This window comes from Clytia hemisphaerica, unplaced genomic scaffold, assembly GCF_902728285.1.
Source record: "Clytia hemisphaerica strain Z4C2 unplaced genomic scaffold, Clytia hemisphaerica genome assembly, whole genome shotgun sequence".
In the NCBI taxonomy this organism is placed as follows: domain Eukaryota; kingdom Metazoa; phylum Cnidaria; class Hydrozoa; order Leptothecata; family Clytiidae; genus Clytia; species Clytia hemisphaerica.
The window spans coordinates 379573-450315 of NW_027104189.1; the positions used below are offsets into that span (position 1 = coordinate 379573).

The 70743-nt window shown below is 35.2% G+C and overlaps 6 protein-coding genes and 1 long non-coding RNA gene across 10 annotated transcripts; 4 read left to right on the forward strand and 3 right to left on the reverse strand.

Annotated features, from left to right (window-relative positions):
* The first annotated feature begins 1127 nt into the window (after positions 1–1127).
* LOC136814985 (uncharacterized) lies at positions 1128–7938 on the forward strand. Of its 2 annotated transcripts, XM_067071418.1 has the most exons (10): positions 1128–1205; positions 1423–1501; positions 1972–2003; positions 2369–2403; positions 2743–2878; positions 4093–4179; positions 4323–4404; positions 5730–5761; positions 6589–6623; positions 7182–7938. In XM_067071418.1, the coding sequence occupies exons 1-10, from the start codon at positions 1150–1152 to the stop codon at positions 7394–7396; spliced, it is 789 nt and encodes a 262-aa protein (XP_066927519.1). In that variant the 5' UTR covers positions 1128–1149; the 3' UTR covers positions 7397–7938. The 2 variants fall into 2 exon arrangements, with proteins under 2 accessions (XP_066927519.1, XP_066927520.1); XM_067071419.1 differs by lacking the exon at positions 4093–4179.
* Positions 7939–8374: 436 nt separating this feature from the next.
* Positions 8375–11476, forward strand: LOC136814982 (probable replication factor C subunit 1). Of its 3 annotated transcripts, XM_067071415.1 has the most exons (3): positions 8375–8488; positions 9333–10415; positions 10971–11476. In XM_067071415.1, exons 1-3 carry the CDS (start codon positions 8425–8427, stop codon positions 11018–11020), a joined length of 1197 nt encoding a protein of 398 aa, XP_066927516.1. In that variant the 5' UTR covers positions 8375–8424; the 3' UTR covers positions 11021–11476. The 3 variants fall into 3 exon arrangements, with proteins under 3 accessions (XP_066927516.1, XP_066927514.1, XP_066927515.1); XM_067071413.1 differs by having other exon boundaries at positions 9333–11011; XM_067071414.1 differs by having other exon boundaries at positions 9348–11011.
* Positions 11477–23497: 12021 nt separating this feature from the next.
* LOC136814964 (uncharacterized) lies at positions 23498–24582 on the forward strand. Its single transcript, XR_010847663.1, has 2 exons — positions 23498–23685; positions 23899–24582. It is a non-coding gene; the product is annotated as an uncharacterized lncRNA (long non-coding RNA).
* A 1154-nt stretch (positions 24583–25736) lies between these two features.
* On the forward strand, positions 25737–33250 carry LOC136814966 (malectin-A-like). The gene is made up of 4 exons (XM_067071389.1): positions 25737–26147; positions 29384–29566; positions 30029–30086; positions 32921–33250. The coding sequence occupies exons 1-4, from the start codon at positions 25755–25757 to the stop codon at positions 33151–33153; spliced, it is 867 nt and encodes a 288-aa protein (XP_066927490.1). The 5' UTR covers positions 25737–25754; the 3' UTR covers positions 33154–33250.
* Positions 33251–36287: 3037 nt separating this feature from the next.
* On the reverse strand, positions 36288–50817 carry LOC136814967 (F-box/WD repeat-containing protein 8-like). Its single transcript, XM_067071390.1, has 12 exons — positions 50065–50817; positions 49468–49671; positions 48830–49074; positions 48033–48230; positions 47452–47673; positions 46747–46966; positions 45939–46116; positions 39608–39758; positions 39022–39120; positions 38077–38172; positions 37526–37627; positions 36288–37065 (listed from the first exon to the last, which is right to left on the reverse strand). Exons 1-7 carry the CDS (start codon positions 50762–50764, stop codon positions 45956–45958), a joined length of 1950 nt encoding a protein of 649 aa, XP_066927491.1. The 5' UTR covers positions 50765–50817; the 3' UTR covers positions 36288–37065; positions 37526–37627; positions 38077–38172; positions 39022–39120; positions 39608–39758; positions 45939–45955.
* Positions 36938–39719, reverse strand: LOC136815015 (uncharacterized). Its single transcript, XM_067071450.1, has 5 exons — positions 39608–39719; positions 39022–39120; positions 38077–38172; positions 37526–37627; positions 36938–37065 (listed from the first exon to the last, which is right to left on the reverse strand). Exons 1-5 carry the CDS (start codon positions 39717–39719, stop codon positions 36938–36940), a joined length of 537 nt encoding a protein of 178 aa, XP_066927551.1.
* A 711-nt stretch (positions 50818–51528) lies between the features above and the next one.
* Positions 51529–56183, reverse strand: LOC136814968 (ubiquitin carboxyl-terminal hydrolase 30-like). The gene is made up of 9 exons (XM_067071391.1): positions 55655–56183; positions 55257–55315; positions 54871–54976; positions 54542–54728; positions 53808–53958; positions 53497–53559; positions 53058–53198; positions 52516–52733; positions 51529–51777 (listed from the first exon to the last, which is right to left on the reverse strand). Exons 1-9 carry the CDS (start codon positions 55902–55904, stop codon positions 51579–51581), a joined length of 1374 nt encoding a protein of 457 aa, XP_066927492.1. The 5' UTR covers positions 55905–56183; the 3' UTR covers positions 51529–51578.
* Between the last annotated feature and the right edge of the window lie 14560 nt (positions 56184–70743).

Below are 70743 nucleotides of genomic sequence, written 5' to 3' on the forward strand. Positions count from 1 at the left end.
ATGAGCCAACCCTAAAAATGCCAACTAATACTTATATGTAACAGCTCAGAAGGTTTTATGTACAAAAAATGGTATTTGCAGCCACAAAATGTACACTTTTTCTTAAAATAACACTGTATTGTGTCAGATTGTGTTTGTTTTGCATCAGGCTTTGCAAATATTCATATTTCGAAAACAAAACCCAACCTGGAATTTGTAAATTGATAAATTAGTGATTGAAGCCACATTTTAAGCTGTTTTAAGCCCATCGAAAACCCTGCAGCCACAAATTAAACCCATAAGTATCTTTATCGGACCTCAAACTACCAATTCCAAGAAAAACGGTTAAAAAATATTGAAGTCTTAAAGCAGGACAGCACATATAAGCCAACCCGTTGAGTGAGCCACATGACATACAGCCACAAAACCTGCTCTCACTTTGCCATCTTATATTTCAAGACTGAATCACTCAACTTCAAAGGGAGCCACATTTTTGGAAAGCTCATCAATTTCCTTATTTTATAGAATTTTGTACTACACAGCTAGCCTGGTGAACCAAGCAACTTATTCTCAGTGTAATAAAAATGAAACCGCATGCGTACAAAATCCGTAAATCATATAGCGCATCGTAGCTTTAAAATCATTGTTGATGTTTGAATTTTAATGTTTGCTTCGAATAAGTTATTCAGTCACAACTTTAACCATCATATTTTTACAAAGTGAAAGTTTCTAGGCTACTACACAGCAGCCACAAGAATATCAACGCTGTGGGCTAAAAAGTGGCTGTGATTGAAAACCTCACTTTTTGGAGTTCTATTTTTGAATGCAATCAGAGTCATGTGAATATTCGATCACCAATAAGATCGATAGGTGGTCACTGACCACCTTTATTATCGATCATTATTGATTCGTTCGATCACTATCGAACGTTCGATTAGTACCCTCTGGCTTAAGTGGATTAAATTTTGCTTGGATTAAGATTTGCAAATTTAGCGAACTTTGGCTGTTTTTGTGAAAATTAGTCCTCGTGAAAAGTTTTAAAATCACAGTATTGGCCAAAGGCCTAGGAAAATAAAACAAATCAGGCAAAAAAGAGGTAAATCGTTCATTATTGTTTAGTTTTTTTAATTACAATCATTTAATAAAGGTTATAATATATCGACAAATAGAATGATGGACGCAGATGAAAGTTGCACCCAATTTTCCAACGACACGATTGAACAGATGTGAGATCCCTTTTCTTTCATCAGTATGATAAGAACCATGACATAAACATTTTCAAATTACAATCTTCCAAGTAAGTTTGATTACAATGGCTAGAACATCCTCAAATGACATCCAAATAAAACAGTAACACAAATTTTTAAAACTCCATCATCTGTAAGAATACTCTTGACTTTTAAAGGAATTAATTCATGATTCACTTCTTTCTAAATATTGTAGAAGACAACTTCAAAGCAAGTTTGCCACAGATCGTGACTGGGACCAATTTCATACTCCAAGAAATCTTCTACTTGCAATGGTACATTCTTATTTTCCCTAGGGGAACTTCATTAAATTTTTATATTGATGTGTTTAAAGTTTTTCCATCTCTGATGAATTTCCATCGCAAATAAGTGTAGTGTCTTTCTATTTCAAAACCTAGTAAAAGTCAGCTAAATATAAAGAATCTGACCCAATTTATGTTCGATATAGAATGCTTTCCTTTAACCGCAATATTTAAAAATAACTTATATCAGAAATTTTTATACTGGAATCAATCAATAGATTCAATTAGATTGGTAGTATGAAGGTTTCGTTCGATCACAGACTTGCACCGCAATGGATTGTGTTCGAATCCCAAGTTCTTCCAGTCAGGGTGTTAGGGAAATATGGTGATAGAGCCTCTCCCTTCACTCGTAGATTTTGTTTATTTGATTGTTGAAATTATACTTCTTTGAAGATAAATAACAATCAGAGTTTGAGAGCTATCATAATCTTCTATGAATTTAGGTTGGGGAAGTTGGCGAGCTCAGTGAAATCTTGTGAGTCTTTTTGTGTTATCTTCAGGACTGCAGATCTTACAGATCCCTGAACATTACTATTGATTTTTACTCTAAAAGCGAACCCTGAAATTGCGATCTCTTTCTGCTTTTAAAGGTCGTAAGGGCTCTGAAGAATTCTCCATTTTTTGGTAAGGATGACAATGCAATCGGATGAACTGTTCACACAAAAAAAAAGCAGATTTCATGGACAAGCAGGGACAAGACTTTTGTGAAAAAAAATTCCAAGGAATAGTTTTTCCTCAATCTTTAAGGGCCTCTGGGTTACAATGCCCTAAAATTATGTACACTTGTTACTAGCAGGTTACTGAAAGCCAACTAAATGATCTTTTGTCCTCTTTTTCTAGCTTGTGGAAGGAGGACTTACAGCATGGCTTAAAAGGTATTATATACATCAGGAATAATGATGCCATATGTTTATTTGAGATTTTTCATTTGCTAAAGTTTTTTGAATTTAAAACTTATCGTCCTTTGGCTCAATTGAAGTCAATTGAAAAATCTTCGTATTACGTAATAAAGTTTTCTCCTGTGCTTTGAAGTAGAAAATTTACTTTAACCTTTAATTTGTGATATTCATGACGTAATGTTTTAAAAATACAGGGGCACGCAAGACTGGGTGTTTACAACTAATTTTGAATTGAAAACAAAACGCCTACACTAGTTTGGACGCTTCTGTATAAAACATTACGTCATGAATAAGAAGAATTGGTTTTATTCATAGGTTGGTGTGAGAGTGAGGTACAACATTTGGGTGAAGAATTGAGTGATGTTTTGTTGTATCTGATCAGGTTATCGGAAAAATGTCATTGTGATCTATCAAATGCTGTCAAACAACTCCTTAACAACAAATACCAAATGTGTGTAAGCAAGCATTGATTCAAGATGAAAGTACAAGTTCGTTTGGTTTTCTATTTCTTGGTAAAGAGCAATACACGCTTTTTTTATAAGAATGGTGTAAATCCATTTCATCACGCATTATATTCTTAACTTTTTTGGGGAAATCATCCTAAAATATTCTTACAGCATTCTTAGGTTAGGATCCTAATTCTGACTAGATTTCACATTTAGTACATACGTCTCAAGCATAAAATGGCATTTTTGTAAAAGGAGTGCCTCACTTGGGGGTAATTAACAATTCATAATTAAAAATGGCTTTCTAAGCTTGAGTAGCAAAATTCCATGATGGTGATATTCTTGACATATTCTTAATTTGTTGGCCATTTTCATCATGGACATTCTTATAAAGTATATTCTTACAAAAAAAGCGTGTGTTCGGATTCATTATCAAGAAACTTTACTTTACTGGCTTTCTGCTGAGTTGCTTCTAAAAGAAAATATTGAAATGGTTTTATTTTTACATAAGTGTTTCTGTTTCATATCAGGCACATATTTCATATCAGGACAGTGTCTGCCTATTGTTCTATCTGCTGAATAAACAAAAAAATGTTTTTCTCTTTCTCTTTCTGACCAATCTTGCTCCACATCTGTGTCAATCCAATTTGAAATGCTTGTAAATTAAAATAGATGAGTAAGCAACCGGTATGACTGTTAATTAAAAACAAAACCTTTAATAGTCATGAGGCTAACAGTCAATTCTCAAACGACATGTTGATGTAGGGACAAACCGAAACTTTTTTAGCCCGTTATCCTCTGTAATTCATTGTGTGTTATTACATAATCAAGAAAGCGAAAGGATTTTGAAAGTATGCTTGGTTTGTAACAGGGTCTTTAAAAACCCCCTTTTCCCTGACCCGATGGGAGCCCTCACACTAAAAAAATTGATCAAAATATCGTCCCCATTGGAAAATCATACTCTGATTTTTTTCCCGCTGCAAAAAAGATGAAATAAACAAATTCTCACTGCTAAATATTATGCTCTTTTTTCCATCCCTGCTGAGGAGCTATCTGACTTGAAACAATGGAATTCAATCCCTGGGAATAAAAAACACCGGAATATTAATCCCCGTTGAGTTTCAGTCAGTTCTTTTTTACCTCGACTGGCCGAGAAGGGTCTGTGAAAAGGGGGTGTCCTTAACAACACAATGTAATTCATAGCCAGTTCTTTCTTTAGAGCCGTAGAAACTGTTGAGGTTGTTGCAGCTGATGAGAAACCAGCCCAAAACAAATTTGCTTTCAGTCATTTATCATTTGAAAATATGTAAGTATCTTTCAGAAAAATTTCGGCTTTTCTTATTCCTAGAAGAAATATCTAGCATCTGTACCAACAAACTCTACATCGCTATAAAGACTACGCTGGTTAAATCTAAGAAGAATAACTTTGTTATGTTTCTTACATTTTAGTCGTCACCATTTATCAGTACTAGACCGAGATATCGAGAAGGAATTTCAAAAACATTCACAAAAATCCATTACACTCGCCTTGGTAATTTGACATTTTTCTTGATGCTACAAAGATTATAAACTTCTTCCTCATGAAATTAAATTCTGTAGTCAACTAGAGACAAAACTTGCACAACCTTTTGAATGCAGCAACACCCAAAAAATGATTTTTTTCTCGCTAATTCAATTTGTTTAAATTTCTCATTAGTGAAAAAAAGTTTTCGGGTGTTTCTGTATACAAACGATTATTCCGATTAAGCTAGGACATTGCTACAACCATAATATTTGCCACAAAAGGGGGAAAATTCCCTCAAAATTTAAAACCCCAAGTGATTTTCGAGTGCTTTAAAGTCGTGGGCCCCGTCAACGGAGGGGGGCATATGGCCCCTCACTTTTCTCAACTTCAGAATCTGAGAATGTCTGTGTGTGTGTCTGTCTGTGTGTCTGTCACAAAAACTTTGGGGCAGGCTGGAGACTTCAAAAATGGTCCGATATGGCTGAAATTTTGCACACTTCATCCTTGGGCAAATCCCTGGGGGTGTTTTTTTCATTTTTTCAAAATTTTAATTTTTGGGGCCTGGGGACGAGTTTTTCGCCAAAACCAGGCTAAAACTTTGGGGCAGGCTGGAGACTTCAAAAATGGTCTGATCGGGCTGAAATTTTGCACACTTGATCCTTGGGCAAATCCCTGGGGGTATTTTTATCATTTTTTCAAAATTTTAATTTTTGGGGCCTGGGGACGAGTTTTTCGCCAAAACGAGGCTAAAACTTTGGGGCAGGCTGGAGACTTCAAAAATGGTCCGATATGGCTGAAATTTTGCACACTTGATCCTTGGGCAAATCCCTGGGGGTTTTTTTTCATTTTTTCAAAATTTTAATTTTTGGGGCCTGGGGACGAGTTTTTCGCCAAAACGAGGCTAAAACTTTGGGGCAGGCTGGAGACTTCAAAAATTGTCAGATTTGGCTTAAATTTGGCACACTTAATCCTTTGATGAATATCTTGGGGTCTACAATTGGGCCTATAAATAACTTGAAGCTACTGAAGTTGAGCCCAGTGCGTTGCGCACGTTCGACTATTTTGCAGACCATGTCATAATGAAACTTATGTACATTAGAACAACTTTTAACAGACCAAATCAAACTATTATTCTCCCCATTAGATAACGTTTTGTTGTGTTTTGAGGGTGGTGGTGGTGGGCGACATTTTTTTCCAAAATATTGGCTCCTCCACTCAAAATCGCTCGCCCATGAAAGTTCGGTTGGAAAGAAGAGTTTCAACATGAGAATTAAGACTTGTGATTATTGCTTCTTTTAAGAAATATTATTTACATTGTTTATTAATGATTAATAAAATTATTTGATTATCAGGTACGTGATGTTGGGAAAGTAGCAGAATCTTTGTAAGTATTTATTTCCCAGTGAACTTGTCTTGAGTACAGCGATAAGGATTTCTCTTTCTTAGTGTTTAATGGTTTAAAACATAAGCTAAATTAACACGAAGTATGAAAATTCAAATTCTCGGGTTTGCTCGCTCGGGTACCTGAAAATGGAAAGGGCAAAATTATTCTGAATGAATTTTAAAAAGAGAGGGCTCCTTCATAAGTGTCTTGAGGGTACACTATACTTTAACCGGATAAATTTTCGCGGGGATTAAATTTCGCGGATGACTCTATTGTGAGGTAATATTTTCACGATTTTGTTCTATTTTTGCTATTTTACCACTGACCTTTATATATCCCTGGACCAAGTTTCTCAATCCCAGCAAAGCAAAATCTTTGATCGAAGTTTTTTGAAAAGTGGTACCCAATCCTAATGTCCTACTGGCGGCACTACTCAATAGCGGTGTATATGCATCGAGAGCGCTAGGTCTACTGTCCTTCAAATATTTTTGTTGATGCTCGGGTGCCAATTCCAAAAAAACTCCAATCAAAGATGGCGGATATAGCTTGGTCCAGGGATATAAAGGTCAGTGTATTTTACTGCCAAACTATGCATGTTGCTTGTGAAATACCCATTATTAGCGTTTTTTGATGGCGGTAAACATGTTAAAAGTGGCCTTTTGACATTTTTTGAAATTTAATTCAAAAAAAATTCTTAGACGCGGATAAGACTTTTTCAAATTTTGATTGGGACTTATTTTCGCGGATGACAAGCCGAACAGGGAGTTTAAGAGGCACCTAAAATGTGGGTGTAAAAATCGAAATTTTATATTTAACTTTTTTTTCAGCCAGTGGAAAGGAGAAGTTGAAGTTAACCTTCCAGGTATTTGTTTTGTTTGTACATTCTTAAGTGTTTTGAAGAAGGGTTATTGAGTCATGAGTACGGTGGCATCTTTTCCAGACACATTGGAAATGTAGTTTGGACATCGACCGAAATGTAGGTGAGTTTGTATCTTATACCGTATTACTTTAAATAAACGCCCCTCGAATAAACGCCCCTCTTTATAGGAAAAATTAAACGCCACCTTCAAATAAAACCCCCTTCGAATAAACACCACCCCTCTAGGAGGGGCGTTTATTTGAATCAAATAGCAGTAAGGGAGAATCTTATTGAGGAAAACTTAAAAACGTGTTTATGATTTTATTCTTTCAGTATTTAAACTGATTTTGACCCATTTTTACATCTCAAAAATGACATATTTGGGCTGATGAAAACGAAACGGCAGTCAAGGTTCCCATTCACTTTATATAAATGACCTTGGTTAAAGATCATTTTATAAACGCCTCCTTCTTTTAAACGCCCCTCCCAGAATCCAAAAGTAATACGGTATACGAATGGTGCCAAAAAAACACGCTTTCACGCTTTTCTTTTAATTTCTAGGATGGTCAACCAACGAGTTATCAAAACTAACCAACCGTCTAGCTGTAGTTTTGGTTGACCTAGTATTTCTATCTCTAAGATGTGAAATCGACCTTCCGAACGTTGTTAAGAAGAAGATTATCAAAAATGGCTTGAAATATCCGGTGGGGCTTTCGAACGGATCCTCAAAGAAATATACGGAACTGAATGGAAAACTGGTTGCAAATGGAGTTTGAAGAAATGGAAATTTGTTGAAGAAAGTGCAGACCGTCACATTAACTTGTGCGCTGCACAAGGTTCATTTGGCCCTGTTTAGAAGGCTTCGACACAAACCATTGATTTCTTAATTTCATGAAATTTAACGTTGCAGTACATTGGAGATTTCTATTCAAAACTCAGGCTTGTTTCTTGACACAACAGTTAGTGGACTGACCTATATCGACGTACTAACGTTACTCCATGTTGTATTAGAGCCGGCAATACATTTTGTTAATAGATTTGTAAATAAACTGTTCATATGGTGGTATGTTGATGTGACAATATTATTATTGTTGTAGAATCGTTAACTATCAGCATTTTATTAGCCTTGTCATTGTAGGCATGGACGTCTGTATCTTTAGAAGTTTGACGTTCTAGTGGATTTCACTGTTGTTGCTGGAAAGATAATAGTTTTCTTTGGGCACCTCTCCAACATTAATGTAAAATGTTAAACGTCAGGAAATGAGGGGGTTGATATTTTACATTAGCATATTCTTAAAAAAAGATACATGTAATCTTAGCTGATTGTTAGACTATCATTTCTATGATCCATGAAATTTATACGGTAAAACAATAGCTCACTTTCAATTGGAGAAGCCTTTGAATTATCTTATTGGCGTTTTTTCCACGTTGAGGTGACATGTTATACTGTATATTCATAATTGAATTCGGACAGACTTTAAAGACCCCACAAACAAACAAACATTTTCGAACCCACTTTATCAAAAGATCATTCGACCGTGATCACCTAAACATTTCCAACAAATTGTTTTGTGTAAACAAATAATGAAAAAGAAAATTCACTTTAAAAACTCTATTTGCGTGTTTGCAGTATAGATTTTCACATGTCTAAAAAAGTTCAAGCCTAGAAAAATTATTTGTATGTTTGGTGTGATTTCCTGTTCCTGACTCGCTAAAACTTTTACACCGTTCTCAGTCTTTTAGCATTTTTTTAGTGAAATCGGTGAATGTGAAAAAATGGTATGTAGCAAGAAATTGGAGAAAAATGGCTAACCAAATGAAGAAAAGTTCCATTGTTTTATGGGTTTTAGTGATATCCCTCGATTTCGGTAAGACTATGTTATCGTTCGCACTTTCAATGTTATCAATCTGAAGCGTCAGACATTTAGGAATACTAAAAGGGCTGGTTTTCGAGAATTTTAGCACACCATCGAATTTTTGAAACTTTCTTAAAACTTTTTGGAAAATTGATCTTCTCGGGAAAAAATTAGTTATCACGGGACATTTATTTCTCAAAAAACATGCAACATGTTTTTTTGTAAAATTACGAAAATCTTTGAAAGAAGATTCAGAAAATTACAAATATCACTAATTACTTAATAAACATTTCTAAAACATTTCTCAAATATTTCTCAATTTTCTTCTACATACATATCACGTTTTTGGAGATTCTTTGGCATACAACCACGTGATGTCCTAAGATTTTAGCACTCGCCCCCTCCCCTGATATGCAATACACGCATTTTTATGAGAATAGTGTACTTTGGATGAGGGTCAAGTATTCTTAAGAAAGTGCTACGATTGAGGGTGAAATATTCTTAACGTATTCTTACTTTTTTAGACTTGACTTTTTTACAAACATGAGAAATAATCAATTTGAGAGTTTTGGACTTTTGAGTGAACATTTGGGTTAAAATTAGATATTTTCCTCAAAGCTTCAATTCATCTCTAACAAAAACAAAGGAAACAGTTTTTTCTGTTAACCAAATACAAAATGACTGTAGTCTTATCAAATTCTGTGAAATTCACCCTAGGGGGGTATTCTTACGGTATTCTTATGATTTGGGGCCAATTTTCACCCTGTTATTCTTATAGAAGATATTCTTTAAAAAAAAGCGTGTAAATGTATGGATTTTGTTGCTTTATATTTGTTTTTGCTAACTTCTTTCATAGTGCACATTTGCACAGCATCAAACCTTGAAGTAACTGGTTTAAATTTGGTCAACAAAACGTTGATAGGAAACGTCACGCTGCAACAATCAAATTTCCAAAATGGTCAACTTAACATTTCTTCAACAAATTCAACACGTGTTGCCAGACCTTTGATTACAAACCAATCAAAAACGTCCGTCAAGGAAAACAGCCAATCAAAAGCGAGCGTCGTTGATAAGAAGCAATCAAAAGTGACCATCAAGGAAGACAAAAAAGACATTGGCCAAAACATACAAAAAGACTTATCAACAAAATCAGAGATTTATAAAATGCATTCAAATGGATTAATGCTTCTACACCCTCAACGTTCATCGATAGCAAAAAGTTCCAAAAAATCAAAACTTGCTTCAAGTTCGTCAGATGATAGTGCTGTTAATTATCATATATGGAAGAAACCGGATCACGACAAAACGACAAATCAGTCGTCGGCTATCGTTGAAAACGAGAAATTTTTAGAGACTAAATTAGGAAATCTTCCACAAATACAAGAAGGGAAACGAGAAACGACGACTTTTAGCGAAAATTGTCTTGATACGGATCCAATCGGAGGCAAACCTTGTAATGTAGACGAGGAAAGTAACGAAAAACAGGATTATTTACGCCGAAAACGAGAATCGATTTTACAACGAAGAACGAGTACCGAGGATCGAGAATCGACTTTAAACCGAGAAACGAGAAACGAAGATGATCCTTTATTCGACGATGATCAACCTGAAGAAATTCTTCGCCGAGAAAAAGAAAAACGAAGACTAATAAAATTAAAATCAAGATACGGGACCGCTCTATCTAGAGGTATTCCCGATATCCCAGCAATAAAACCTATTCCCGATATACAATCCCGATTCGAGAAAATCGAGCCTTTAGAAACGATTCCACGGTTCGGACTTTTTGGGCCAGAGGCGTACGACAACTGGCCAAGATTTGGTGTACCGGATTTAAGTTTGATGCATTATCCACGTTTTCCAGCACCTAAAATGGACGAATTTGAACAAATACCAGGGATCCCACATATCCGGCCTTTAAGTCGCGGAGATGAAGTGACCGGTGACCGGAGAGGTTACCCCGCGAAAAACGATGATTTTTATGACCAAGAACTCGATGAGGACATTGAGCATAATTCACCAATAACTTCACCAACAGCTATTCCCTCACTAACGAATATACCAGACATACCTGATATTCAAGATATACCGACCATTAGTCCAGCCCGCGCGGCCGCTCGCAAATCGTCAAACGGACAACCAGCGGTTGATACAATTCATACAAAAGATGGGGATGAGACGAGGGTGTCTACTTAAGAATGAGTGAGAAAGGAAAGTAGTTTCCTTTGGCTGAGAGCGTTTCTGAGCTTTTGTTTACGGTATCTCAGCTTACTTTATCGAACGTGTTATAGATGTTTGATGGACAGATGTTTTGACGTATTGTGTAATAAAAATTACAACTTACTATATTCCTTGATTCTCATTCAGGTCAAGAGTCGTTACAGTGAGTCTGGAAGAATGCTTTCGTATAAATCAAGTGTATCATCTTTCTGGAGTGTAGAATACATAAAATGTGACGAAATTTCTTCATTTTTCAAGAGGTATTTGCTCTCCAAAGGTAGTAAAGTATGTGTTTTTGAAGAGGCTGTCTTTCACCATTTATTATGATAACTGGCAATTATCGTGAAATACACGATGACACATTTTCTGTCCTAAATGTCAAGTTATTTGCCCGAAACGCTCAAGCCTAACTGGGTGATTTTCGTAAACGTTTTCCAGCACCTAAAATGGACGAATTTGAACAAATACCAGGGATCCCACATATCCGGCCTTTAAGTCGCGGAGATGAAGTGACCGGTAGTAAAGTATGTGTTTTTGAAGAGGCTGTCTTTCACCATAAAAACCCATGTAAAATCTAAGGATTTTGAGTGTGAAATATGTATAAGACTCCTAGGAAGTTGTTTAATCTGCTTTTTTCTCATTGGTTAATTTTAGCTCTAAACAGTTTCGTAATTTTATTGTGTATTCAGTAATCCTGCTTTACCACACTGCTTTTTTATACATATGCTTATTTTTAGAATTGCATTTTTTTGTCATACAATAAAATACACACAGAAATCAAATACGAAAATAATCTCTTTCGATATTGCTATGTACAGTCGGTTTGCATCAGATTCAACTGCCACTTTCTTTCGACTCCGGCTAGTAGTTTTAAAAACTGCTACTGTAGGATGGCAAAATCAAACTTTCTTTCCCGGGAAATCTATCATTTTGCAACTTTATAGCTAGACGATAATATCGTCTGTTTAGACTTAGAGGGTCGGTGTAAACGCGGGAGAATATATATGCGCCAGGGTAGTTTACGGGGAAAAAATGGGGCGGTCTACAATACTGTTAACACCTCCGCCATCACTGCTTACTCCATCCCGGGGCTAACCGTCGTTTTCAACTTTATCCGACCTCCTAAACTATATTCCCTTTTTTAGTGATCTTGTGTCTAGACGATATAGGATCGTCTAAAATATAGCGAAAAATAATTAAAACTCTGGGTACAGAAAGTTCAAAACTTGTTTGGCGGTCTCTCCTAAAGTTTTGTGTACTGTCAACGTATTTTCGCTCATCTTACACTAATACTCAATTGGGATTAAGAAAACTGGTCTTTATTTAGGCATCCACCACCTGGTGGTGCATTCTGCTATCATATTTCTTTCCTGAATTTCATCTCTATGTAAACATGGCTCTTAGCAGGACGAGACTCCGGCTAGTAGTTTAAAAACTGCTACTGTAGGATGGCAAAATCAAACTTCTTTCCCGGGAAATCTATCATTTTGAAACTTTATAGCTAGACGATAATATCGTCTGTTTAGACTTGAGGGTCGGTGTAAACGCGGGAGAATATAGAGGCGCCAGGGTAGTTTACGGGGAAAAATGGGGCGGTCTACAATACTGTTAACACCTCCGCCATCACTGCTTACTCCATCCCGGGGCTAACCGTCGTTTTCAACTTTATCCGACCTCCTAAACTATATTCCCTTTTTTAGTGATCTTGTGTCTAGACGATATAGGATCGTCTAAAATATAGCGAAAAATAATTAAAACTCTGGGTACAGAAAGTTCAAAACTTGTTTGGCGGTCTCTCCTAAAGTTTTGTGTACTGTCAACGTATTTTCGCTCATCTTACACTAATACTCAATTGGGATTAAGAAAACTGGTCTTTATTTAGGCATCCACCACCTGGTGGTGCATTCTGCTATCATATTTCTTTCCTGAATTTCATCTCTATGTAAACATGGCTCTTAGCAGGACGGGGCATAAATCCACTTGCTTAACATTATTAGTCCTCACCGATGCGATGCTTTACAATCTGACATCGCGATCGATTGGGTCCGAATAAGAGGTGATTCCGAAACGTGTGTTTGCAGACATAGCACCCAATTTTGCAAAAGAAAGGGAGTTTAGTGCTTCATAATATTTAAATTAAATCGAATTGAATCAAATTCTTCACGTTTTTTGCGAATTAAAAATCTCGCCTCCGGCGTCTCTTTTTGGACCTACCCCGGTGGGGTGGAGGTCCTATAAATTAACCTGTGTTCGTTTGTCCGTTCGTCCGTTCGTCTGTTACCAACTTTTCTTAGGATTGAATCATAGGAATCTTTTGATTTTTGGTACAAAGGTGCAAAATGGTAGTGGCCAAAATGTGACGGAGCCCGAAGTTTCGAAAAAAAATTTTTTTGGGTAAATTTGGGCTAAAAAACGGGTTTTTTGGACTTTGTGAAAAATTGGATAATTAATTTTTTCTGATTTTTTGCATGAAAGTAGGGTACCATCATAGGTAAAAGATGGTTCAAGCAGATTTTTGCAAAAAAATTTTGTTTGCTCAAAAAACGCATGTTTATCTATAAGAATCACTATTAATAAGCATACATCAATGTTCTTAGTCAAATTACTGAATTTTTTTATGAGATAGATGTTTTGTTCTTGCTCATGAGGGCTTACTTTTAAAGAATATGTGTCTTTAGACATGAAATTTTGGTTGCTTGGCGTGTTTTTATAGAAAAACTGGCCAAATTCGATATCTTTTTATAAGCACATTATCAATTACTTAGGTATTAGCTTTTCTCAAGATTGACTCTTTCATTCTTTATGATTTTTTGCACAAAAATGCATAACTATAAACCCTCGAATGTGACGGAGCCCGATTTTCGAAAAAGAATGTTTTTGGGCCAAAAAACGGCTAAAAAACGGGTTTTTTGGACTTTGTGAAATATTGGATCATTGTTTTTTTCAGATTTTTTTGCATGAAAGTAGGTAAAAGATGGCTCAAGCAGATTTTCGTAAAAAAAGAATTTTTCAGCTTAAAAAACGCATCTTTATCTATAAGAATCACTATGCTTATTAAAAGCATACATCAATGTTCTTAGCCAAATTACTAAATTTTTTGATGAGATAGATGTTTTTTTTTGCTCACGAAGTCTTGAATATGAAAGAATATTTCAAGAGTATGAAATTTTGGTTTCTAAACGTTTTTTATAAGAAACAAACAACTAATTGCCCCCGCAGGAGCGCAGCGACGAGGAGGCACTCATAGTTTCACGCATAGATATTGGACTGGAATCTCGAAATTTTGTTGTTTGTGTTTTGTCGCGCAAGCATCCCCGTAGTTAGTCTCTTCCGTAAATGTTCGGTTTTTTTCCGGGACGGCAGTTGCTAACCTAAAAACTTTTTCTTTCTTATAGCAGGCGCCGCGGGTATTTTACTCAGCTTTCGACAGTAGATTCTATTCCGCTTGTAAAATTTTGCCCGATTGGTCAACATGCAGGAAATGGAATGGAGAAGTTTCTGGAAGTTTCTTTTAATTCAAGCTCTCTCCTCCTGCAGTCAAAACGCATTTTAGTGGGGTCGTTTAGCATAATTTACGGGAAAACAATAAGATCTAGCTGAAACTTTCTCCAGACCTTCTCTATAGGATGGTTATGCCTCAGGAAAAATTCCCCTAAAATCCCACTGGTGGAACATCCCTTTTTTGGGACATTTCTATTTTCCCCCGGCAAAATCCTAAGGGCGAAATTTTTTGAAAATTTCAAACTTATTTCCAGACAATATCATGTATACCATTCGAAAGCTCTCGAAAAACTATATAGAAGACTTTTAAACGGGTATAGCCGATTTCATTACCTAACTCAAGATAATTCACGCAGAAGATGCTATTTATTGTCAATTTTGACCTAAGTGTGGCGAAAAGTGGAACTTGCGCATGAAATATCTCGAGTTAGGTAAGGAAATCAGCTATAACCGTTTAAAAGTCTTCTATATAGTTTTTCGAGAGCTTTCGAATGGTATACATGATATTGTCTGGAAATAAGTTTGAAATTTTCAAAAAATTTCGCCCTTAGGATTTTGCCGGGGGAAAATAGAAATGTCCCAAAAAAGGGATGTTCCACCAGTGGGATTTTAGGGGAATTTTTCCTGAGGTATAAGCATCCTATAGAGAAGGTCTGGAGAAAGTTTCAGCTAGATCTTATTTTTTTCCTACAAAGAGCCTGTATTTTTGTAACACGACCACACTATTTACTTTTGACTTTGGGATTAAACAAGATATATACATATACCAATCAGTGAATTTGCTGACAGTCAAATTACAATCTGTCTCCTGTCTTAGACATTCAGATTGATTCATTTTTCGACCCAAACAGTTTGTCCCGGACGTTCAAACTGCCACAGTTCTGAGAGGAAACTCAGGACTGGGATAAACACTGTCAAACCCAGTTTGAGTAGCACCCTCAAGCTGATTGAAAGTAAATCAAAGAGTAAAGGAATTACAGTAACTTAATTCATAATTTGTTTGAAACAAGGTCACTACTGATTGCAATAAAAAGGGAAAAAGACTTGGTATTAATAGGCTGAAAGGGGCTTAAATTGTGTTCCATGAAAATTTGTAGTAGCACTTGAAAATCTATTCGAATTGAAAACTTTTTACGGTCATGGAACAGGAGGATTTATTAATTGATTTAGATACAGCATTGAGTGTTGCGCATTTTCAAAATTCATGTAGAACAACTAGGGGTCGTACATATTCTTGCGCTGTTGATTGTTTTCTTGAAATAAGTTATCGCCTGCTTCTTCCTGAAATTAAAGCAAAATTCTCATTTGACGAATTAAGTGAATTCTTTTATTTGCTTATTATAAGTGGTTCGATGGAGATTCCAATTGAAAATGATATCACCAACGTCAAAAGTAATGCGTTTAGACTGCTGGATGAAATTCGAGAACCAATATGGTCAAAAATTATTGAAAATTGTGGTACGTATGCTAGAAGAAATAGTGATGCACAGTTTACAGAGCTTTTTTCAGATAACCTTTTCATGACATTATCAGAGGAGAGAAAAGATTTTTTGGAAACAAGATTTGACGTTCGAGGAATTTGCCCTGTTTGTGATAACGAGAGACATAGTAAGACAGGAATAATTGTTGCACTTCTTACAGACTTGTTATATCCAGAGATTACTATTGACCCAAACAACTGGCCAGATTGTGTGAATAGAGCTCTCGATCCAAGTACAGAAGTTTATTGTAACTTGTTCTGTAAATATTCCTGCCCAGCATCAATCTGTTGACCTTCCATGTTATTTGTTGATAGAATTTAGTTCTACAATTCACAACAGTTGTACATTTTTTGATCAAATTACCGTGAAAGGAGATACTTATAGATTACAAGCCGTTGTTAGAAATCTAGGTTTTCACTTTGCATGCGGTGTATTTATCGAGAACAAATGGATTTACATTGATGATTTGAACCCTGAAAAATTAATTTTTGAAAATCTTAATGCAATGTTTTCAGAAATGGATAAAGGATGGTTTTTTGCTTTTTATAAAAAAACTGACGAGGAAACAGACTTTGTGGTACATATGATGCAACTGCTAATGTCACAGCGCATTTTAATCCAGAAGAAATCATCTTTAAGAAAAATATTCAGACTGATGAAATCAAGAAAGAATATCCAAATCGAAAGAGAAAATTTGTCAACTATGAAGGACTTTGTAATAGTAATAGTAATAATAAAAAAGTAAAGCTTGATGATTTATTCAAAAAAATTGACAAAAGGATACACATTGATCCTTCAAAACAAAACCAGAAGCCAAAAATTGGACATGAAAATAGAAAGGCAAAGTATGACCCTTTGAAACGTAAAGAGCGACATCAAAATTCTTATGACCCTGACAAACAAAAAGCAGAGTACAATCTCATAAAACGTAAAGCAAAATACGATCCCATAAAACGTAAAGCAGAATACGACCCCGCAAAATATAAAGCAGAATACGACCCCACAAAACGTAAAGAACAGCATCAAAAATCATACAACCCTGAAAAACGAAAGGCAAAATATGACTCTCAGAAGCTGAAAGAAAAACATTGTTCTAAAAAACAAGATAAAGGATTAAATTCCCAAGAAACCGAAATTGATCACAACATGAGTAAAAGCATGAAAGATTTTCAGAAATCTATAAAGTTTTCAATTGTTCAATGTCAAACATGTTTTGAATCCTGGCCAATAAAAATTACATCAAAAGTAAACTCAGTCAATGATTACATTTGTACACGTTGCAAAAGAGACAAAGATACTCCCAAAAAATTCAGTTCTGAGAATAATATGAAACCAAGTCCAGTACCAGAAGCACTGAAAGGTCTCACGCAAATCGAAGAAATGCTTATTGCTAGAGCTTTTCCTGTAATGCAAGTGTATACCCGACCAAGAGGAGGTCAGAGAGCTTATAAAGGTCACGTTTTAAATTTGCCTCATAATGTTCAAAAAATTGCAGATGTCCTACCACGAGAGCCCAGCGACATTCCTATAATGATTTTTAAAATAAATGGGAAAAATAATACCTCAAAAGAACTTGTCGTTAGACGCGAAAAGATTTTACAGGCGTTATTATGGCTGACAGGAAAAAATGAACAAGGTGAACCTAATAATTTTCTATATAGTGAAATCAATATAGATATGGAAAGGCTACAAAAGCTGCCTGAAAATGGATTTGTTGACTTACCAGACTTGCACGTACAAATGAATGAGAAAAATGATATTGAGAGCGGTGAAGAAAATGAAAGTGACAACGAAAATGAAGATGTCAGTGAAAATGAAGAATTACCAGATTTAGGTCCAGTTAATGATGATAACGATGAACGTGTTTTTGATGAAAACACTGAAATGAAAAGTTTCTTACCATCTAAACTAAAGAAAGCAAAGGAAGCTGACTTAACAAAAAGTGAAATTTTGAATACAAAAACTGAAGTTGATATAGGAAGTACTCCACTTAGTGAATTCAATACACCCTACTTAGCAAGTCTTGCATTTCCAACATTGTTTCCAGACACAAAAGGTGACCCAACTAATCCTGCAATCATAAGGGAAATAGCAAAAAGTGAAACAGAGAGTTTTGCTGAAAAATTGAAACATTTAATCAAATTTGCCGAAATTGATGACAAAGGAAAATGGTTCGGTTAGTGTAAAACGCAGGTCACAGGTCGCAGGTCACAGGTCACAGGTCGCAGGTCACAGGTCGCAGGTCACAGGTCAACAAAGTGCAGACCGGAAAAAAAAAGTAAGATCATAACAGATACATAACATAACATCAATACATAGCGCATTAAATTACAAAAAAGTAATACATGCTATTTAGATATTATAAAATGACAATTGAATAGAATAACAACCTATTTTGACATAGTGACACTTACTTAGTACTAGTAATCGTATGGTTTGGAGTGCAATTAACGATTAATCACGAGTAACAAAGGAGAAAATAGTAATTTGCACGAGTCCGAAGGACGAGTGCAAATTACGGTATTTTCTCCTTTGTTACGAGTGATTAATCGTTAATTGCATGACAAAACATACGATTCCGAGGTAATCGTCAGTAAACATTCGAAAACCTCCTTTTTTTCTTTTGTTTAAAAAGAAAACATTGCAGTGTAATTTTTCTTTGTTTTTAATTAAACGAAGCTATTGTAACGTAAAATTTCTTTGTTCTTTTTTATATTGAAGAAAAAAATGTCTTTGTTTTTTATTATATAGTAAAACAAAGTCTCTGACACAGGACTTGGGAGAGAAAAGAATAAGGGGACAAAAGTGTCCCCCCGCCGAAGAGTGCAAAAAGTGGTAATAGTGCAATTAACGATTAATTGCACTCCTCTAAACCAATCAGATTCGAGTAATTTTGCACGGCTGACGATTACAAAAATAATGACAAAATCATAAAATATGATGCCTAGCAAGACAAAAGCACGAAAAATATTTATTATGCAAAATGTGATATGGATGGTGTGACTGGATATAACATGAAACCAAACAGAAGCTTGCAAGGACCCTAAGAGAGTGGTTTTAGAAGGATGGAACTAATTAATTATTCAGTTATTATTTTAATGTCTTAATGACAATTTTTGACAAAAATATTAACAGAATCATAAAATATGATGCAAGAACAGACAAAAAAACGAAAAATATTTATAATACAGAACGTGATGTAGATAGTGTGAATGGATATAAAACGGCACCAATCAGAAGCTTGTGAGGTCCATAAGAGAGTGGTTTTAGAAGGATGAAACTAATTAATTATTCAATTGTCATTTTAATGACTTAATGACAATTTTTGACAAAAATATTGACAGAATTACAAAATATCATGTCTTACAAGAGAAAAACACCAAAAATATTCAGCATGCCGAATGTGATGATAACAATATGGCTGGATATAAAATTACACCAATCAGAAGCTCGTGAGTTCTCTGAGAAGGTAGTTTTAGAGCGATTTGTTTTATTATATGTAACCATCATATAACATTACAAACATTACAATATGTAATATACCTGTTATACGTATAATATGGTTTCAAATATTTTCTGGTCTGCGTAAACACTGCGCAAACCACGAAAGATCGATAAAAGCACATGGTTAAATTTTGATGTTTGAAATGGTTTTATATGGATGAAATTGCTTGAGAATTATGTTTTTGATAATTCTTTGTGTTTTCCAAACATTTTCCTCTGCAATGACATTGATTAGAGTTAACCTGTCATCACTGACCTGTGACCTGTGACCTGCGACCTGTGACCTGTGACCTGCGTTTTACACTAACCGAAAATGGTTTTATAGATTTGCATCTCATCCAAGATTTTCCTTTTGGGGCTTCAATATGCTGTATAGAAAAAGATTGATTAGTCAAGGAAATTTTTTTATCAAGCAAAACCCAGGTGAAGCTAATTTGAGCATTGAAGATTTACAAGATCTTGTTAGGGATAATGATCACTACGTAGTAATGAAAAAACTACAAAGATACTCAAAGAATGTAACAGTACGAATGCCTATTGGTGCGATGTCAAGGAAAAATTAAAAGCCACGATAACACAAATGGGCACGCCAACTATATTTTGGACATTGAGTATGGCTGATTTTCACTGGCCAGACATTCATGATTTATTTTCTTCAAATGACGAATCTGAATCTGCTGATTTTAGACAAAACATTGTTGATAATCCTCATATAGTAGATTGGCTCTTCACTGAACGAGTAAAAAGTTTTGTAAAACATTGGTTATATGAATCTTTAAATGCAGAATGGCATTGGTATAGGTTTGAATTTGCTGTTATGCGTGGTTCTATACATTGTCACGGTTTAGCAAAATTGAAAGATGATCCGGGAATATGTGAGTTGACTGAGAAGGCTCTGCAAGGTTTTTTGGCTCAACAAACTTTATCAAATCAAACAGAGGTTGACCTTGAAAATAATACTCTTTTAAATCTTGCTGTAATCGAGGGAGACAATGCTGAAAGGCAAATCTGTGATTATGTAGATTCTTTAATGACAGCTATGAATCCAATTGAAGGACCTGTTGATGAATGGGAAAAGCCAAATGTTCATCCATGCAAAAAAAGACTTGAGGATATACCTGAAGAGGATTTAGAAACAAGATTACATAGATCTAGCAAATAGCGTGCAACGGCATACAAAATGTAGTTCAGCCTATTGTCTAAGAACTAAGAATGACAAACAGGAATGTCGTTTTAAATTTCCTTTTGAATGCTGCGAGAAAACACATTTAACCTTTGAAAAAGTAAAATTGAAGAGAGGCGGCGAAAAGTATGTTCCAAACATTGTTCTGAAAAGAAATGATCCTAGAATGAATAGACATCAACAGCTTCAATTACAATCATGGAGGGCTAATTGCGATATACAAATTATCCTTGACCACAATGCTTGCTTGAATTATATGCCAAGTATGCATCAAAAGCAAAAGATATCTGATGTCGCAAAAGAAGCATTTACATCTGTCATTGGTAATCTTTCAGGAAAGGAAACTTCTGGTAATATTTATCGAAAACTGATAATCAAATCTGTCGGTGAAAGAGACTTTAGTGCTCAAGAAGTAATGCATCAAATTATGTCTTTGAAACTACATGCTCGTCATTTGATGTTGTAAGTTGCTCTCTTGAGGGATCAAGACAAATGAAAATTGACAATGATGGCGTTGAAACCAAAACCTCTTTCTTAGATGATTATGCTTCCAGATATGTTTATGAAGACAATGAGATTAGGCAAAGTAACCTCATAGATTTTGTTTCAAACTGGAAAATAGGTGCTAAAGACAAAAAGATTCAAAAGAGGAAAAAGGCAGTTGTTGTTCGTACTTTTCCAAATTATAGTCCAAACCCAAAGAGTGACAGTTATCCTTTATTTTGTAAATTCCAATTGATCAAGTACAAACCATGGAATGATTCTGTAGACAGTCTCTGGGAAGGTCTACAAGCAACAAATGAGACATATTGCCAGAAATGGAAAGAATTCATTAACAGCTCTTTAGGAAGAGAATTAGTTCCAAATTGGAGAATGCATTACATCAATGCAAACAATTTCGAATATCAGGTCGAAGATGAGGAAAATATAGAGGAAGAAAGTGAAAATATTTTTTTACGTGAAGATTGGATGGATATAGCTGACCTGAATTCCATGCCCAATAATGTTTTTTCAGAAAATCAAGAGTATTGGACTGATTCTTTTGATTCTTATACTCAAGAGCAAATTAATGCAATGCCCTTTTGGATTGAAGAAAAGAAAAAGACTTTTGACAACGAAAATCTCATAGATTATAGTCAATATCAGGTAGAAAACTTAAATGAAGAACAGCTCCAAGCTTACAATATTGTACATAATCATGCCCAAAATACCAATGCAGACTCTTTACAAATGATAATTACTGGGATTGCAGGGAGTGGAAAGTCATATTTAATCAATTGCATTAAAAGACTCCTTGGCAAAAAGTGTTTATTGACATCTTATTTTGGTATTGCTGCCTTTAATATTAATGGAAGAACATTGCACAGCACTCTCAAATTGCCAATTCGAAGCAAGTTAAAGCATGAACTCAAAGGAAAGTCACTTGACAATTTACAAACTGAACTTAAAGACATAGAGTATATTATTATTGATGAATTCTCTGTAGTAGGCCAAAGATTGCTAGGCTGGATAGATAGTCGCTGTCGTCAAGCAACAGGAAAATTAGAAACTTTGTTTGGTGGAATATCTATTATATTAGTAGGAGATGTTGCACAGTTACCACCAGTCATGGATGATGTATTGTATCATTCTTTTCCAAAAAATGAAATTGCAGTTGCAGGTTATCTGGCCTATTGTTGTTTCAGAACTGTCGTAAAACTTAAAGCAAATATGAGATCTGCTGGTGAGGATGAGTCACAAAAGAAATTTAGAAAAGCTTTGAAAATTTGAGAAATGGAAAATCAACAATGGAAGACTGGAATTTTTTCTTGACCAGACAACCTGAAAAAAACCCTGTTGATTATAATAAATACATCAGGCTATCCTTTGCAAATGAAGTTGTCAGAGAACATAATGGGAAAATGTTGGATTCTTTACAATCACCCATTGCAGTCATTAAAGCAAAAAATACTCCACCAAGTGCATCAAATCATCCTCAGAAGAATTTGTTTAGCAAATGAAGTTTCCTTGCCAAAGGTGCCAAAGTAATGCTTACAAGAAACTTGTGGTCAGATGTGGGACTTTGTAACGGAAGTTTAGGCATTGTCAAAGACATAATATTCCAAAGAAACCACTTGCCACGTGCCTTCCTATAGCTGTTATAGTAAAATTTGATAGATATACAGGGCCAAGTTTTTTTGATGACGAAGATAATTGTGTTCCAATTGTGCCTATTATAGAAACTTCATCTGAAGATAACGTACAGAAAGAAAGAATGCAAATACCTTTGAAACTTGCATGGTCGATAACTATTCATAAATCTCAAGGTCTTACATTGGATAAAGTTGTAGTGGATTTGGGAAAGAAAGAAAGCATGGATGGTTTAACTTATGTTGCATTATCACGTGTGAAAAAACTAAATGACATGGTAATTGAATCATTTCCATTCGAAAGAATCAATAAATTGAGTGACGGTAAAAGATTCAAATTTAGAGTACGCGAAGAAAGCAGACTAGAAGAATTAGCAGCACGAAACAAGCCTTAGAAGTAATTAGATGGAATAATTTAGTATATGTCATGTCAAAATCATTGCACGGGGGGGGGGGGCTCAGGGCAGGGAAGGGTATTTATTTTGCAAAAAGCAATATTTTCTTTTCTTTTCTCCTTTATTTTCTCTTCCTTTGAAATACGAGTGAAATTATTTAGTACTTTTTATCATGAAAAAATTGATTAATTTAAGATAAGAAAGATTTCAAAACTGGTCCAACTACAGAATGTCCTATAAAAAATTCCCCAGAACAATAGATGAAAACATTCTTTTCTTTTAAGAGGAATTTTTCATGGGATACTCTGTACTTTAAATATCTTGATCATGAGTAGAAGCCTTGTCTAGACTTTTCAAATCCTTACATTATTTTTTTAATTTTTTTATCCTAACTTATAGAATATTATATTGTTTTGTAATACATGAATTTTTTTATATCTTTATAATAAATTTGAAGGATATTATATTTTTATACAGAATTATTGAAATTACGTATTATTTATGATTTTGTACAAATTTTATTTGATTGATTGAATTTACATTTATTACTTCCAAGTTCCAAGTTGATTACAATAATGTGAATGTGAATTGTTGTTTAATCTTTATCACAGAACAATAATGAACAATGATAAAAATGATAATAGTAGAACAATGAATGAATATGGACAAAAGTGATTATTTTTGGTGGTTGAATTGGCAACAAAATTCCGCTGTAACGAAAATTATTCGACAATCGTCATTCAGCATACTCCACTCCCAACAACAATGCTTAAAAATCCTGTATTATGGAACTTTGACAGTAAGTACAAATAATTTTTTCATTATGTATACTTTTATAGGACTTGGTTTTATTAATCTTTTATGTTTAACCTGTGTTCTTGTTGATACTTACCAGGCACTATTTGGGAAATTAAGATCAAAAATTGAAAGAAACTTGAGAACTATTTTGAGGAAATTTTAGTACACTCACCATATTATCATCTAATTTCATGTTTCTTATTTTCCATTTAAGCTTATCTTATGAAAGAGGACTCATTTACTTTGACAACGCAATATTATTGCCTCGTTACTGCTACGATTACCACGTCATGATTTCCCATCCTTCTACACGATATTGCTGTGTTACAACTGCAAGATAACCGGCATATCAATTTTGTCCATGAGATCCCTTGTCATGCCGTTGGAAAAAGTCCTGGATACGCTATTTCCTGTTAATTCCTGGTTTCTGCTCATCAATATTGCCTCGTTACTGCTACTATTACCACGTTACGTCATATCATTTTCCATCCTTTACACGGCGCTGTTACAGCTTCTAGATTACTGGTATCTCCTTTTAATGTAAACAATTATGGATCACGATATCCTTTGTTAAACCTTGGAAAAACTCTTAAGTACGTTGTTACCTGTCAATTTTTGGTTCCTGCTCGTTATGTTTCTGGCTCATAGCATTTCTTACTTATGCTGTTTGGTTCTACTATGGGTCATTTATATTACAAATCGATTGGAATATAGTTGCATGTCTTTTGAGTGCTTTAGTATCTGTAATTGACTCTACCTGGACACTTTTGCTAATGAATATTTTAAGATTCGTATTTTATTATTCGTAAAAGTAATTCACGTTTTTAGAAAAAAATGTATTTCATTTATGTTAGCTTTATTATCGTTGATATCTCAAAGAAAATGCTTTTGAGAAGAATCATTCAAAGTATTCCTATAATCATTTCCAAACTTTCGCTATAAAGCATTAAAAGGCTTTAATAAGCATTAATTAGTCTTTATAAATGCTTATAAATAGACATCTGTAGCGGGTGGCAGTTAGTGAAAGCTATGGCTAGTTTTAATAGATCGTCACTATTTGTGTTCTGAATGATTGTTTAACGGTCATGCTCATGTAGATATCAACTATATGTGTTAAATGCATGACCAGGTACGAAAGCATCCACCGAAGGGGGACTTCAAATTATCTGTTCTGAAGGCACGTTCCAGCTGGATATGGCGGTCTGTTCTTAGCGAACTAAAGAAAAAAGTCTGCTGGAAAAAAGTGGTCTGTTCTACTGAAAATTGGGACCAGCTGGAAAAAATCTGTTCTACTGAAGATTGGGACCAGCTGGAAAAATATGATCTGTTCTACTGAAAATTGGGACCAGCTGGAAAAACATGATCTGTTCTACTGAAAATTGAGACCAGCTGGAAAAATATGATCTATTCTTATGAAAAAATAGTTTGATATTCGTAAAATAAGGTGTCTAAGAATTTCCTATCTGTTCTGAGGGAATTTCAAAAAAGTCAAAAAGTCTTTGAGATCTGTTCTTTTCCTTCTGAATGTGGTTGCCTGGAGTGGCAGCTGAAAATTCTCCATCTGTTCTACAAAACATCTGGAAATTGTCGATCTGTTCACACAAAATACTTAAAGTTAAACTGCTAGCTGGAAATTAAGTTTCTGTTCTTAAAAGTCCTTCAATGTCGAGCTGGAATTTAGCGATCTGTTCTTATAAGATTTTGTCAGCCCTGGTGGGGCCCTGGTAGATAAGAACAGTTAACTCGCGTAAAATCAATCGCCTGGTAATTTTGTACCTGTTCCGAAAGTTTTTTTACCTCCTAGCTGGAAAAATATAACTGTTCTGAAGTAAAAATTTCTCCCCTGGAAAACGAGGAACTGTTCTTAATTTCGGGGAAATCCTTCCAGCTGGCAAATCAGAACAGATATTTGCAAATTTTAGGTCGGTGGTAGCTAGGTCGGTGGCTGCTTCTGCAGGTAGGTCCATAAAAGTATCACTTGTTTTTATAAAACTACCAACGATGGAGTGTTATTTTTTCTAGACGGATCAAATAGAGGGAGAGTACATGTGTGGTAAACCATTGATAAAAATGGCGTCCGCGAAGCTAGTAGTTGACAGATTTATACTTTCAATTTCAAAACAACTAAACATGAAATTTCTTTTAAAAATTCTTCTTATAACCTATTTTTTCTCTTATATTGATTGTATTGGAGAAGTTATTTATGCAGTAAATTGTGGAAGTGGAGCTCACACTGATTTAAACGGTGTACATTATCAAGCTGACAGACTTTCTGTGGGAACTTCTTCAGATTATGGGAAAAGTTTACAAATTGAGAGAGCTGCACCAGCAGACCAAATTCTATACCAAACTGAAAGATATCATGTAGCAGATTTTGGATACACTGTACCCATCAAAGATGAAGGAGATTTCGTTCTTGTTTTAAAATTCTCAGAAGTTTATTTCAGAGGATCAAAATTAAAGGTTTTAATGATTTTTCATGTTTTTTTCCCTTTTGAACACAGCCCTAGCCGTGCATCTCTGCCTGATAACTTATGACCACCCATTAACAGCATTAAAATATCCTGCTGGGTGTTTGATTTATTTTTTCATGTAGTTTGTTTGTCCAAGAGGGATAGAAAACTCTGTTTTGTTCCTAACTGTATACATTCAGCCCACAGCTTTCTTGTGTGATTTTGAGCTCGATTTCTTGTAAAGAAAATTGCTGTATGGAACAAAAGAAAATACTGTCAATTGCTCTAACTTGGGACGATTGGTCGAAACATGGGACTGTTCAGTGCAGCTGGAACCTCGATATTCCAGGATTAGAAAAAGCTATACCTGTTATCTTTTTTCTTTAAAGAATCAACAAGCCCTGACAAGCCATCAACATCGATAAATTACACACATTTCCTCAGAAACTTTCAAAATTATTTGCCATTATGACTTTCTTAAAGCCGTTCCGAGATTAACCAATCGGGATGTGTATCGGAATTCCTATGGGAGTTCTTTTTTCCGAGATTTGTAAAATAGCTAAGTCGGCAAAAAACTTTTTCCGGGGGTTTGAGGAAAAAACAGAACTGCTATCATTTGCTTTTTATTTAACCGTGTATTTAAATTTGCGCTCAAACAGGCTCAAAAATACTTAAATAAATAAGTTAATAATATTCAATATACTATTTCTATCACTCAGAGAAAAAAAATACTTGCAGAACGACATTGTCTATCATTTAGAATCCCCCGTATTTGGACCATTCTATCGTGGGCGCAAAATAGGGCGGAAACTAAGTAACACCCTCAGTGCAAGATTGCCGCCTCATCTTTATTCGCCCGCGCGAAAACGCGAGCTAATCATTTTTTTCTCACGCGCTCAAAGGGAAAAGGAAAGTGATCTGCTATGCGTTTTTTTCGGAACGCTAAAAAACTCTAATTTCGATCTTCTGTAAGGTAAAGAGGTTGCGATATTTGGGTTAGCGAGGCAAAAATCGCTAAAAAGCTGGTAAAATCGTAATCCTCAAAAATCGAAGTTCCAGCTTCACTGCTGTTGACAATCTAGCCTGTTTTTTCACTTACCGTCAACTGCTCTAACTTGGGGGACGATTGGTCGAAACATGGGACTGTTGCATATCTGCAGTTAGGGAAACCATCCAGGATCCTGCCATTCTATAAGCCAGCAAAAATTAAGTGACACTTGTAAACTTAAGTTTCTTACCATTTTCCATCAAAAACAATCGAAAACATTACTACTTCCCAAAGCCGGAGACCAGAGCAAATGATCTTCCTTGATGAGGGTGTCCTTTTGAATTTATTGTTAACTCATTTAAAATGGTGGACAGAGTTGCGGAATGATAAAGGCGCCGCCCGCCGCTTCAAGGGTGGTAACGCCAAAACGCCCAATATGATCAGCCAACAGAAGGTGAGTTTGTTGCCGCGCAAGTTACGTCATGTCATGCACTCCACCGTAGCGAAAGCACAAACAACATTTCGCAATTACAAGAATATCTTATGTGCTTAATTCTATTTGACTTTGAGAGCTTCATTGAAGATGAAAAAGTAGAAAGATAAGAAATGCGCTAGTTAATTTCGTTTAAATGAATGTGTTCTATCATTGTGGAAAGTTGGGGAAATTTCTACCCGCGCAAAGATTTTTTACAGCCAATTAAAGGCACAGTCTGCTTATAATTACTATGTTTGCTATATCGTCAAGGCAAAAAATGGTAAAAAAAGACGCAAACGTATTTTTTTATGAGTGCGGTTATGATTTTTTTTATTGTGGCCGCGTACAGGAACTCGCCAAATGTTCCTGACTGATCTGGTCTGTGTTTTCACTTACTGTAAAATCAAAAGAGAAATCATGTATTTTTAAATACGCCGTTCCTTAGCTCAAATCAAATGACTTTGGAGGTTCGGTGAAATGGTGGCCGAATTGCTGTCCCATGTTTTGTCAGATAGTCCCAAGTTAGAGCAGTTGATGGTAGTCAAAGATCAAAGAAATTTTTCTTTACCTTCAATACCTTTCAAAATTTTGTATATACCTTAAGGGAACTTATTTTGGCGGGATAGTGAGGTCTGTTAGCACAAAAATACTTCAGATGGTGATTAAAGCATGAAATTTGGCACAGATGATCCTTAGAGGGTCTAAAACTTAATTTTAAACAGTAACACCAAATTTTGCCACCTGGCCACCTGCCAGATGACGTCATCAGGTGGCTTAGCAAAAATTTATTTTTTTGAAAATATTTAAAATCTGATGGTACCAGCGGAAAGAGCATGAAATGCTGATGAAAATCGAGGTATAAAACATGCCTTCAAAATCTTCCTATCAAAAGTTATATCAAAAGTTATGAAGGTTTAAAGTTTTGTGATGACGTCATCGTAAGCCTTTCCAGGCAAAACCTAAAATCCCGTAATAACGGAACTAGTTGACCAAATTTAGTGTTTTATACATGAATCCATGTCAAAATTTGAAGTTCCATCTGATGCTTGGGTCTAAAAAACATAGGAAGGCTTAAAACATCCAAAAAAATTAGTTGGTTGTACACAGTGCTCCTGAAGGGAGAACGCTGCGTTGATTTGCCTTGTAAAGCTCAAAATCTAAGTTTTAGTATTCTGTAGGATTTAAAGCTTTTAATTCAATTTGAACATCGGAATCGGTAAAAGCAATGAATTTTGTTATAAATTCATGTATAAAACATGAAATTTGGTCAATTTGTACCAAAATTACGAGGTTTTTAAGTTTTGCCTGGAAAGGCTTATGATGACGTCATCAAAAAACTTTCAACCTCCATAACTTTTGATAGGAAGATTTTCAAGGCATGTTTTATACCTCAATTTTTATCAGCATTTCATGCTCTTTCCGCTGGAACCATCAGATTTTGAATATTTTCAAAAAAATAATTTTTTGCTCAGCCACCTGATGACGTCATCTGGCAGGTGGCCAGGTGGCAAAATTTGGTGTTACTGTTTAAAATTAAGTTTTAGACCCTCTAAGGATCATCTGTGCCAAATTTCATGCTTTAATCACCATCTGAAGTATTCTTACGTTTTTATGTGCTACCTGACCTCACTAGGAACTAATTTTGGCAAGCTACGAAAATCTTAGAAAATTTTAATTTAGGCGGGAACTAGAATTTTTCATAATTTCACCTAACAGGTGTGATTTTACAATTTAAATGAAAATCTAAAAAAATGTTTTAAAATTTTTATTTTCTCTTTTTCAGGTCTTTGATATTCGAATCAATCACCAACACATTGCAATAAAAGATTTGGACATTTACGATCGAGTCGGTTATGGTGTAGCACATGATGAATATATCCCTTTCACTGTCAAGAATGGAAACATTCGTGTTGGATCATCATACACGTCACCTTTCTCTGGTAGTCTCTATGTTGAATTTGTAAAGGTATTGATCTTATTGATTTTTGCTTGGCCGGAAAGGGGATCCTTTCGCAAATATCTTATTACAATTATATAGTAGTCAAGCTATTAGCGTGGATGGGTTACCCTCGCGTTAATTACAACCGCTTAACAAAATTTGAGCCTAAGTCATTTTCGAAAACCCTGCCTGTTTTTTCGCGTTAATTAATTGTTTCACTCATTTTCTCCACGTTCAATACTTTGTTAATTATTTAAATGTTATAAGGTATCGTCATTCTCATCACATGTTGCATCAGTGAACTAAAGGTTTTTATTTAGGAAACTTGCTCCTGCTAGTATTGCTTATTTTCTTAAAATGTAATTATAATGCACAATATTATACACAAAATATTTGTCAGTCGAAATTTCTAATCAGTTATAATTGTCAAAAGGCAAAAAGTTAAAAGATATAGAATGATTTAAGTTCCAATTTCAATTCGCCGTTTAGAATTATTACGACAATCCAAAAATCAATGCTTTTGTCATCTTCAAAGGAAAAGTTGAAGGTATATACATTGTTTGCTTACTTTAATTATCTATTTTATTATCTTTTCATTTTCGATATTTGACTAATTCTTACTAAGACCATGTTCAGACGTTATCGTTCCGTTTCGCCCCGGTATGATTTTCGTTACGGATCGAGTGTGTTCATATTGGTTTCTGAACGTTTTGGAGCAAGAAAACGGAGCAGTTCCGTTCCGATGAAAAAAGTGGAGCAAAACCGTTTCGATCTGTTTTGCTTTGTAACATCTTCTTTTTTGACGTTTCGAATTTTGACGTTCACACTTGTTTCGGAACAGAGCGGAACCGTAACGTCTGAACATGGTCTAAAATTTTCATACAGTTTTTTGGACCTACCGGTAGGTCCTTTAATTTGACCGTTGTCCGTTCGTCTGTTACAAGCTTTTCTAGGGATTGGCTCATTAGTTTATTTTTATTTTTTGCACAATGATACAAAATAGCAATGCCTGAAAAGTGACGGAGCCCGATTTTTGAAAAAAATTTTTGGGGGGCAAATTTGGGCCAAAAACTACCTAAAAATAAGGTTTTTTGGACTTTGTGCAAAATTGCTTCATTAGTTTTTCCTGATTTTTGGTAGAAAGATAGAGTGCAAGGTACCCTAAAATGAGGCTGAAGTAATTTGTCTCGGAAAATTTTTTTTCGTCGTCAAATACAGATTTTCGCAAATTTGGGCCAAAAACTACCTAAAAATAAGGTTTTTTGGACTTGGTGTAAAATTGCTTCATTAGTTTTTCCTGATTTTTGGCAGAAAGATGGAGTGCAAGGTACCCTAAAATGTGGCTGAAGTAATTTTTCTCGGAAAATTTTTTTTCGTCGTAAAATACGGATTTTCGTTTTTTGGGGAAATTCCCTTTTACCATTTTCCTGTTAGCAGGTTTTCTCGGGATTGGCTCATTAGTTTTTTTTAATTTTTTGCACAATGATACAAAATAGCAATGCCTAAAAAGTGACGGAGCCCGATTTTTGAAAAAAATTTTTGGGGGGCAAATTTGGGCCAAAAACTACTTAAAAATAAGTTTTTTTGGACTTTGTGCAAAATTGCTTCGTTAGTTTTTCCTGATTTTTGGTAGAAAGATAGAGTGCAAGGTACCCTAAAATGGGGCTGAAGTAATTTGTCTCGGAAAATATTTTTTCGTCGTCAAATACAGATTTTCGCAAATTTGGGCCAAAAACTACCTAAAAATAAGGTTTTTTGGACTTGGTGTAAAATTGCTTCATTAGTTTTTCCTGATTTTTGGCAGAAAGATAGAGTGCAAGGTACCCTAAAATGTGGCTGAAGTAATTTTTCTCGGAAAATTTTTTTTCGTCGTAAAATACGGATTTTCGTTTTTTGGGGAAATTCCCTTTTACCATTTTCCTGTTAGCAGCTTTTCTCGGGATTGGCTCATTAGTTTTTTTTAATTTTTTGCACAATGATACAAAATAGCAATGCCTAAAAAGTGACGGAGCCCGATTTTTGAAAAAAAAATTTGGGGGCAAATTTGGGCCAAAAATTACCTAAAAATAAGGTTTTTTGGACTTTGTGCAAAATTGCTTCATTAGTTTTTCCTGATTTTTGGCAGAAAGATAGAGTGCAAGGCACCCTAAAATGTGGCTGAAGTAATTTTTCTCGGACATTTTTTTTTCGTCGTAAAATACGGATTTTCGCAAGTTTGGGCCAAAAACTACCTTAAAATAAGATTTTTTGGACTTGGTGCAAAATTGCTTCATTAGTTTTTCCTGATTTTATGCATAAAGATGGAGGGCAAGGTTCTCTAAAAGTGGCTGAAGCAGTTTTTTTCGGAAAACTTTTTTTGGCCGTAAAAATCGGATTTTCTTATTCGGGGAAATTCCCTTATATCATTTTTAGGGAAAAAGAGCATTTCTTGCGATTGGATTGATATTTTTTTCTGAATTTTTGCACTTTGATGTAAAATGGTAATATTTAAACTCTGATGAAGCCTGATTTTCAAAAAATAATTTACAATAATTTGGCAAATTTGGGCCAAAAAGTGCCTAAAAATGGGATTTTTGGACTTTGTGTGAAATTGCTTCATTAGTTTTTTCTGATTTTTTGGACAAAGATGAAGGGCAAGGTTCTCTAAAACGTGACTGAAGTAGTTTTTTTCGGAAAATTTATTTTGGCTGTAAAAATCGGATTTTCTTATTTGGGGAAATTCCCTTTTGTCATATTTAGGGAAAATGAGCATTTCTCGAGATTGGCTTGGTATTTTTTTCTTATTTTTTGTAAAGTGGTAATTTGGGTAGAAAAGTGCCTAATGTTTGTTTTTTTTAGACTTTTTTTGACTAATTTGAGCTCTGATACTCACGGTAATCTATTCAAGCTGCTCACTACACTTTCTTATTCCCTTGCTATTTTGTCCTATTTTTTCTGATTTTGATCGACAGGTAGGTCCATTCAGCATGTTGCTTGTTTTCTCTAATTCTGTAAATTTTCTAGACTTATTAACTCTGGACTTAAAAAGGCAAACTAATTCTGACTGTTTTGTCTATCTTCCAACCTTGTAGGCGTGCTAATCCGGTCTCCACTTGCGCGCCCTTCAATTGCACTTTTTCGAGCAAAGCTTACCACGCTATTGGTCAAAAGAAAAATGAAGCAACTCCATTGGCGCGATCTGACGTAACGGTGAAAAAAGAATGTGCTCAACTCTTTTTCGAGCGTGCGCTGCATTTTTATGACGTAATCTTTTTTCCAAGTATTGAGGCCAAAAAGTGCAATCACAGCGCGCTCAAGTGGAGACCGGTTTTATTTCGGAAAGTCTCTCTTTCTCAAATGATCTGTTTTTTGTTTTTTTCTTCATATCTTCCCATCTTGTAGACGTACCACGCCTTCCACCAATCGAGCAACAGAACGAAGAAGACGCTCAGCAAAGAGACGAGGAGCAGAATAAACCAGAAGACGAAACCCCAAAAGAGAAGAAGAATCGTAAAACGTCTGGACCAAAAGTTCAAGATCCGTACGAGCTTCAAGAGGGTAGCAGCATCCTTTATCCGATCCTTATTGCTGTTGCTCTTTTTGTGCCAACACTGCTCTGCTTGTGTAAACTTTAAGGCCATACTGGTGAATTATTGAGTGGAATAATTGTTTGAAAATGTTATTGGGAAATTTTAACTGCATTATAAAGAGAAATGACCTTAGGAAATAATACATTCTTTTTTTTTTTATTTTTCATCAAAAACGTAATACTGTACCTTTAAAAGGACCAATTTTTCGTGTGAGCTAAATTAGCTTTTTCTAATATTTTTGTCCATATTCTTGTCCTTACAATAGAAAATCCACAAAATTGAATTTTTGCAAATATTTTCTAACTTAGTGACTTAGTGAAGTAAGCTATACTATACTATAACTTTTTTTCCTAATAGACGATATTCTCGGGGATCAAATCTGAGTTTTCATGTTAAGCCGATATTGTCTATTAGCAGATAACTTTACGTTAATACTCGAGGGACTTGCAAAAGTCCTGCGTCGTAACACACGTACATATATTACTGTACACATTTTTTAGTTTATTTATTTATTATGTGCGAGAGATGCATTCTAGGGTTTTGTTTTTGTTTTTTGAAATTACTTATGATAAAATACATCATGATTTTTCTCAACTAATGCTCTTTAAATCTACTTCAATTTTAAGCCTCGACCATGTTTTATAAATAGAAAGCCTCAAATTAGAGATACAAAAGAGAGATGATCGTATCTCTGATCGTAAATTATCACTCTTTGTGAAAGATCAGAGACGTGATTTCCTGGATTTCCGGACGATTATAATAGTCGATAATAAACCGTATTTAAGTTTTTGATTTTTCTAAAATAGCGATGAATTGTGGGATTGTTTCGGGGATATTACAATAGAATTCCCTAAGAGATTTCTATTGTAATTACCCCGAAACAATCCCACAATGCATCGCTTTTTTAGAAAAATTAAAAACTCCGATAACATTTATTTGTTTAACATCCATAAAATAATGCAAACTCGAACCCAGTCCCCTAGTTCGCTTTTCTATGATTTTGTTAGCTGCCTGAATCTCAGAACAAGAAAAATTTGGGACAAGCTGGAGTTTTTACCAGCTCTTATTTGATTTGGTTGGTCGTTAAGATGTAATAAAAGAATCTTATTACTTTTTCTAAAGAACGTGTCATTTCTATCACTTTAAATGACCAATTAGTGTAAAATCTTGTAAAAACTCCAGCTCATCCCAAAAATTTAAGTACACCATAAGTACCAATAATGAGAAACAATAATAAATTTCAAACGAAGCTAACAATAATCCAACTGTCAGCCCTTTTTGGACCTACCTCCGGGTACCGCGGTAGAGGTCCTATAAATAATTAACCCATGTCCGTCCGTCTGTTACCAGTTTTTCTCAGGATTGGCTCATTACTTTTTTTTGATTTTTGGCACAATGATACAAAATGGCGATGCCCAAAATGTGACGGAGCCCGATTTTTGAGAAAAAATTTATTTAGGCCAAAAACTACCTAAAAATAGGGTTTTTTGGACTTTGTGCGAAATCCTGTCATTACTTTTTTCTGATTTTTTGTACAAAGATAGAGGGCAAGATTCTCTAAAGAATGGCTGAAGTGGTTTTCCCGGAAAATTCTTATTCGCCTTAAAAAACGGATTTTCGTATTTTGGGGAAATTCCCTTTAACCAAATAAGAAAATTTAGCTTTTCTCAATGTTGACTCATTATTTTTTTCTGATTCTTTGCACAATGATGCAAAATGGCAATGCCTAAAATGTAACGAAGCCCGATTTTCGAAAAACATTTTTTCCGGCCGAAAATGCCGGAAAACGCCGTTTTTCTGGATTTTCATTGGATTTTTTTCTTATAATTGGTTGTGTTTTCATTCAAAAACATTAGTGAGGTTAAGTATACCGGAATAATCACGATGACGGACGAAAAATGTAATAGGCTAGTGGAAATACGAAATTTGATTGGTTGAAACTCACTAGCCTGTTAAATTTTCGTTCGTCGTCGTGATTTTACCGATTTACTTAACCTCACCATTATTAATAGCCATGCCTACCATCAAGCATGTTTCAATTTTCAAAAAATTTGATCTTTGAAGCCGGAACTATTCAAAAATCGCCGGAACAACCTATTTTCGCCGGAAAGACAGTATTTCTTGAATTTCTCGAGCTGTACTTAATATTTTTTTATGAAATTTTGCGCACTGATGAAAGATGAACCGGAACTTTCTATTTCTATTTTCCCTACTCCCTTCCCTCTTCCCCCATCAACAATCAATGATAAAATTTAATGTGTTATGCATTTTCGCAAAACGCTATATCATCTGACTGATTGTTTTCATTTTTCTCCTTATTGCCTTACTCTTGTCTCCCGAATAGACGTCCCCCCGCTAATTGTTAATTGAAAAAAAAATCCATCCCCCCCGCCCTTATTAAGACCCCCCTGTAATTAAATTCGAGTAATTCAATATTTTATTACAGTGTAGAAAGACCTTAAACTTATGAAAATTTTCCTCTCCGTTAGTATTGGTCCTAATTTTATGTGTTTATTTGTTAAGAGTTGCTTTTTTGTTGTTGAAATTGATATCAGTTAAAAAAATCATGTCTTCAAATTACCCTCCCCCTCTTATTCCATCCCCCCGCTTATTAGAATTCAGAACATTTTCCTACCCCCCTGCTTATTCGGGAGACAAGACTATTATCTAGCTTTCATCATCAGGTAGGTCCATTCAGCATGTTGCTTGTTGTCTTTTGCAGTTATATTTTTTGTTCTTTGCTGTTCACGAAATGTTTTTAGATAAAGTAGAAGGAAAAGAAGCTATTTAATTTTGATATCTTATCAATTTGTTAAGTTTAGCGCTCGGGGGGTTTCAGGCAAAAAACGTCGAGCGGTATGTGCGAGCCATAAGGGTACCCTTTTTTATACCTCGTAAGTCCCTCACAGATGTACCAATTCATAAGTTGGTCTCTGAAATAAATAAAATTGAAGATTTCCGGTCACGGTCGCCAAAAACTTTATGACAAAAATCTCTCAAAGAGTCTAATTTTTTAAAGAGTGGCAGGGATTTAATTTTGTGAACTTTATCAACATTTGCCAATTCCGAAATGAGACCCGGGTGAATATTTGCTAGATGCGAAAATGAAATGAAGGTGAAATCCTTAAGAAATTTTAAAGCAATAAATTTTGTGATTAAAACGGTACCAAAAATAAGACCGAGTTTAGTCAATAATATTTCATAAATTATCAATAACTTACAAAAAATACCTAGAAGAAATAGCACTCAAAGATATCAAAATAAATTTTCCCCGTGTCATGGTAATGGAATCATTAAATACTATTGGACCTTATCATTTCTCCTAGCTAATAATTTTATAATTTGTTCTACGAAAAAGCATTCGACACACAACGTTGTTGCAACGTTCATCTAATGGATGTTGGGGACGTCTAATGAACGTTAGTAGGGCGTTTTGAACCAGCTACCATAAATACTACTACTGCATCATGCAAATTTAAAAAAATCAAATCATATATTTTTTCATACATCGCCGATGAAAAAGTAATTGTCAATGTTATGTTTACATAAATTATTGACTGCCAACGTCACATTAATTTCTATTTGCAATATTTGGTATACAGTAAAGTCTCCAAAAGTTTCTTAAAGAACATCATTATTAATTTCTTTCGATTGATCGCCTAGCATTCGATTGTGTTTCAATCTAATAAGGAATCGAGAAGAGTGTTTCCGGTTTTTATCCCAACCAATCAATGTTCGCTTTTTCGTCAACATGTCGAACCGTCCAATCAAAAAGCGTTTTGCTCAAGGATAACCCAATCGTTTTACTTCCTCTACGAGCATCAACCAATCAGATTGGACAAAAGTTGCACGTCCTTGCACAGATCTGTCGCATGAGGTCAGGAGAGATTTTACAGAAACCAACTTCTTTGTACATGGGACAAACCAGTTTTTGATGTTCACTGTCTCGACATCGATCTGAAAGATTAAGAACAAAATAAGATCAGAATTTTCAGCTTTCAATCAAAGAAAACAAACATATTTTCCAAAAGCGAAAGTGAATTTAAGTCTATTAAATTCTTGAGCTTTCTCAGCTTTTATGAAAGTAAAAATACCGATTTTATGGATATAAGAAAAAAACAGCAATGGTTGAAGGCTTCTCTTGTCATCTATCAAATAAGTTTCTTATATGGAAGTGTGTATCTGTAGAGGTCTGAGATTCACACAACAGAGGTCGTTACGAAAAAGTGAAGAACCTTCAATTCACGCAATCACGCAATTTTTTTTCGCAATTCACACAATTTCTGCTCACGCATTCACCTAGATTTTTTGAAATTTTCACGCATTCACGCAAGTGAAAAAGCCCGTTTACGCATTCATGCAAACCGCTGGGGCTTTAAGTAAAACGTCTTTTCATTTCAAAAACAAGATCACTCACCGCATGGTATTCCGCATGTAATTGGGCAAACTAACCGAACATCTGGACGAGCGGAACATTCACTCTTGAAGAATCTGCACATCGAATGTTTATCTGCGCAAGCTGAATGGAAAGTGAAAGACTGGTTTGTTGAAATTAGCGGAGGAGGAGGAGGCCACAACCCAAAAATTATGAAAGAAAAAACTAACAAATTTGACGGAGCTAATTTTGCCTTTAATTTAACGAGGAATATTTTGGCGTTGGTTGCCTGTGCCAGTAGAAAACGGCTTTTTTCTTGACACCGTTCCGTCTATAACTTTACATAAAACCTCCACAGATCCATTGGATTGTGTCAAAAAACTGACTTTCAAAAAAAAAGGAAAATGAAGTGCCTATAAAAAAGTATTATCCAAATAATAGTGGGGTAAAATTTTCTTAGACTTGCAAAACTAATCTGACTAAAGCTATATTTTCAACTTTAGACAATTCGAAAAAAATCCGGAGTAAAATGTCAAACCACAAGTATTTGGAATTTTTACAAGCATATTTTTAGAAATGATTTATTAGCTTACGTGGACAACCATCTTTGTTCGAAGAGTTCGCACGTGTCTGATTGTCCCAGCAACAGCCATATTTTGTCAACCCACAATGCAATGGCGGACTGGGTACTGAAGAGATAGATAGAAAAACAGTTGATCTTTTGATGAGATACCGTAACCTCAAGAAGTCATCTAGTATTCAGGGATATATCGGGTAGAAGATTCCCATAGATATCTTTAATAAAACACTAGTGTCGAGCTACTTAATTTTTCCCAGGTTGCTGGCCTTGAATTAAAATAATGTGCCATCCTGGACCAAAGTCGACGGCAATAAAATGACGGAAAATCGCATAAAAACACGACGTCCTATAATGAAAGATGGCAGATGGGGTAGGATGGCAAAACACGCGACGGGAGAAGACCCAGGACTCTGGGTAGGTAAAAACTAACTTGTTCAAACATCGATGCATTTGTACACAGTAGAAAAAATAATTTGGCCGGTACATCTGGAAATACCAATACCACGGAATTGCTCTAATTACGTTTTTACCAAAAGTTCAGCCAATCTACTGTACAAGACATCTGTGAGTTTTTTTCAATAACAAGTGCCAATGTAACTCTGCAACTCTCTATGTAACTCTTTAATTACATCCACCGATAATGATTTAGTCTAGCATACAATTGTAAACTCTTGCGCCATAAGACTGCATGGCAGACGATGTAATTTGAATTTCCCAGGGCCAAATGACAATTTTTTTATAAAAACTGAGATTGAACTGAGTCATTTTTCACTTTCAAGGGATGCAAGAACCCGGGAGGAAAAGGGAATCAGTTCTACGACATGGCGACTATTCAAATGTTGAAAACAAAAGACGCCCTTATTAAAAGGAAAACATCTTTGCACCCTCATACGCCTACGTACCCCTGGCCCTGGGTTTGTAGAGATGGAGATTGAAAAAGCAAAAATAAACATCATACCACACAAACCACAAGTGGATTTACATTTCCGTTGAACAAGTTTCAGATTACATCGGTTACGTAAATTTTGACATCCTTCGATTTTGTCTGCACAAAAATCTGGCAAATAACAAATTAAGATTAGTTTTGTGAGTGGATTTTTGACACAAATAAGTCAACGTAGTAGGATTGATTAATGAACACAGGGGATGGCGATAGTTGTAGATAACACGGGGTTCTAAAATTTCTTATATTCAGAGAGTCGAAATTACACATTGAAGTATATGTAATGAAGGCTCAATTCATGATATTCATAACATAATGTTTCCTAAGGAAATACCCCGGTTTTAGCTAGTAGTGGCAATAACCGGGGTCTTAACGTAGAAAATATTCCGTCGTGAATATCATGAATTAAAAGAAAAGTGATAAATTGGACGGAATGTTGACAAAAGACTATTTTGCCATAATGCAGAAGTAATAATACAAAGCTAAAAGAGTTGTACTATAGTTACTCTCGCATTTATCACTTGAACTCATAATTAAACATTTTATTTGAAATCCCTGTAGAGATCTGTTCTTTTATACTTTAGGATAGATTTTTCATTACCTTCATTGTAATTGGCAATGGTGAACGATTTCTTGACATATTTCTTAGCGTGGTTTTGAGCGATGACCATAAACACAAATAAACAAAATGATAAGGCTTTAGTAGAATCCATCTTTTAGCTTCTTATCCCAATTCTTCTCTTTTCTTTCCTCTAAAATAAAAAAAAAATGTGGTGAAAGAAAATGTTTTCACAATCCTTGCGATAACCAACGGCTTTTAATATGTGCTCGTTATTCTTTTTCATTTCAAAGTATTGGAAACCTTCGGATGTTCCGAACTATTTGAGTTATAAGCCTGAAAAGGTTCTTGAAATGTTCTTTATTTCAACCATTTTGTGAGTACTTTTGAGCAATTTCTTGAGAAATTTGATGTTTCTAAAGTCTTAAAATGTTCTTAATATTTTGGCCATCGGAGCCGTGTTCTTATATAGTTTGTTCTAATAAAAACGTAACACCTCAAGTGTTTTGGTTAAAGTATACCAATGTCGATTGATGCCAGCATTTGCGAGAACGTTGATATCTTCCGACATCCGAGGCCATTCAACAATGAAGAACTAAAACGAACTCACTTTCTAAACAGCTTTTGGGGAAAAGGGATATGTGTATTAGCGGACACCTTAAATGGCGGACAAGACGACATCCCCTAATCTAACAAGTAGATAGCCCATCTTTGATATACTCAAAGAAAAATCATTACGTTGTTCCTAAAGTTGTCCGCTAAGTAGAACTATATACGCTCCCTAATTCGACGTTCTACTATTCGATGGGCTTCATAATATTGAAAGTTCCCATCAACAAGAAACTCTCATAAACGATGCTGTAACCATTCGATGGGCTACGGTCCATTATTCCCTTATTCGATGAAAATCAAATCCCCTTGAAAATCAAATAAGAGAGCGTAACCTGTAACGCATAGGATCCGCACCAAAAACATTAGAAATGTTGCTAATACATTTGACTCTCGATCATCCGATAATATTGAAATTCACCATCAACAAAAAACACTCAAAACGACGCTCTACTTTCTGATATACTCCCTTATTCCATGAAAATCGAATTCCCCTTGGGAATCGAATAAGAGAATGTCAACTGAAGTTTAACCTTTCTGCTAAGAAGAAACTAAGCAATGAAACCAAAAAGTTGCATAGCATATCGATACATTTCCAGCATCTCCTAAAAAACAACCACACCGCAGTAATATAAACTAACACAGAGATCATTTAAATCTCGACCAAACATCCGGCTCACAGAATTATCAACGTGATGAAAAATCAGCCGTTTGCATTGTACAAGCAAAGGTGCAAATTCGCACTAAATGAATAAAAAGTTGTCAACATATAAAACTCAATCAATGGGTCACTATTTTTGACCACAAGCTCTCAAAATAAACTTGGATTATACAAGAAAAAACCTATGTGCGAAAATTATTGATTTGCACTGATCTTCATTGAGAGAGTTCGAAAGAATTTCAGGAATGCAAGATTAGCCAGAGTGAAAGAGAGATGGATAGGGTGGCCAAAAAATGAGAACCGGTATTCAAATTCCAAACACTATAATTAACCGTGAGATAAAAAAACGGGAGAACGTTTTTTTTCTATAAGAAAATGAATTTTCAAATAGAACGAACCTATGTTTATTTTGATTTTACATGCTTAAAATGACTTGTAATTTATTCACTTTTTAAGTCACATCCTTGACCACATGTTCAAAATTTTAAGCGCGGTGTTTTCGTATCTATTAAGGTATTCTTTAAAAGATTTTTAGTATCTAAAACCTTATATTTTTATTTACTTTATTAGCTCTTATAAAAAACACCGTGGTGTATCATTTACCCAGACTGTTGTCAAACTGTGTTTATTCGAAGGGACAAAATTAATTGATCAACTGAAATATTAACAAAAAGTGTTATTGATATGTTCTAATATAAAATTTAGATTGACTTTCACTGCGCTCTGAGGAGAGTATTAAAAAGTCGCATACCATACAAAGAAATTGATCAATCTAGAAAATCCTACAGCTAGCCATTTCAAATCGATGCAACATTTAAAAGAAAACGGTAGAGAAAATGAAATATTGTATTATGCAATGCTGCTGAAAAATTCTTTGGTAAACCCATGGTTGACAGAACTTAATCCACAGATTTATTAGATCAAGTTCAACTTAATCAACTTAAGGTATCTGATATCTACTCTCTTATCCTGATGCAATACCTTATGGGATTAATAATAAAATTAAGACTTATCTCCCACAACACCAACCGTCTATCCGATAAAAAAAAAGAATAAAAATAAAACTCTAGACGAGGTATTAAAATCATTGAAATACTTCAGACAATGCTCAGGCCAAGAACAAAAGTCTGCAAACATCAAGCAAAACTTGAAGCAAAGCCTTTAACTACCAATGGTGGATGTTACAAAAACTCACAGAACAGGAAAATAAAATGTCAAGGTCACTCTACATTTTAGAACCGTGACCTTAATAAACTATGATACCAGTTACCGTTAAATCTAAAAACTAATTTCAAGATAAAATTGAAGCCTGAAAAAGTTATGGCATCCGTATTCCACCATACGTCAGTAAAGGATGTTTTTAAAGTCGGATATAGCTTTAGGTAACATCTTAGGAAAGTATCGCAAAAACCAATATATTAAACCAAAGATACATGCTCTTGCAGAATATTTCTAAATAACAAAAACCGCCAAGTTTCAAACATTGTGACACATGAAACATAAAACACACACTTCCTTCCACCCACCAATATATAACAACCAAAACCTTTCTTTTTCTAACTAATCGAGAGGCATTTCGAATCAATCAGAACAACACTTAATGAGATTAAACTTACTTTAGACGCATTCATTAAATAGAGAAGGAGTAAACCTCGCAAATAATAACGAAGGAATTCAATTAACTTAGACAGTATGGTTAGACAAGAAGCATCAGAAATGATCAAAAGACATTACGCAAGAAAAACTCACAGATAGCATATTCCTTTACGCACTAGTTAGGCTAATTTCTCACAGATTTCTCGTAAAAGATTGTCAAGATTTAACATAAACTAACCACGTTCTTTCTTGATGATGTCAGATCATAGAAATGTTCCAAATTCGAATCCTGCTGTTGATGACCAGAAAAGTAAGACAGCGGACTCAAACTGGACACACTTCTTATGGTATAGGTAACCCGATCCATGTGCCAACTCATTGCTCAGTGTAGGAACTCTAACCGCATTATTTGGCTTTTTTTCAGCAATGAAGATCAGTTGACAGATGCAGGGCCACTTTTCCCACCCATAATGCACCGGCCATGTGGTTTTTTCTCGTTAGCTAGATTGAAATACATTTACCTTCAGACTTCCAAAAATGCAACACATGAAAACAAAAGCAACAGATTCGACCTATCGTCCGAAATGAGGTCCAAACTTTCTCTTGCCTGGAACGTTGAAGACTTGTTTGCTTCATTGTGTTCTAGGATTCAAATATGTGCTGCAGTTTAAAAATTACACGTTTTTTTTTATATAAGAACAAACTATATAAGAACATAAGGCTTCGAGCCCAAAAATTTAAGAACATTCTAAGAACATACTAAGGCTTTGGAGACTTAAAAACATACAATTTCTTAAGAAATTACATCAAAATGCTCAAAAAATGCTGAAAATAAGAACATTTTAAGAACATTTTTAGCCTTCAAATCCAAAAAACTAAGAACATCCGAAGGCTTCGAAAATTTTTGACGTTCTTATAAAAAAAAAAACGTGTAGACCACAAAAAAGAAAAACATGAATAAGCATTTATTAAGGTCTATTTAGGGAGTCGATTGTTTTTTAATTTGCCCTCATTTTAAATTGGGTAATTGAATCGCATGAAAGAAATTTTTTTAAATTGCAAACGATTAAGCCCCTTTAATTGAAAAACAAACGAGAAGAAAATCTACTTATTACGGTTTCATAGCTTTCAAGGTTACCAAGGTTCGAAAACACCCTATAATATTTCAAGTCCCTTTTGTAATTTGACTGATACTAAATAGGTTAACTTTTCGCGAAAGTTTCAAGCTTAAAGTAGGCTGGTTTCGGAGCCGATTTTCAAAGTACCAGAGAGTTATAAATAATAGATGTCAAGAAAAATATAGATTCTTGATGGACAGACCGTGAAAATTACCGGCCTGATCATATCACACGAATCTATAGAAAAATCCAGACCTTAAAAGTCAAAATATCGAGTACCCTACGCAGCTGATGTTCTCTAATTCTCCTATTCGATAGGCTCCACAATTTGATAATATTGAAAGTCGCCGTCAATAAGAAACTGTCATAAACAACGCTCTACTATTTACCCCTTGAAAATCGAATTAGAGAGGGTCAACTGAACTTTCAAAGAAATGACTCCTTTTCAGACAAACTTATCAATGTACTTTAGTGCGTATCAGACAAACCAACAGCCATAAATATCTGCATACGAATCAAAACTACAAAAGTCAAAAGGATATAATAAAATCATAAAAATAAAGCTTTTTAAAGATGTCTTAATTTCAAACTTGTTAATGGGGAATTAATCTGCCCTATGCAAAGTGAAGCCTCTATTTATCTAGAGCTTAAGATGATGTTTGATGAACGATTACTGATGTCAAGTGTGACATTATTGAAATATCTGATAGGCTTAGGCTTACATAGGTCTTGACCCAGAAGGAAATCAGATCTTATTTTGCAAACAAGGAGCTGAGCGTCTACACGTTTTTTTTATAAGAACATCTAAAATTTTTGGAGCCTTCGGATGTTCTTAACTTTTTGAGTTTTAAGCCTAAAAATGTTCTTAACATGTTCTTATTTTCCTCATTTTTAATGTATTTTTTCATTTTCCTAAGAAATTGGCTGTTTTCGTGTCTGTTCTTAACCTGTTCTTAACATTTTGGCCACTGAAGTCTAATGTTCTTTCATAGTTTGTTCTTAGAAAAAAACGTGTATTTCTACAAACGGGTATGAGGGTTCATTCGAAGATGAAATCGGCCAAATGTCGCAAATTATTGGCCCTTGCTTGGAGAATTCAAAGAATGACCTGAAATTAAGTAAATAATGTGCATTAAGCCCATAAAAGACAGAGAGGAAATAGCCCTTGCTTCTTATCATCAAGATAAACCAGAATAGACAGAATAGAAGAGACACAAACAGTCATCATACAACAATTGAGCCACCAGATACTCGCTTTCTTCATTATTTTCAAATTGTTAAAACGGCGCTATCAAACTTAACGTAAAATCGGTTCCCACGACTTCAATGATCTTTTTTAACAAGTGAGTAGCTTAAAAAAGACAGCTTTTTGCTATACAGAGTTTACGAATCTGCACACGTTTTTTTATAAGAACAAACTATATAAGAACATAAGGCTTTGATGGCAAAAATATTAAGAACAAGTTAAGAACATTTTAAGGCTTTGCGGGCTCTTAAACACCTGATTTATTGGGGGAATGGTGAAAATAAGAACACGTAAAGAACATTTATGGAATTAACCCGAAAAGTTAATAACATCTGAAGGCTTTTAAAACTTTGGATGCTCTTATTAAAAAATGCGTATCGCTGTTATTAGGGTTGATTTAACTTAATTATGGGTTTTAGGTGATGTAACTCCCATATCTTTTATCGTATAATTTTGATGACACAATAATTTGGTAGTGATATCATAACAAAGGAAATACCATGTTATTACTTTAACGCAGCAAAGGTGGTTGATCCTCAAAAATAAACATGTTAATCATGCAAAGGCGTTCCTTACAAGGTAAAGAAAATAAATATTTTCGACTAAAGTGCTTTGCAGGTGACAACTAAAGGCATCTGTATTTCACCCGTGTTGGAAATCAATGTTATTTAAGCCTGCTTTACGCGAAAACAAGCATCGTTCGGTCTGTACCTTTAAACAAAATATACTGCCCAGAAAGCGTGGGACAAACGTCACTAGTAATGTCCGAGCAGATCCTGATTGTCCGCACTGGCACGTATGTAGTCTAAATGCAATGGCACCAAATCGAAACCAAAACAAGCGCTCATCATATAAAACATAAGCATTGGGACCCAGTAACTTTCGCTTTTATTTTCAAGCAAACGATAACGCGGTTTTGAATGTTTTGGCTGAACAACTAGGTCAGATCGTCACATACCCCATATCCATTTAGAGCAGAGCATGGCATATGCGCAGATAGATAATCAGATCAAATTTGTTCTGAAATTACGTCACAGAAAGGCATTGCAGTACAGTTTCTGAGAGCTGATGTCATTCCGACTCATCTGAAACTTATACTTTGCGAGGTTAAATCATAACCTAATAAAATTATAAATAACTTACCGTGACTAACTTTTCTTCTATATTTTTGGTAGATTCAGCGCCTCAACATTATCATAGGGTGCTATAAGTTCAATATTGTAATCGTATCCGGTAATGTTGTCATAGTCGGCATGGAATTCTTTGGATAACGAACCACCATGCAGAATATCTTTCGTGAAATTCATCACGCGAATGCTCCCTGTAGGAAAGCAACAAAATAACATTATTGTAAACGAACGAACGAACGAACGAACGAACGAACGAACGAACGAACGAACGAACGAACGAACGAACGAACGAACGAACGAACGAACGAACGAACGAACGAACGAACGAACGAACGAACGAACGAACGAACGAACGCCAATTTAAAAGACCGTCAAATAGGTACCACCGAAAGAGCGTAATAGCCGATTAAAAGATAAACAGTGTATAAGGGGATAATTTTGTAACCAAGAATGTTCATATTATAAGAAAGACATTCGCAGCAAAATAATCCTGCATTTCTTAGTTCAAACATTTGCGTTATTTTGAAGACGTTTTCAAGGGTGTCTAAACTAGCCGCTTTAGAATGATAAATTCTATTTCTATTTGGTTGAGTTGCGGGGGGCTTTGAGGCTCATTTGACCCGGGCAAAGATTCGTTCACTTGCCAAGTGAAACGCTGCAAATGGGAATCGAACCTCAGTCGTCTGTGCAACAACCAAGCTCAATGGCTGCTATACCACCTTAGTAATCACACTTATAAGTAGATTTTCAACTTGAACTCGAATGTTTCATTAAGAAAAAATCAATTCTTCATAGAATATTAAACTAATTTTAGCGCGTACCTCTGTACTTTCGATGTTGTATCAAGTCATCAGCATACCAATTCGAATTTCTCGGGAATTTCTCAATTGGAATATTGATAGTCGTTAAAAGGTAGTCAGTGAAATGACAAAACTTCACTGGATGCTTCATAGTGTTCTTCCAGTACATCGTTCCAAGATGGCGGTCCCACAGCACGATGCTACCATCTTGGTGACCACTTAAAATCTTCCATTCGTCAAACTGAAAAAAGAGAAGGACGTCATCGGTCAAAAAGAAAATTTATTCAAATCGATCGAGTTGTCAATGTTATTTTGCCACTATGAGAATGAAGAAAAAGAAATACATTAAAGGAAGAAATTTAGGCGGGAATTTAATTTGGCGGATGGCCGAAAAGTTTTTTCAGAGGGATTTTACTTTGGCGGATCGGAAATCAATTTTGGCGAGAATCTAATTTAGTGGACTGTGAGTTTCAAGGTTCAAAATCAGTGTGAAAATGTTGAAAATACGCCCATTTAGGGCCTAAATAGTGAAAAATCGAACGAAATATGAGAAAACTGAAATTTGGCAGATGGTGGAAAAAATAAATTTTGGTGGGAACTTAATTTGGCGGATTTCGGCCAAATCCGCCAAATTTTCCTGCCGACAAAATGTCTTCCTTTAATCTACCTAGAAGTTAAATATTTCAATGTAGATTTGATAATTTATCGAGCTATGAATCAACATACCTGAAGCATGGTCACATCGCTTCCGATTTTCGGTATAAACGACAAAACTTTGCCATCTGTCATTTGATAAATCTTAATGGTTCGATTCGAACATGCTACGATGACTTGATCGTCCAAACAGTCAGTGTTACTTTTGTCTCCATAACCCAAACATTGAACTCTTCCTTGTGAGCCATGCATGTTACATAATTCTTTTAACGTACTTAAGCAATATTTGCGAATCTGAATTTGCGAATTAAAAAATGAATTTTAATGAATAATGCCAATTTTTCTGTTGTTTTAACATGGCTTAGACCAGGGGTCTTATTTCTGATTAGAAAACAAATTTCACCGGCAAAAGACGCGACTAAAATGTATATTTCTCCAGACATCATATCATAACACTTGATAACCTAAAATTCGACAGAGCTTGTTACGCTTTCGTAATACAAATAAAAGGCTTTTCTCACACTAATTGCTTGGTTCCAAGTGATTTTAAGAAAACGTGCAGAATCTAGTTTTGTTTGTTTTGTGCCATTGAACCAAATTGTAAAGAAGGACAGTCTAGCTGAACGAAGTATCATTTCCATGTACAAACTTACACGAAAACCACCTAAGGAGCTGTAACCGAATCCATTGACTGCTACCACCAAGTATGATGCGCTGTAGCGGAGACACGAAAATGTCGCACCGGCGATTTGATCCAGTTCAATGTGTGTTTTATTTTGCGTTTCAATTGTCAAAATTTTGTGTCGGAGGTTCAGGACCAAGACTTTGTCAATGAATGCCAAATCCAAGATCTGCAAGATAACAAGAAATATTGAGATTAGGAGCGATAAAACTTTGTTATGCAGTGACAATGTAAAAAGGTCGAGCTTTCAGGCTAAACCATCACAGTAAAAAATTATTTTCTTTTAAGAAAACAAAACCCATTATTTTGAATCTAAAAATGCCTCAAAGGTGAGAATAGTTTTAAAGGCTATTATCAACGGGGTATACATTGATGGCTTTAATAATGATATCCACTGTAATAGTTGTTTCCTGCAAACATCAAAATAATGGTGTATCAAGATTTGGCTATACCATTTTTATTCCAGACAGGGATATCGACGAACTTTTCCAGGGAGTTTGTGCTTAGATTTTCCAAGAAATTTTTGTTCATCTTTCATATTTTCCAAATGAATCATTGAAGGTTTTTGAAGGCCCTTCCCGGGGTCATCAGTAGCCCCTTTTTCACAAAATTTTACTTTCAAAGAGGGTTTTATCCCCTAATTTCCAGGAGATAAATTTTATTCAAAATTTCCAGGGTGTCGGTGAAAAAAGTTACTACCATACCCCTGTATGAATTCTTTTAGAATAGCCCAATTGTAACGACGACTTTCAATATTTGATAACTTACTTTTTCATTAAAGGTATATTCGTAATGAGTGGACCAATTCCATGTATGATCTACCCCGACATCGTGTTGTTCTGTTTCCTCTTCATTTGCTTCTTTCAAGATCTTCAGTCTCGGTCCACTGTTCAATGAAATATATTTGGAACACGGGCTAATGCCAATTTTCCATGTTTCACTGGATGCGAGATTTGTCATGAAAACGAGGCGAGCAGAGAGTGAATTATCTCTTCTCCATACCATGACATCTCCTGAAATGAAAAAATTCATTTTTTGATTCCAAGAGCCGTAAATTATTTTTGATGTTTCTTTCATTTTTTTATATGGCGGTTATAAGAGCTTAGTACTCTTGATGTACATAAAAACTTCACTGACCAATCAATCTATTTACCAAAATGCAGTTATCAGCTAATAAAACACACACGAACGAGTGGTACACCTTGACGAGATATTTTGAGTTATTTTGAAACGAGGCCACCTATCTACAATTTAACGGTTCTCGAGATGAGTCTATTGAGCTTAGTTATTGACAATATCATTTGATTTGATCAGACTGTTTTTTAAGCTAAAGCATGCAGAGGCCAATAGAGCGTTGCGTCTTTCACAAAAGTGGGGCATCCATAATAGGACATTTGTATCTTTACCATTTTGAAAAGAAGCAACACACAATGTCTTCGACATCTTGACATCACAGCATACATCTGTTATGATATCTTCGTCCCTCGTGTGACGTTCTTTCAAAGGGTGACCAAATGATCGGTCCATTAAATTCCATATTTTGAGAGAACCATCAAGATAAGCAACAATGACGTCATCTTCGTAACAACATGTTGTGCAGAGTATGCCACCTGAAACATGATATAAATTAAGAATTTGTAATTTATGTTTTAAATTATGTGGAAATGACCATGAAAATATATATTGAAAATTGCTGTTATATTGAGGAATCGTATTTTCAAAGAATCTTTTTAGACAAAGCCTTATTTCATGACCCCCTAGTGGCACCCGTAATCACGCCATCACGCAAAATTTTTACGATCACGAAAATCGCTTAAGTCTTTCACCACAAAAAATAGCGAAAATTACCCCAAATCACACATCCATAAATTTTGCCCTATCACGCATCACCTTAAATTGTGATCACTCGTCACGCCAAAAAAGTTTGAATTGCGTCATCACGCTAACCACTTGGGGCTTCACAAAACCAAAAGCTACAATTCAAAGCTGTTCAATATTTATACCTTTCTCATATTCAAGGTCATAAACTTCACAAAATCTTTCTTTCCATTTCTGTTGAACATGGCGCTTCTTTAAAACCGCATCTTTGACGCGCCGTTTCCACTCATACCCATCAATCATTGACAAATCTTCTCCATTCATTTTCAACTGTTTATAAATATTAAACCATATTAAATCATCTTCGGCAATAGCTTTCCATTGTTTGCTTGCACGACAGCATTGCGATAAATCTCTAACGTTCAAATAGGTGAAAACTTTAACAGCAATTTCTTTTGGTAGCTCCATTTCAAAAAACGGTATACATGTTATTTCATCAATATCAGCTATTAGCAGGTCAACCAGACTCTCTTTTCTCTTAGAAGAGCATGCTTCTAGGTTACCATCATCTTGGTTAGAATACTTTCGTTTTCTACTATTTGGTTTGTTTTCTTCAATACTAGTATTCAAATACTTGTTAGCAATAGCGAAAGCTTCATATTCTTTCGAGATTTTCGTTGACGTTGTACTTTCTCTTGGAATCACTTCAAATGGTTTTTCAGATGTGATTTCAACATCTTGTCTAGATTTTGAATAAGTAGGTTTTTGTTCTTCATGATAAACATGTTTAACAGTTGGGTCTTTCTTTTGTTGAGTAGTCGATTGTGATTGGTGAAGGTCCAATAACCATTTTTGACGAAAATCTTGTAATTCGTTTCTCTCCATCGGTCAAGTTTTGTTTTCTTTTTCGTGGAAAATGTTTCTTTTATTATCTAGCTGAAAAATGAATACACTCAAACAATTAGTTGAAAATCGCATACTAAGACCAAATATAATCTTGCGATTTCTCTTAAAGAATTCGTCAATTTTCACCTATCAAACCTTTAATAAGGTGGAGTTTACTAGAATAGAAAAACGTAAAATTTTGTGATAGGTGTCTTGAAGAGTAAAGCGTCATTGTTTCATTTAAATTCTTCAGAATGAAGATTAGAAAAGAAAATGACTCTGCAAACCGATTAATTACTCTATTCTCAAAAACATAATCTTTAAAAAATCTGATAAAAAATATTTCTTCAAAAAAAATTCTTACATGAAACTGGTCTCGCCAAGAATAGTACTATTTACAAAAGATGGCAACTATATTTGCAGAAGAAAAGTGTTGGGAATAACAGAAACCAAATTTCAAAACCAATCACGACCTTAATAAGGGAACTAATTTTTTGCGAGAACTAATTTTCGCTTTTTTCGGGATTTTCGGCAAAACCGCAAAAATTAGAACCCGCTATTTAACAATTTGGCCATTTTTAGTCATTTTTCATGAAAAATCCCTAGGGAAATGAAAGAAACATGTCCAAAATAGAGCAAAACAGCGAAAAATTAATTCCCGCGAAATGCGATTTTTTTCGACCATGAAAATTAGTTCTAGTTAACATCAGTTCCCTTAAGGTAGGCCTCTTTCCTATCACATATCAAATCATAATCGCCAGAAATTTGAACTCATTTCATACATTCCATGTTCAACCATCACAAATTCTAACTTTTAAATTTTCTCATAAAACAAGAGATAAGCAAAGCTATCAAATACAGTGCGTTTGGAGACGCGTTTCACTTGTTGATCAGAGATGTACACCCATTTCTGTTGATCACCTGGTGTTCTTCGAAACACTGCAAAATGGCCATCATAAGCATCTCCGTAGTGTAGAACAACTGAAATCAATCTATACCAGTTCGACCAAGCACTATATGGTGAAAAGAAAGATTTCAAATAAATAACAAACTACATGAAATTGGTGAATGATCATGCTGGCATTTTCTTTCACTATGATGGAATACTGCACTGGTCAAAATATGTCGGAAATTTCTAGAATCTAATGGTATTGTTATGATCCTTAGTCCAATGTAAAGGTTTTTATGATGTATAATGAAAAATTCAAAGTAGGTGTCCGGTAATTTTACTTAAACTTGTCAGATTTGATTAAGGTATTAGCTGCATAAATCTAGCAATTTTCCAAAATAACAGAAATAATCAAACTCCGTAGCTGTTGTGTGAAAAAACTGTTAACATTATTAAAGCTTATTTAAAGTGACTAGATATTTTCATTCCCTTATCATTCAGTATCTAACCTAGGCTGCACGCATCCCCTCTGATATGATTTGATATAGGGGATGCGTATCGAGTAAGATATTCCTGTCCCAGCTTACCCCCGTCTTTTCTTTTCTCTTTTTTGATTATGTGTCACAGCTGTACAACGACTTCTCTTTTTCTTTGTTTAATGAATGAAAATTTATAATTATGAAAGCAATAACACAATGACGTCATTTTTCTCTTTCTGTGATTGGATGTAACAAAATTATGTAAATTTATGCAACTATCGGTTACCCCAAATTTGAGGTAACTCTCGGACGAGAATTTCATACACGATACGCATCCCCTATAACAAAATAAATTCTGGGGATGCGTGCAGCCTATATCTAACCTTGATTTTTTCGTTGAAAAGTTACTAGAGCCTCCACAAAGCAGTGGTCTAGTGGTTTTATCAGGGATGTTTATCTTGCTTTTAGAATCCTTAGAAGAATATCGAAAAGGAGACACGTCTAAAAATTCTGGGAATCTGACAAAAGCAGCATTCTTCCTTGTTGATCCATCATTGGTATAATAGGTTCGTTGCAATTGGAGACATAAGCATTGCGGAAGCTGGAAAAAATAATGTCTGTCTTTTATTTGTATAAGATATAATATACACCCCTGCATGGTCTACAGAAATTACATCATTTTTACAATGTCTAGTAACTAGACAACTAACTAGTCAACTGTCTAGTAACTAGTCATTGCAGAGTTGAATATCATGAAAATTTTCACATAATTCAAATTCAAATCAGAGCGAATGGCGATGGATTGACAGTTCTTCAAAGCTCATTTAAATTGATAAGAAGATTACTATTATGAAGTATTAAGTAATTGTGTTATAAGTATTAAGTACCCTGGTATGTCATGATAACATATACAAACATCAAGTACCTTTGATAGAGAAGTTTGTTTTTGAAATTTTGTTTTCACTTTACAATTGTTGTTCTCTTTAGTGCATTTCTCACATACGACATCACTCAGATATTCTGTTTCAATCAATTTTTGAAAACAAGACTCCAAAGTGCAACCACGCTTTAAAAAAAGGAGAAAATGTATAATATGATGAAAAAATTTTCAAGTTTCTAAAGCAACAATAATAAATAAAATTCTGAAATTTGGATAGCACAAACAGCACAAACAGCAGTCTCTTCTCGTCTGCAAATTGCAAGATTTACAAAAAGTCAGGAACCTAAATCAAAGACTAGAAGAATGTGTGGCCTTAAGGCTATGGAAATTAACCTAACTAACAAAAGTAACACTGATTGACAGATTGTAGTCACAATTACTTTTTGGCAATGCGTTTTTAAAGAGCTTTATTAGAATAACATACCTGCAGTGAAGCATGCTGAATGCTCAGAATTAAACTTCCAAATTTTTCAAATTTGATGGGAGACTATAGTATAAAAAATAAGAAGAAGCCTCTTTTACTTCACCAATAAATACAGGGGAGAATCATTTAAAAAAAGGAGGAATTCTGAAGTGAAATCTAAAAACTGTTATCAAAATTCTTGCAAAAGTTGGCGAAAGCCCCTACGAAAATATAAGAAATTGAGAACAACATGAGACAGCCTAAAAATATTCCCTATAAATAATTCTGTTTGGAATTTTCCAAGTTTACCATTAACACGAAACATCACTTACCTGATATGAACATTTAGTACATGTCAGCTTGTTTGCAACAGACCCCTTGAAGGGATCAGTAGCAAAGTATGATGATGGACTGCGTTGTAAAGAAGGGAGCGTCTGTGAAATCCTGTTCATTATGTGACTTGATGCTGTGTTGACTTCACCTCTAAGAAACAGAAAAATTTGAACTAATGGGGAGGAATGGGTTTTTGTTTATCTTTATTGAAAAAAGAAATGTTCTTAACTTAAAAACTTGTCATGAATACCAAACTAATGTGACAATTTAATACAACGCTAATTTTTAAAAGAAATTTTTCATACTGTGACAGCCTTAAAAATACATTGCAAGCCATACTCAGTATAAATCATACTCAGCCAAGAGTAGAAGATTGCTTTGTCGTTATTGAATTTCTTCTCCAACACAATACACCAAGTTTGTGCTCCTTTCGGCTATAGCCGAATGTATATATAATGTGCATAATGTACTCAGGCCATTTTTCATGCCCTTTTAGTGTCCGGTCATTGAACGCTGCCCCTCTTGAAATTACTAAAATTTCGGTAAAAACAGTCATTTTTTTGGTAAAACACTAGAAAAAGTGTCCTTTTTAGCCACCAACGGACGCTGTCCTGCCTTTCTAAAATATGGCCTGGTACTTCATTAAAGTTTGGTTAGTGCTTGATTAAGTTCTGATAAAATCCTTTACATTTTATAGGGGAACTATTACAATCCTTGAAAATTCCATGCTTACATGAGATAGAATGATTTCCCATCTGCAGAAACTTTCTCCATCTCTTCATTGACAGTTGCAATAAGTAGTTGAAAGAATTCATAAGCATCGTGCTGCTGGTTAGAAATCACCCATCCATGCGATGCAAGGGAAAGCATTAGATCCAAAGCAGAATAGACATCTTCATTACCACACTGATTTGATAAAACTGAAGACAAAAATAAAGAAATAATTGATTTTAATAAAGCATAGCTATGTGACTCTCCAAGCAACAAGCAAGTTAAAGTACCTGGAATTCTTTCAAAGGCAGGTAAATTATAGATATTCATTTCAAGCTAAACCATCTTTACCTTTTATCAGTATATCAAGACTTGGTGCTGTAGTTAGACTAACAGAAGATTCCTTGTACTCTATATCGTATATCCATTTTCTTGCAGAGGATGAACTTGAAATCGCCTGCAAGGAGAATTTAAACAAACTTACTAGAAGGCTCTTTTTAAAGCCCTTAAAGAATGTTCCGAGTTTCAGTCAGTGCATTTGAAAAGCTTAACTAAATTGATGTTACTTTATTTCTTCAAGTGTACATTATTTCACAAAAGTGTAATTTTTCCTTGTGTTTTTGTTACCACTGCCGAGAAAAATTTCCTTGTAGATCACTGGGTTAAGGGTTGATAGGTGTATTGATTGGGGAGTTTACCTTGCCTTATATTAATGTTTATTTTGCAATAATGTTTACCTGAAGCACTGAGTTTATAAAGCAAGTATTGCCTTCATTGAATAGACCAGGAGGTAAGCCTGTAATGAAAAATTTAAGAATACTATCGACAAAAGTTAAGCTAAAGTCAACCTATTAGGTAATCCAACCAGGTCCAACACCATCAATAAATTTCTCAAAGTTTTAATGGTTTATTAAGAAGATAGAGGATTCAATTGAAAAAAAGTTAAAACCTCAGAAAACCTGATCCTCTGGGAAGCATCACTCATGTTGTAAGAATACCCAAAGAAATTGAGGATAGTGATATTTTACCTTATAATATTTTTTGAAAAGTTTTAAAAAGATTTATTTTTGACTCCGTTTCCTCACCCTTTTGGTGACACTGACAAGATAGACACAAAGAAAGTCAGTTTTCTTACCTTTTTTTCTTCTTTTGCTGACTGCTTCAATTTGATCTTGGTTTTGTTCAATATTAGTGTTGGACGATTTCACATAAAAGCGGTAAGCCAATGCTAATGTTCCAGAAGACAAAAGCCATACAACACATTTAGAAAAAGTTGACGATCCATCCCAAGCCAATAAAAGTTTATACTTGTACCAAAGAAATTTATAATAAGCAAAGTGAAGATTTATTTTGAAAAAGTCCATGTTCTTAAATAATGTATACATTAATCCCACTTTGTGGAATTAGATATTTTTCCTGTATGAGCTGAAAATGTTTTCTTTTCTTTTTTCGACTTCTTTGGGTCAGCAGTGGCAATCATATACACAATATACATAACACATCCTGCAAGAGCTGCAACACCAAAGTTCATAACATTTCGATTAGGTTTGATATAAAGCTCAGGATTAATAAGGCGTGAAGCTACAGTTGATTCTATTTTCTTTGAAGGTTCTTGCTTGACTGATGACCTTAGTATGGAGAATAATTTCATCTTTTTAAAACCTAAATACACAGATTTAATCAAAATTAAGTGATTTGTGGTGTAGTTTATGTTATCAGAAAATTAACCCTACTTACGTCCATTCCTTCAAAACAATACAGAATTTTAAAGAATCGACTTTTTGACATTTCAAAAGTCAATAGAGCTTTTCGCCTTTCCATCCGCCATCTTAATTGTATGCAAAAATGCAGGAACCAAAAAGTCGTGGTTGGATTTAGTTGGAAAATATGCAAAACATTAGCAAGTTTACACAAAGATTAAAAGACAACAAAACATCTTATGAAGAAATAAATCATTAGAACAATAAAAGATGAAATTTCTTAATCCAAAAAGAAATATTTACAGAACAACAAAAGCCTTTCAGAAATTTGTTCTTAAAGACATAGCATATTCTGTTTTCATGTCATTAAAGAATTCCACGAAGACAGAAGTACACACATCAAACTTTTAAAACACGCAAACTGAAAGCAGTAATTCTATGCCGTCAAACATTCTTTCCTGTGCAAGAAAATATTAAAACCCCCATTTGATAAACAAGATCAAGCCCAACACCTTAGTAAAAGCCGCTGTAAATCAGGGCTTTCAGATCAATGATTTGATTTGATCATTTGATGATTCTATTCCCAGGAGAATAATTTAGCGTCAGCCAAATAAGGATTATATTTGTACCTTCGCTGGTGATTTTTCAGCTTAAGATTATGTCTAATGTTATGGTTTTTTGAAGTGCTTGTTCTAAGATATGAGCAAATATTATTATTTTTATTTTTCAAAAGAAGCAAATTTAGTTGTTTTGGAGAACGCAATGGCATATTAAATAACTAATTACTCCACAACAGTTAACTAGAGACAAGATAATTTATCACGTTTTTATTGGCTGAGGGAAAGTAATGTATGTGGAGTAATTTGTTATTCAATAGGCCGTCGTGTTCTCCAAAACAACTATTATGCTTGTGAGTTTTATATTGATGCTTTCTTTTTGCGTAGGTTTTGCATATTTTCAATGCAATCTCACCACAGCAATTCCGCTACCATAATTTTTGCATACAATTCAATGTGGCGGATGGAAAGGCGAAAAGGTCTATTTCAATCAACTTTTTTTATCATCATGCAAGCAATCATAATTAACTTTTGTTGACATTTTTTAACTGCCATCAGATGTTTCAACTTTTTAATATACCTTCTTCCATCAATTGAATGACTAAATAAATAATAAACATACTTTGCTAAGATACTCAATAAAATACACATTAGTGTGGTGTGGTGGTGGACCTAGATTGAATGATGATGAAAATAATGATGGTGGTAAACCAAAACAAGGGCAGGCTGGAAAGGCAAAATTTATAAAGTGCCAAAAAGTATCCCTCAGCCACACCGGAAACCTTTTGTCCGGTGTTAGTCTGGTGTTAATTTTTCAAACTTCTAGACACCGGACACGTGTGTTTCAAAAATAATTGAAGAGATTGGGATTGTCCGGTGTTAAAAAGTATATCCTTTACGGTGTTTGTAAAGTCCGGTGCGTCGACAGGGTCGTGATGGTCTTGGGAAAAACATGCTATTTGACCTTTAGCTAAATTAAAAATGGTAAAAGGCAATAAACTTCAAAATTTAAAAAAATGTGCACGTATTAAATGATAAAAAATGAGCTGGTTTAAAAAAATACTGTTTGATGGTTCGATTAATAAATCTGAGTGACTACTACCACTACTACTACTTCATCATCATTCAATCTAGGTCCACCACCACACTAATGTGTATTTTGTTGAGTGTCTTAAGGGCTACTTAGACTACACAATATATTGACGAACAATATTTGACAATATCGTTTTCGGACCGTAATGTACGATGTAAAGGTCAGGTGCTCTATTATGAAAAGGAATTTTCCTTCTGTAAACAATCCCCCTATATTGTTGGAAAATTGCAAATCGAGCTGACAATATATTGCAGACACCTTTCAATATATTGTCTGCACTCTAGCAATATTTCATCAATATATTGACTGACAATATATTGTGTAGTGTATGTAGCCCTTTAGCAAAGTATGTTTATTATTTATTTAGTGACTACTACCAGCTACTACCACGGCAGATTATTTTTGAACTGCTGTGCACGTATCCACATCTATATAGACACAAATTTTATTAAATTACGGTTGAGTAGCAGTGTTGATGGCGCAGGGGATAAAGAGTTAGCGTATAAGCCTATTATGTTTTTACAGGTACGAGTTCGAACCCCAGGAAAGTCATAAGTTTTCAAAAAGCTGGAGAGAGATGTTAGCACAATGCTTTCCATTTTCGCATTTTCAGTTCTACCAGCAGACAACAAAAATGACAATAAAAAAACAGAAAATGAGTTTTAGAAATGGGTCAGAAACCAAATGCAAAGATGCCGGTAGGCAGTAAGATACAAGAACCTGATCGACACAGCACAGTCAGCCAAATAACATTAAAAAAACTAAAGAAAACTTTCCTTTTACTTTAGATGAAGACAAAGACAGATCTTTCTAAAGAAGAATGTCCAAAAATGTCGTGGTAGTAGTCACTCAGATTTATTAATCGAACCAATGCAATCAAACAGTATTTTTTTTAAACCAGCACATTTTTTATCATTGTGCACATATTTTTCATTTTAAAGTTTATTGCCTTTTGCCATTTTTAATTTATAGCTAAAGCTAAAGGTCAAATATAGCATGTTTTTCCCAAGACCATCACGACCCATGTGCGCTTGCGTAGGGTAAAATGGCGAAATGCGAAAATCAATTTTGGCAAAATCTTTTTGAAAAATGACCCTACAAGATTGGTCGTGGCTTCTTCCCAAAGACGAAAGACAGATCTGGACTTATTTCGTACTTTCCAGTCTCTTGTTCATAGTTTTTCTGACTTTCTGGTTCTTTGTGAGTTTTTTTCTATGTTTCTAACTTACTGACACTACTGGGTCAGAAACCGTTCGATTCGGACACACGAATGCTTTTCCATGCGCGACGAACGGGTCACCTGTTCGTGACGTGACGAATGCTTATGATTTTTTTTAATAAAAGCGTTCGTCACGAACGGGAAACCGTTTGTGACGAACGGTTTTTAAAGAAAACCGTTCGTGAAGAACGCTTTAAAAACTTCAAGATATAAAACCATACGCGAAGAATGCTTTTCCGTTTACCGCGAATGCTTTTGATTAATCGTTTAAAATCGTTCGTCACAAACGGTTGTAAGTTTTTAAAAATGTGTGCTGAATGGCTCTTCTTAACAATTGTCAAAATTGTCATCCTTAAAGGTATTCTATGGGAATAAAAGGAGCTTATTTTAGGCAGTCTTTATGCTGAGCCAGATAAATCAAAGCTACTTTTTTACGCAATGATATCCTGTAAACAAGTGAAAGATCAAAAGTTGTTTCGAGATGTGACCTCGCACTCTTTTGCTTTTGTAAACAAAAAAAACAAAGTTGATTTCGAGCAAATTTACAATTGAATGTTTTGATTATACATAAGATAGAAAACGTTCTATTTATTATAAACATAAAAAGATTCGAAAGAGTATCAGTAAAATTCTGAGGAATGAGGAATGTTTTTTATTCGATGTATTTTCATTTGGATTTTCAAATCCTTTTTCTAATCTTGTCGCACTTGTTTTTACTACATCCGCATCATCAGACCTTTCAATCAAAACAAAACCTTTAACAGAGGTTTTCCTCACATTGACTGTTTTTAAAGTTTAATGATGATAAAAATAATTTGATTTTTCTTTGACTTTAAACGGAGTCACTGAGACGGGTGTATAAGGAAAGTTTAATAATAATTAAAATCATTTGATTATTCTTTGACTTCAGTCGGAGTCACTGAGACAGGGGTGTATAAGAAAAGTTTAATAATAATTAAAATCATTTGATTATTCTTTGACTTCAGTCGGAGTCACTGAGACAGGGGTGTATAAGGAAAGTTTAATCTACTAAGGATGAAAATCATTTCATTTTATTTTGACTTCAAACGGGGTCACTGAGACATGGTGTAAAGAAAGTTTATTTGATACTGATGAAAATCATTTGATATTTCTTTGACTTTTTACATTATTTGATCGGGTTCTTCGATTTGGGAGGGCTTGGCTTTTAGGCATAATTTCAGCCATGTTGTAGGCTGCACACATCCCTTCTGATATGAGTTGTTATAGGAGATGCTGTATCGACTAGAATGTCGGTGAACAACCCTTGTCGAGGTACAAGGTAAGAAAAAAGAGCTAATCCTCTATGGAAATTCACTTTATAGCATATTTCATTTCATCAAGGATTTCATTGATACTTACCATGTCATTTCTGCTCTCTGTGAAGAAAAGGAAGACAACGCAGTGTCATTTTATCAAGATCAAAAAGACCGCCATTCTTTGGCAACATTTTCTCTCCTTTTTTGCAACATTTAAAAGAAAAAGAAGACATTCCAATGCTTATTACGTGATAGAAATCTCCCACGCTCTAAGAAAAGCTCTGATTTTCATTTTTACAATGTATATAACCTTTTTCTTAAAATCAAAGAAGGACGGAAGTAGAAAAACGTGCAAGTTTTCGTATTAAACGCTAGTGACGAACGCTACCTTCTTAAAACGCTCGTTGCATAAACGAGTCGAATTCTACGTTTATAACGAACGCTTTGGAAAAGAAAGTCGCTCGAAAAGCATTAGTAATAGTCATTGCATTGTTTTTCTAAAGATTTTCGTGTTCGAATGTTTTTGAATATGTACAAATTAAAACATTCGAAACTAGAGAACGTAAATTTAGAACGGATTGAAGAGCATAGTCCAGAACGATTATAAAGAGAAAAGGTGCTAAAGGGTCTCCTTGAAGAACGTCTGCGTAATCTAGATCAGGCAGTCGTTCAGGGGGATGTCTCCTACTTCGACGACGTTTTAGAGTGAGACCATGGTCACTGGTGATTGAGGATTGAAGAGCGTAGTTAGAGGTTGACGGAGAAGGGCACCGAACACTGTTTCAAATATCACTTTTATCAAATCGCTTTCTTCGTAACTTTTCAGAGTGTTTTCAAAGATCACTTTTATCACTTTAGGTTATTCCTATACAGGTGTTCTCTAAAAGATCGTTCGTGGTGTGACAGGGGTATCTTCAAAGTTTTTCTTTTAACTACTTAAATATTCGTGTTTTGACTTCTAGACGGAAGGAAGATTTGATTTGGACTTGAAAAGAAAAGTTACAAATAATTTTTACCTAAAGTTTCCTTATACCTTATCGACCCCGAACAGATTTTTAAAGCAATTTTGCTGCAAATTTTTAATGACTTTTATTTCAATTTTGACCTCTTCTATAAAGTTATCCTTTTGAAAAAAACATTAATGAAAGAAGTAACTCAATAAGTACTCTCGGGTACCTAATAGCCGTCCCCCCCCGCTAATTAATTTTTCGAAAATTTTCCACCCAGGACATTCTTATTCCAACCCCCCCGCTAATTAATTTTTGGGAAAATGTTTTTGAAAGTTCCCTTTTTTGTCTTAATTCTGCTGTATTAGCCTCCTTTTCAAACATTTTCCACCCAGGACATTTTTATTCCAACCCCCCCGCTTATTAAATTTTGAGATTTTTTCCAACCCCCCTGCTTATTCCAACCCCCCCGGCTATTAGGTACCCGAGAGTAAATTCATACCCCGTTCCATAAATCCAAGTACATGCTAAGTAAATTTTCCCATTAAAATCCATTCATTGCGTTTGTGACGAACGGTTTTTGGAATAATTCTTTAAAAGCATTCACGACAAACGGAAAAGCACTCTTCGCGTACGGTTTCATTTCTCAAATTTTTGTAAGCGTTCTTCACGAACGCTTTTCTTTTTAAGCCGTTCGTCACAAACGGGTTAAAAAGCAAAAGCGTTCGTCGCGAACGGTCGCAATCAAACTTTTTTGTAGGGCGTTCGCGAAGGATGCAAAAGCATTCATTGCGAACGGTTAACCCGTTCGTCAAAAAAGGAAAAGCGTTCGTGTGTCCGAATTGAACGGTTTCTGACCCAGTAGTGTGAATGACTTACCGACAGATCACCACCCTACCAGGTCGCTTGCAGGTCCTGACACTATTCCCGCATACCGGATCTGAAAAATACATACATGTCTTTTGTCTTTATGAAGAAGCCTTCACCTACAAGATTTGACTATATCTTTTTATTCCATGAAGCAATTACTTTCAAATAAAAAAGATATTGACAATGAATGGGTAAGCTTTCTAGAAATCCAAATATATATAAATTCCATAGCTTTTACCAAAAAATAGCACTTTAGGATCAGAAACAGTCAAAAACCAGCTTTTTCCAATTTTCATCGAGATACAGGAATTAATTCCTTGTTTGTTTTGATCTGAAATTTTCAGTAGGGGTGGCCAACATGGTTCCCTCGCTCATATCAAGGCAGCCCGGGACAACAGTAAGAGAATTAAAGTTTCTAAGTAAAATCTTAATTGTGACTCCCCAAGCGATTTGAAGTACACAAAAGTCCGATCGGCTAAAGTGGGTAAAAGACCGGTCTCATAGCGGGCGAAGTGAAATTTCAAGCGGCCTAACATTTTAGAAGATCGGCCATGAAGCGGCCAATGGAATTTTTCCAAGAACGGCCTCAAGGCCTCTATTAGAGGCTTTTTCTTGATCGAGAGACCGACCAAGCGGCCAGCGGCCTATTTAGCGGCCAGCTTTCTTTAGGGATCTTCTCAAAGGTATAATCGATTTTTGTTTATGAAGTTTTATTAATGACTGGACTATTTATTCTCCTATATTCAATTATTTTTAATCTCCCATATTCGATTAATTAATCCTTGTTGTATTCGATTAATTAATCCTTTTTCGCTTATATCTAAGGGATCTTCTCAAAAATATAACCGAATTTCGGTAAAATAGTTTCGGTTAAATTTGGCTGTTTAACCGAATCGCTTCGGTAAAAAGTTAAACTAATTCGGTAAAAGTAATTATTGAATTTGGCTTAAGCTTGTGGAATTCGGTTAAAGTTTTACCGAATTTCGGCTATAAAGAATTTTACACTGTCTAGAATAATAATAGAGAATTCCACTGACTGAGACGGGGATATTAACAAAAGGATCGTTCGTGGTGAGACAGGGTTGTCTTGAAAATTGTTCTTTTAACTACTTACATATTCTGAATTTGTTTATCTAGTATTTTTGAATAGCGAAATACTTTGCTCTCTTACATTTCTTTTCAAATCATAACAACGAACGAAGCAGAGTGCAGACTTTTACTAAATGTTTGTTTACATTGAGCTCCCTCTGCGTGATTTCCTTCCTGTTATCACGTGAACTTTTACCAAAAATAGTGATGAAATACACTCCTTCTGAGTGTGTCTCTTTCTTTTCACGTGATTTTCACTTTTTCTCTCTCGCATTCTAAAAGTTGCATCAAGCATTCGAAACATCACAGATCAGGAGCTTGTGACAAATCAGGAGCTTGTGACAAATCAGGAGCTTATAAGAAAGCAAAGCCTGCAAGATGCCCTTTTGGAAGCTTTCCCCTTTCTCTACTGGGGAAGCAATCATTTCATTTTATTTTACAACATTTGATGGCTTCTTAGGTCCTTCTTTATTTCGAGCGCCCTCCCTTTTATCTTTTTTTTTGTTTTGCCCTTTTTATTTTCTGAAAAAATCTTTCTTTGTTCCAAATGTACTTGAAAATGTAAGTAAATTAAAAAACAAAGCTAAGGGCCGCTCATGGCCGCTAATGGCCGCTAATGACCGCTTAGGGCCGCTATGTCCGATAAGGGCCGTTGTTAGCGGCTTAAAACTTACTATGTGGCCGCTTCACTGTGTTTTAATAAGCGGCCTCGCATCGGCCTTCTTCAATATCCAAGCGGCCCAAAAGGTAAAAAGACCGGCCGAGTAGAGGCCAAAGAAGAACGGTCTTTTTACCGATCGGACTTTTATGTACTTCAAATCGCTTGGGGAGTCACAATTATCACCCAAAAAGTGCCTTTTTTTGTCAATTTCTTTTAAATAGATAGTCCTAGCCTTATCCCTCCTTCAGTAAAGCTTCCTATACCTTTTGAGCCTGAACCTTTCATGTCAAAAAAGTCCCGAAAACACTGAAAACACTTTGTCCGAAACACTTTTTCTGAACCTTTCATGCTTTTTTGGGGTGTTTTTGGCAAAAATCATTTCCCAGAAACACCTTACCTCTTGAGGTGGTGTGTTTTCAGCATTTCCTGTGTTCCTGGGATTTTCATAAATCAACTCTCAATTTTCTCCATAAAATCCAAGCCAAAATGCATTACCTGAAACACCGGCAAGTTTCTGAACCATTCAGTGTTTCTCTGGGCCCAGTTGTTCAAAAGTGGATTAGTGGCCGATTAGCTTAATTTTCGATTAAATCTCGATTAGCCTCGATTAACGCAGAACCGTCAGTTGTTCGAAAAAAATTAGGCTTAAATCTGGATTAAATCCTGATTAAATTGGCCGATTTTAATCTTGCTCTGACCTAGGATTAACGAGGATTAAGAGACTTTTTCCTACAAAAAAAGTTAAGTCGCTGCATTAAAGTGAGAAATTTGAACAAAAAAAGATTTTCAAATGTTTTGAAAACATTCGAAAAGTGACGTCAAGATTAAGACTTTTGAAAACACAGGCAAAATGTCCACGATTAGTTAATCAGACGTTCGAACAACGGTAAATCTCAGGGATTAACTAATCGAAATCTAATCGCGATTACCGGTAATCGGGACTTAATCTAATCAACTTTTGAACAACCGGGCCCTGGTGTTCAAGGTGGTTTTTCAAGACGATTTTGAAGCTCTTGCAGTGTCCTGTCAGAACCAATCAGATAAAAATCGGGTTTAAAATTGGGTTAGAAATTCTGGAAAATTAGCCAGTCGGGACTTTTTTTAACAGTCGGCTTCAACAGGACATTCGGTGTTTCTAAAAACTTTTAAAACTGAAAGGGGCCATTCAAAAAGTACGTTCGTCGCCGAGGGGGGGAGGGGGTCAGCAAAAAAACGAACGAGGGGGGGGGGGTCAAGTCGATCTGTGTACGTTCGCTTTTGCGGGGGAGGGGGGTGCTTGTCACAAGCGTGACTTTTAACTTAGTCTTAATCTTTTTCTACCTATCTCCTAATTACATTTTTTCTTTGAATCGATAACCGAAGATAATTGTTAATCCCCTAAACAATTTGTGTATGTTATAATTGTTTAGCAATTATTAGATAATTAGAGAGCAAAAACTTAAGGTGCGATAAGATTAACGAATAACGCTAAAATCATATTCTTTGAACTTGCCTTGTCTAAATTCTCCAATTATCTTCAAAGGAAAAAGTAATTTTTTTTGAAATCGAAAAATCGGGGGGGGGGGGTAAAAATTTTGAGATAAAAACAAACGTACAAAGGGGGGGGGGGTACTTCAAAACGAATGCTGACGAACAAGGGGGGAGGGGGGGTCTGAAAATAGGGAAATTTGGACGAACTTTTTGAATGGCCCCAAACCATTCGTGTTCAAAAGTGTTTTCTGCAAACCAGGTAAGCAATGTGTTTTTAAAGACATGAAAGGTTCAGGCTCTTTGTCCTTCAGAAAAACCAAAAATATTGGCCTCAATTGTTTGCTTTCAGCTCCTGTAGCCAGTAGTGTGAACCCCTGTATTTCTATTCTATTCCGCGTGGGTTTTTCAATAGAGATGTCACATGACTCAAATCCTGCAGTCTTATTGGACTAGAGAAAGCAAAAGTGAAATTGAGCGATCTACCCTGTGTGGAAATTAGTTTGTTAAGTCTACGGCAGAATGATTGCTAAATTCACGACATGCTTAAGTTCACAGCAGACTGATTTTTAAACTGCTGTGAAGCTAACCTTGCCTATAGATATGGCTAAGTCCACGGCAGATACAGCAACAAACCTGCCATGAACCTAGACAGGAAACCCGTCGTGTGTTTTTTTATAATTTGATGTACACAAGGCGGGTTCGAGCTGTGAGTCCAATATTGGACTCACATTTTTTACAGTTGAAAAAGCGCAGGCCTCACTCACTACAAATAAAAATGAGTAAGGCGGCAATCAAAAATATGTTGCGTTCGGGTCGTCCGACCGACTGTTTATTTACAAGAAAACCGATTTGGAACGTCGGTAAAATCGTGGGGATTTTTGCAGGTTTGCAGGTTCGGATCTTTCCCATATTTTGGCGGGAACGGGCAAACGGAGCATGTCTTTGAATCATTTGTTTTTGTTTACGTAACCCACATTGAGTCCCGTTCAAGTTTTTTATGTACCCTTATTGAAATTTTCATGTCAAAATTCAGCAACGCGGTAGGGCCAATACCCTGGGGGCCAAAAATAAGGGCCGCTTTAAGGTTAACACATGCGTGCGCACATTTAGTTTGGCAAATTAAAGATGGCGGCATAAGATTCTGTTGATTGCCGACTTCATTCATCGGGATTTACTATAGATCTTAAAAATCTGACAAAATTTACTATCGACAGACCGACTGGATTTGAAGATGTTTTAGGACCTGAATGGAACATATTTTTGATTGCCGCCTAAACAATAAAAAATCGCGCTTTCTTCTATAGCAGCTTGAACATAGAAACTAAAACAAACTTTCATTGGCTAATTCATCAACTGTCATTTCGAGGAGCGAAATTCAAATTGACAGCCCAAGGCCATCATGCTGCTATTCATTATTTCACCATCAGTCATCAGTATATCAACGAAGAAATCATAGCATGGATTCCCAGGCTACCATGAACCTAACCTGCATTTAAAGACGTGGTTAGGTTCACAGCAGTTTAAAAATAACCTGCCCTGCCCTAGATGTAACAAGGGGGGTTTGTACTTTTACGGTGTGACGGGATTGGCCCTTTTTTAGTACGGTATTACAGGATTTGACGAAAAAAGAGACGGGAAAACGGTATTTTAAAATCAGACGGTGACGGGATTAAGGTAAATTTTTGCCCTGTACAAGCCGGTGTGACGGTGTTATTATTTTTTCAATTTTCGGGATTGCGGGATTCAGCAAAAATTTGGACGGGAAAACGGTATTTCGAACCCCTACAAACCCACCCCTAACAACACTGTTACTCTCGGGTACCTAATAGCCCCCCCGCTAATTAATTTTTCACCAGGACATTCTTATTCCAACCTCCCCACTTATTGATTTTTTTTGGATGGGAAAATGTTTTTGAAAGTTCCCTTTTTTGTCTTAATTCTGCTTTAGGGGCCGTCGACATTCGACTTTCGAATTTTTTAACGGCATTTGGCTGTTAGGGGGGGAGGGGGTCGACCATGTGCCGTTAAGGGAAGGTCAAAAATCTCTTTAGGGGTCAAATCACCACATATCAATTCTTTTCACCAGAAAATATTGATTTTTGAGACGTTTATTCCATACAAATGTTACTTTCCATATTTCTTTTCCTCCTTTTATCAACTAAGATCCGGTTGGTTCGAAACGCAGGAGACAGGACGCAGGAGACAGGACGCAGGAGACAGTACACAGGACGCAGGTCATACAAACTACAGACCGGAAAATTGTAACACACTCGTAACATATAATGTATAAAATGTTTCTAAAAACATTATACGCAATGGAAAATTATATATTATACAAAATACGCTATTTAAAAGATTTTTAAATGACAAGCCATCAATCCTAAATATTGACAAAATGACATTTAAATTATGTAAATGATGACGCTAGCACAAAATACAAGGTGTGTACATCAGTTTACAACAAAATGTTTTTTCATGCTCAATAGGATGCTGATGGTGCAAGTAGATATAGATTTATATATTTTGAAAACATTAAATGCTCCAAGAGACCTGTTTTAGAGATATGAAAATAGTGACGTCATTTTCATCAAAAATACGAGATAGGGAATGAAAATATTGATATATTAATAAAATATAAACCTTTGACGCTATTTTAGTCAATTTTTGTTATCATACCCAAGGTGATGCAGGAGATATAATGAGATATGATATAGCGATTGTGAAATAGCTATTTTCCTGTCGGGGCTGTTTAAAGATGAGATAAATATTTTTAACACATGTATTTTGTGTATAACATATATGTCACATGTCAATGTGTGATTTATGTGTAATATATAATACAAGTATTACAGGTCCGTGTTATACACGGCACAAAATGCAAAAGCACGTGGCAAGCCTGTGGATAGATTTTGACCTTTAAAAAGGTTCTAGACCAATAAAATACCTTCAGAATGATATTTCTAAAAATTACAAGTGTTTTTCAAACATTTTCTTTGTCTTTTACAGCAATTAAAGCTGACCTGTTAGCACTGACCTGCGTCCTGTGTCCTGCCTCCTGGGTCCTGCCTCCTGGGTCCTGCGTTTCGAACCAACCGACTAAGATCTGCTAAAGTCACATACCTAAAGTATTCACTTCGCTATTTTTTAGAATAATTTTAACCAAAACAAACGACCCGATGCGCGGCCCTTGAATTTCGCAGACGGTCGGTCTTTTTTCTTTGAAATGCCGCTATTCTTTTGATTATGATTACGGAGATAATTAATTCGCGCAACTTTCGGAAAAAAGTTTAGAAATTATCTCCGTTATTTTTAAAATGTAAACTGAGCGAAGCCGTAGCGATATTAAAGATGGCTGACAAAACAACGATGAAAATGAAGGAGAAAATTTAGAGTATCATCGATTTATGACAATTTTTTAACTTTAGAGAATTTGATGGCCGTTAACGTAGAGGGGGGGAGGGGGTCAGAACCATAACGGCCAAATGCCGTTAAAAAATTCGAAAGTCGAATGTCGACGGCCCCTTATAGCCTCCTTTTCAAAAGTTTTCCACCAAGGCCATTTTTATTCCAACCCCCCCCGCTTATTAAGTTTTGAGATTTTTTCCAACCCCTCCCCCTGCTTATTCTAAACCCCCCGGCTATTAGGTACCCGAGAGTAATCGACATCGTTCGTCATCGATTCGATTATAAACGTCTGCGGTATTTAAACACAAAAGTGAGTCCTCCAAGACATTGGAATTTAGATTTTTGTAAAGTGTTACCTATAGGGGTAAGTACAAACTTTTATCTAAATCATCAAAATAATGTGAGGGAAAAAACTGGCTAAAACAAAGTTTTCTTACCCTTCCATCCTGCATCAATCAAAAGCTGAAAGGGCATGCTTCGAACAGTTTTCTTCCAGTCGGCTTAAGATAGAATAAGCTTTCGTAGTAAAATCGACTTTCAATTTTACAGTCAAACCCGACTGCGTAACTGATTAAAATTCTAGTCTAGAAAAAAGATAGAACCTACTGAGCTGGATGGGCGTCATAGAGGCGCCAACAGGCGCCAGCGAATCAACTGGCCGAAGATAGACCTGAATCAACGGCCGAAGATCACCTAGTCTGAATCGCAGACCTCTACAAAACCCCATGTACTATAAGGAGCACGAATCCGTTAGTGGATGCCAGCAGCCTAAAGATCACCTGAATCAACCTGATCAACAGCCGAAGACCTGATTTCTGTGATTTAACGGCCGACCTGACTTAGCAAGTCACCGACCGAATATCTGATAGATAAGTTAGGGTCAGTTAAAGTAGCTTGAACCACTCATCATCAAGGCATTAATTGGGAAAAAAAATCTGCGGGGGAGTAGGATTTTTTGTCCTTAGTTCACTGACCTTTATAAAGGTCAGTTTTAGTTACCCCCTCCGGGCCCTTAAGCCCTTTAAGCAGCGGGTAGGAATTACGTAATCGAAACCTCATCTCGTATCATATTTCTGAAACTCTCTAAAACTATCAAATAGTGTTACACGTTTTTTTTTTTATAAGGAACCTTAACTTTGCTCTGAGCCTGGAGTTCCTTATTTTTACAAAGAATTTCAGTCTCAAAGTTCCTTATCGAGTTCCTTACTACATAGGAAATTTTGAACTTTTTTCCCCTTGAAAGATCAAAATTTGGTCAAATTAGTCCCAATAAGGTACATTATTTTCAAATCCACTTATTCTCAGCCTGAGCAGTTCCTTAACAATTCCTTATTTTTTGAACCATTTTCAGCCTCGAGTTCCTTATAAACGTGTTCCTTATAAAAAAAAAACGTGTATATATAGACGACTATGCTTTATTGCAAAATTTCGTATTTTGCTGATTTCTGCTGACGTCAGCAAGAATTGAAAAAAACATTTGAATTAAAATGATCCTTTTAATGATGTGCAATTTTGGTCCAAATTTCATGCTTATAACATCAGCTAAACTGGAGTTATTCAAGAAACAAGTTTTGCTGACGTGAGCATTTTTTGTATTTTTCTTGATATCTTTTTTTCGGTGTAAAAATTAACTTTCAAACAGCCAATCTAGCGATCTTCAATTCAATACGCTTCTTTCGATGTATGAAGTGATATATGATTTGACAAGTGGAAGTGGTGAAATACAATACACCTTAAATTGCCTGAGCCCAACTAGCCCGGGGTCCACTTAAAGCTTTTTGATAGACTGGATGGCGCAATTAAGTGGCCCTGTAGTATATGGTAATATGCTTTTGCTTAGGCGGACTGTAAAACAGTATCTGTTATTGATGATTGTTTCTCATTTTTGATTATATCTTTCAACTCTAAGTAGTTTTTTTGTTATTTAGATTTTAAA

Coding starts and splice junctions, on each gene's coding strand:
- LOC136814982 (XM_067071413.1), top strand. CDS start 8,425: ATGGCTAACCAAATGAAGAAAAGTTCCATTGTTTTATGGGTTTTAGTG. Junction 8,489..9,332: donor AGTGATATCCCTCGATTTCG/GTAAGACTATGT, acceptor CTTCTTTCATAG/TGCACATTTGCACAGCATCA.
- LOC136814968 (XM_067071391.1), bottom strand. CDS start 55,904: ATGTATACATTATTTAAGAACATGGACTTTTTCAAAATAAATCTTCAC. Junction 53,959..54,541: donor GGGAAATCATTCTATCTCAT/GTAAGCATGGAA, acceptor TCTGTTTCTTAG/AGGTGAAGTCAACACAGCAT. Junction 52,734..53,057: donor AACAAACTTCTCTATCAAAG/GTACTTGATGTT, acceptor TATTTTTTCCAG/CTTCCGCAATGCTTATGTCT.
- LOC136814985 (XM_067071418.1), top strand. CDS start 1,150: ATGATGGACGCAGATGAAAGTTGCACCCAATTTTCCAACGACACGATT. Junction 1,502..1,971: donor GAAATCTTCTACTTGCAATG/GTACATTCTTAT, acceptor CTATGAATTTAG/GTTGGGGAAGTTGGCGAGCT. Junction 2,879..4,092: donor CTTAACAACAAATACCAAAT/GTGTGTAAGCAA, acceptor TTCTTTCTTTAG/AGCCGTAGAAACTGTTGAGG.
- LOC136815015 (XM_067071450.1), bottom strand. CDS start 39,719: ATGGATTCTACTAAAGCCTTATCATTTTGTTTATTTGTGTTTATGGTC. Junction 37,628..38,076: donor GAACAAAGATGGTTGTCCAC/GTAAGCTAATAA, acceptor CTTTCCATTCAG/CTTGCGCAGATAAACATTCG. Junction 37,066..37,525: donor TACATGCGGAATACCATGCG/GTGAGTGATCTT, acceptor TTAATCTTTCAG/ATCGATGTCGAGACAGTGAA.
- LOC136814966 (XM_067071389.1), top strand. CDS start 25,755: ATGGCGTCCGCGAAGCTAGTAGTTGACAGATTTATACTTTCAATTTCA. Junction 26,148..29,383: donor TCAGAGGATCAAAATTAAAG/GTTTTAATGATT, acceptor TCTCTTTTTCAG/GTCTTTGATATTCGAATCAA. Junction 29,567..30,028: donor TCTATGTTGAATTTGTAAAG/GTATTGATCTTA, acceptor TTCGCCGTTTAG/AATTATTACGACAATCCAAA.
- LOC136814967 (XM_067071390.1), bottom strand. CDS start 50,764: ATGGAGAGAAACGAATTACAAGATTTTCGTCAAAAATGGTTATTGGAC. Junction 49,672..50,064: donor TGACCTTGAATATGAGAAAG/GTATAAATATTG, acceptor ATCATGTTTCAG/GTGGCATACTCTGCACAACA. Junction 49,075..49,467: donor TGTTGCTTCTTTTCAAAATG/GTAAAGATACAA, acceptor TTTTCATTTCAG/GAGATGTCATGGTATGGAGA.